Here is a 71,148-nt window from a genome sequence, read left to right on the forward strand (position 1 = left end):
CAGTTACACGTAACAAAGAACGGCCGCTCACCAGGCTGTAGACTTCCACGTCGATTTCAAACGAGGAGCGGATGTCCTTCCTGACACGGCAAACAGACAGAGCAAGTTAAACACTTGGCATCAATCAGATTTGTGGCGGCGGATGAACGGCGGCTTACAGAGTGACCGATGTCGGGAAGGAGATGGTGTCTCCGTTCTGAGCGTCGGCGGCCGTGGCCAGCGGGGTGGCGACGATGTTGCAGGGCCCGTAGCGGATCAGGACGAAGAAGTAATGACTCGGACGACCTGGACAGGTGAACACGAACAGAATCTGTCGGCGTCGTGCTCGTTACGCTCTGAACTATGAAAACGGTTAAACTGCCGTGCTACCTGTGCGGTTGTGTGAGGAGCAAACGAACTCGACTTTGAGAGGCAGCTGGATGTTTGTGATGCCGACGGTGCCTCTGCAGGGCTGCTGGGAAACGTAGTCCTCTGCTGACGTCTCTCCTGACTCGGAGTTCCTTTCCTCCCTCAGCCTGGACACCTCTGCCAGCAGAGCCGAGCGCTTCTCACCTGAACCAGACAAAAAACTTGGAGACTTAGCCCTGCTTTGAATTATAACGATTAATGTAAATAAATAAATGTACATACAGGAGACGAGCAGCAGCTTCTCAGCTTCAGCCTCCTCCAGCGAGCCTCGTCCGTGCTCTTCGTCGGTGCAGCAGCTCAGAGCCTGCAGCGTCTGGTTCATGACGCTCTGCAGCTTCCCCGCTTCTTCGTTAAGAGCCTGAACAAAGACAGATTCAGATCTCAGCCTGAATACCGACAGACAGTTAAAGCCTTCTTCAGATGAAAGCGGCGCTACACACCGTGATCTTCTCCTTGGTGTTGACGGACGGTTGAGTTTGTCTGGACTTCTCTGGAGCTCGTCTCTGAACGCCCGGAGTGACGCTCTGGATGGCGGGCTGCTTGCTCTGTCTTTGTGTGCGGTACGCATCGATGCTGTCGACCAGAAGAACAAACATCTCATCTAGACGCAGTGATGCTGCCTGAATTTTTCTTTACCGAGTCGCCAGTTCAAGACCGAGAGTTCAGTCAGAGCTTCACCTGTACAGCGGAGCAGCTTCAGCTGGAGGGGTGGAGGTTTCTTCTGGAGTCAGGAGCAGAGATGGAGGGTTGGACTCCTGGCTCACTGCCAGTCGCTGTGAAAATTAAAATCGTTATTACTCCCCACAAAGCTCCTCTGATGGACGTTGAAGTGAAAGAATCTTACCAGCGGGGTGACCACGGCCTCCACAGACTTGCTGAGAGGAGAGAGGATGCCGCTGGGAGGAAACGTCAGCAGCTCGTCTCCGTTGCTTTCAGGCTTCTGGCTCTCGTCGCGCTCTCTCTCTTTGGCCTCCGCCTCCTCCTCTTCGCTCTTCTCCTTCTCGGACTCCGTGTCCATCTTGTCTTTGTCACCGGAGCAAGCGCCGATGCCGCTGTCGTGGTCCTCGGTGTCGTCGTCGTCCACGCGCTCGCCCTCCATCCTTCCGGCGTATTCCAGCACCTCCTCGAACATCTGGTCGATTATCTCGGCAGTGTTGGTCTCATCGTGAGAGCTCAGTTCGGCGTCTGATAAAAGAAACATTCATGAATTTATCAGGTCACTTTCTGAAACAACGGACAGGTAAGTTTATTCCCAGCTGTGTTTGAAACCTCGAGTCACCGTGTGATTTAGAAAAGCAGAGATTCTCGTGACTTCACCGCGTGTTCCTCGTCTCCTCGGGCAGCCCAGGTGATCACACCGACACCTTCTGACTGTTCTCACCTGACATGCTCGTCTCCGCCCGGGACTCCATGGAGGTGTTGGTCTCAGACAGGGTGGAGTCGTGGATTAACTCGGGCTCCAGGATGAACGTGACTTTCTTTGAGCTTTCTCCTCCCTCCGTCCTGTGAACTTCTTCATCGACGACATCTTGCTCCATTTCCTCCGTCTCCATGCGGTGTTCAGACACCTGGACCTCCGTCAAACCCTCACCTGCATCACATCCGTTAACGTCGGATGATTCGGGCTCTGGAGGCTCGTTCAAAGGCTGAGATACATCGGTTTGTTTCGCTCGGTCGTCTGACTCCTGATCCACGTCTTCTTCTTTTATATCGACTTCCAGGATCTCGTCAGACTGTTGCCGTCTCTCGTCCTCAGGAGAACGTCCTCCTGTGTTCGTCTGCTCTTGTTTTATTGTAGAAATATCTGCGACTTCATAACATCCTTCACTTGACTCCATGTTCCTTTGGTCTTTGGACTGATCTAAACGGCTTCCTGGCTCTGATCCGTCCTCTTCAGGTCTCAGTTTCTCATCTTCAGCAGAGACATCACATTCACTGGCCCCTTCATCTTCCTCCTGTTCTTCAGCTGTGACGGACTCTTCCTCCTTTTGAGGATATCTCCACAACCTTAACTCCTCATCTGTTGAAGCCTCAATCCCCTCTTCACTGTACGAATAACCATCAAGTTCTTCTAATGAAAACACCTCAGACTCGTCCTCTTCACTTGTTTCCTTCGTGTTCGCCTCCTCTGGATGACTCGGCTCCTCGCTGACTGGAGCTCTGGAGGAACTCTGATCGTCGTTAAAAGACAACTTCAACACAGTCTGGGTTTGGGACTGTTCTTCATTTCCGGCTGAAGCCTCGCGCTCGTTCTCCTCCCGGACTTCTTCGCCCTGTTCGGGATTTTGCAGCTGCTCGACGAGAGAGTTTTCACGCTCTACAGATGTTTCACCTGTTGAGAAGGTCTCATATCTTAACACTAGACTGCCTAAACTGTAGTTTACTGTGTACTCAGCCTTCATACGGCAATATTGTGAAAGAGGACCTCCTCTTCAAAAGTACCAACTACTGGACCCTGATTCTCTTGGATAGTTTCTCTTGTCGCTTGGAGAGAAGCGTCAGAAGTCTTACCTGTTCCATCTGAAGATTTCTTCTCTGCACCGGGTGTAAGATTTTCAGTGAAGCTGCCATCTGTCATGTCACCGTCACCATCAGCCTGCGGAGGGAAGAAAATACAAGACACAGAAGTAAATAAACTAAGAGAATACTTGTGAAAACAGGGAACACAAGAGGAAACGAAAAAGAGAGACACCCAAAGCACGAAGATCAGTGTGCACCATCTCATCACGTGAACAGGCGGTCTGCTTTTATACATTTATATATTTTTAGTGTTTATGACCGCCCCGTTCATTCTGCTGAAGTGTCGCCCATGTGTCAAAGCACAAACGTGGCCCAGAGAGTGAAGAGTTATTTGTCACCGACTCACGTCCCAGGGCTGCATGGGAGGCCAATGAACTCTCCGTCTAGACGTAGGAAGCCAGGAGGAGAACGAAGGGCCAGGAGGCGTGCTTCCCTGCCGACGTTTACACGAGCTGACGTGTGAATAAATCTCAAAACAAACCGAAACATTCTTGAAACAGAGAGTGATCATCGCGATCGCACACCCACCTGAGTTAACGAGGGGTCGGAGCTGCTCCGCTTCAGCCAGGCGTTCTCACTGATTGGTTGAAACTGCAGCTGGCTCAACTCTTGCTCGCGCTCCTGATCAGTGAAACCACATCACACGTCAGAACTCGACAGGTTTATGGTTTTAACAATATATTAATGAGGTCGTTGTCTTGGCTGATATCGCGACCTGGACCCAGAGAGGTGTTGATTGCAGTACCAACCTGGCGTAGGCGAGAAGCCTGCTTGGAGCTCGGGGTCGTAGTTCCCTGGAGTTTCTGCTGAATGCCGGACACAAAGTTGGTGCAGGAGCGAGGGCAGGGATTGGCCGGGCTCGTTATGGGGCCGGGAGTAGCCTGGAAGACCAGAGGCGCTTCGAAGCGCTCCACCCGCTGATGAAATTCTCCTTCACCTGGAGGGAAAACGTGAAGAAAAATTTATTTAAATTGAACATTTTGGACGCGATATCAAGGCGATGTATTTGTTCTGGCTAGAACATATGAGACAGGATCCGTGCTGCAGGTGTCCACCAACTCACCGAGGAGATGCTCTCTGAATCTCTTCTCGTGGATGATGATGGACGGGCTGTCAGCTCCGGGATCAGACAGACAGCGCTGGGCCAGAGGAGCTCCTCCTAAAAACAACAAACACTTCCTTGTCAGACTGCGTCTGCTCGACGCGTTGACGACAGCTCTTATCTTGCACGCAGATAATCCAGCTCGACTGTTGATCTTGGCTGTGGCATGTCGGAGTCTTGAACCGCGTCACAGACCCCGCCAAAACAAACAGACATGAACAGATAGATAATGCAGACAGGGTTACCGTCTCGTCTCTGGGTGAGCTGTTGGACTCTGGACCGGACTGACGGGACCATCGGCGTGTCCGGCTTCGTCTCCAGCTCAGTTAGGCGTCCAGAGGAGGAGGAGGCTGCTTTAGGACTGCGGTTCTCCTGACCGCCTGCTCCCAGACGCCGCCGCTTCTGTCCATCGTTTCCCTCTGAAAGAAAGAACACAAATCACACTGCAAAGACTGTGCAGACACGACGCATTCATACATCCTTGCGACACAGAAACAGACCTGACGGCGAGGAGAAGACGTTGTCTTCAGAGTCGGACAGAGGAGCTCTCGGCCTCTTCAGGTTGACGCCGTCTTCAGCGTCCATGCTGAGCTGCAAACACAGAGACATGACCAGGCTGGACATTGTCCTATTCTATTTTTAATGTTGTCTTCTTGTCATTTTATAAACTTTTATGATTCTTTTTGCTTGTTTTTGTTATTTGCTGTCTACTTTTATTTATTGTAAGGTGTCCTCGGGTGACAGAAAGGCACCTGTGAAATAAAATGTATTATTATTATTCATATTATTGATACAAGGAGGTCAACTGTCAGAATCAAAGCCACTTTACTTTACAGACTCAAAAAATACATTTGCACTGTGTACAGTCTAATGTTTACATATTTCATTGTTGATTGTACATGTACACTGTAAATCCTGTCCATACTGCCATATTACCATACTTATATTTATACTAATAACCTCACAGATCTTTTGCTTGTATATACTTTTAGATTTGTATATTTTTATTCTCTATATATATATATATTTTTTTTTATATACTTTTATTTTACTATACTCCGTGTCCATGCTGTTTTGGACAAGAGAGAACGTAATTTCGATGCTCTGTATGTCCTGTACATAGCAGCATTGACAATAAAGTTGACTTTGAGAAATACTATAATAAAATTTTTTTTTAACATATAACATGTTTAATTATGAAATAAAACCGTTTTCTTAGCGTTTAAAGTGCTGTGCTTTTATTTTGAAGGTCTGAATTAATACAGGTTAACACCACAGTGACCAAAGCTAACATGAAACCCGACCGTGTTTGGGCCCCGCGGGCCGCACTTTGGACACCTCCCGAGCCTTAAACCGGGTTAAAATAAACCGTGACAACTCCCCGACACACACTCACAGAAACTTCCTCACATTATTTTACTTATGTGAACAAAAAAAAAGCGACCTGTCATCGAGCTAGCCCGGGTTAGCACGGAGCTAACGTTCTATCCCATCTAAACAAGCGCAGCCGTTTGAGCGTTAGCCTAGCCTAGCCTAGCAGGACCGAGCAGCCGTTGGTCGCCTCACCTGACAAAATGTCGCCGGTGTAAAAACCGTTACCGTGTTAACGAAGCAGCTCGACGCCGACTGAAGAGAAAAACCAGCAGCTTCTTGTTGTTTCACAACTTTCTGTCTCCTCCTCCAAACTTTGAATTTCAGCGGGTCTTCTGACGTTACACACACACACAACAACCGGCTCAGTCCCGTAAATACTCCTCCTCCTCCGGACAGCGCAAGATCTGATCCGGAGTCAGCTCAAACTGAGGCGGGCCTGTTCTGAGCGCGATTCATAATCTGTAAATCTGACTCCAGGTCTGTTCCCGCCGAGCGTACTGGTTTACCGTAGTGATAGGAGTAAACGCGCAAACCAAGATTCCATTGCTACTCTTCCCCCACATACCGACGTGTATTTAAAGGTGTGGCACGCAGTTTTAACATTGTTAATAACTGATAATAAGATATAAGACATTAAATTAAAAATACACTGCGCAAAAAAATGAAAGGAACACTTTGAAAACACATCAGATCTCAACAGGAAAAGAAATCATTTTGGCTGTATTATGGCATACATTTGGAATTTTTTGGCATTAAGAAAGCCTTTTGGCTTAACTGTGGTATGATTAGGGTTATCCATAATAGATAAGGAGGCGGCAACAATATATTGCTGAGTTAAGGCATGTTTATGGCAAGCCAGAAGACTGGAAACAGCTGATTTGGGGCTCTTCTGGGACATTTATGGCTATATTTTGGAAGTCCACAATTTGTTTTTATGGTGAATTTTGGCTCCCTTTTGGTATGACTTTGGTTTTCCTAATTTGGGCCATTTATGGCCCAGACATCCACCCGTAACCTTGCCAAAACGACAAGCCAGATTTGGGCCAAAGCGAAGCCAAAAGATTTTTGATATCTGGGTAATGTGTTAAGAACGAAAGGACGCCACATCATTAATGGAAATGAAAACTATCAACCCACGGAGGGCTGAATTCAAAGACACCCTACCAAAATGTCTTTGTAGCAACTCATAACGGTAATCAGTAGTTTGTATGGCCTCCACGTACTTGTATACATGCCGGACAACGTCGGGGCATGCTCCTAATGAGACGACGGATGGTGTCCTGGGGGATCTCCTCCCAGATCTGGACCAGGGCATCACTGAGCTCCTGGACAGTCTGAGGTGCAACCTGGTGGTCCATGTCCAAGAGGTGTTCTATTGGATTTAGGTCAGTCGAGCATAGGGGCCAGTCAATGGTATCAATTCCTTCATCCTCCAGGAACTGCCTGCATACTCTTACCATATGAGGCTGGGCATTGTTGTGCACCAGGAGGAAACCAGGATCCGCTGCACCAGCATGGGGTCTGACAATGGGTTCAAAGATTTCATAGTGATACCTAATAGCAGTCAGGGTGCTGTTGTCTAACCTGTGCGTCCTTCCTATGCCTCCCAAGACCATCACTGACCCACCACCGAACCGGTCATGCTGAATGATGTTGCAGGCAGCATAACGTTCTCCATGGTGTCTCCAGACCTGTTCATGTCCATCACTTGTGCTCAGGCTGAACCTGTGAAATCGCAGGGCGCCAGTGGCGGATCTGCCAATTGTGGTGATCTGTGGTAAATGCCAGTCGAGCTCCATGGTGCCAGGCGGTGAGCACAGGGTCCAGTACAGGACGTCAGGCCCTCATGAAGTCTTTATGATTGTTTGGTCAGAGACATTCACACCAGTGGCCTCCTGTAGGTCTTTGTAGGGCTCTGGCAGTGCTCATCCTGTTCCTCCTTGCACAAAGGAGCAGATACTGGTCCTGCTGATGGGTTAATGACCGTCTACGGCCCTGTCCAGCTCTCCTAGATTAACCGACCATCTCCTGGAATCTCCTCCATATAATATATAAAATGTAATATATTTAAATATAGTTTATATAACTCTGTGATGTTTGATGCCTGCAGGTTTGTAAGTACAGAGGCAGGTAAACTAGTTTAACCACCTTGATGATAGATACAGCTGATGTGAAAATACAGGAGTAAACTCTCTTTTCAAAGAGTTTAGTTGGGTCACAGTGAAAGCTGAAGCCCAAAAACTTTAAAGTTTTCCCAGCAACTTTAAGCCTTCTGCATTGTTTTCATTAGTGTGTTATCACCTGAAAATGAGAATCGTTGTGTTTCCCTTTATATCTACAGTGAGAGTGAATGTTTTTCCTACATGGTTGGGAGGAGAGGGTGAGGTGTGAGTATTCATTTGGTTGCAACTTCACCACTAGGTGTCACTAAGTCCAACACACTGGACCTTTAATGTGTCACATAAACGAATGTAAACCATCTCCATAAGTCCCCATGTTCAAATGTCCAACTTCACAGCAGAAATAAACATGTTTACAGCCTGGTACAAAAAACAGTTTTTCCCCATTTATGACAACTGTACTGAGGGTGAATTTTTATACAACTCACCTGTTCAAAAGACGCTTTGATTGACAGGTGGGTGTCGTTACAGGTGACTCATTAGAGCACCCAGCCTGCCTCGATCCACGTCTTTGCCAATATTTAGATTAGGCAGGACAGTCCTGTGGGTGACGTCACGGATACTCTGTCCATTCTTTATACCTTCATAGTTCTGCATAATCTCTGGCTTCACAGGTCTTATACTACAATCTAAAGTCCTCCTTGAGGTGTTTGAGAAGTGATCTTTAGACCGATCACTAGGTGCTGCAACACTGACACGTTCTATTAACCGGCAAGGTCAAGAACTGTTTATTATACTGTACATATACTTACACTGAGACTATATGAGCAGCTCTAGGACGTCCAGTGATCAGAGAAAATCACTTATGACAGATCAAAATATATAAAATATAATACTTCTGTCTGATCTCCACATTTTAAAAAGGAATAAAAACACTCGCACACGTCGGGACTTTAAAGCATAACTTTGTCAACTTTAATATTAACCATGTACGGTTAGAGACAGAACACGTAATAAAACAGAAGAAAAGCAGAAAACAGTCAAATAATACAAAATAAAATAAATCCACCTAAACTTTTTTTTGTCTATCTTAACTCGGTGTTACTGGAATGGTGAGTGGTTCGCAAGCGGAAAAAAATCTGTCACTAACTTGTCGGACCACAGAATTGCTTTTCTCTGGAGTGTAACAGAGCGGTCCTGAGAAGGTGTACGCATTGGCATAGATGTATACAGTATATATATGTATGTATACGTGTGTGTGTGTGTGTGTGTGTGTTCTTAAGACAAGTTTGATGGGCTCTGTTCTGCTGTTGTTCCTGGTTTCTGAAAAACTCAAGAAAAACAAACCGAAAAAAAAAAAAATATGAAGGCCACTGAGCAGCCTCGAGTATGTACACAATATATGAACAAATCCATACAGGTAACATTTTCTGTGCAGAAGGTGAAAAGGATTTTATTTTTTAATTCTTCTTGATGACAGTCGTGAAAAAACTACACTAAAAATCAACAGATTAATCTACGAGTCGTGTAAGAAAACTACGAGGGAATTTTTAAGGAGTCGTTCTTCAACCGTACATAGAGTTATTATCAATATCGTCATATGAAAATAAAACATGACAACTCTTGGGTAGGTTTAATAAAGACTCTGACCTTGACGTAATATCTATAAGCGAAGTCAGAGACTAACCCGTGGCTTTAACTGGCAAACGTCTTTCCGGGGAGGGGAGGTTAAAGGAATTATTTCAGCTCGCTGATGGCACACGAGGATCCAAGTTTATGACAATATCCATCACTTACATCACAATATAAAACATCTTTGAACCACTGTAACCTGTAAAGTTGTACACACCGATGAGGCTTTTTGCATATCGTCTTCTTTTTAAATAGGGGAGAAAAAAAAAAAAACACCGCGATGACGATGGCTGCTGTTAGACACACGCGATTCTTACCTCCCGCGTTTTATATGACACATCTAATAAAAAACACACCTGCTCATGCACACGTCACACCTGTATGGAAAGCCAGGAGGCTCAAACATAAACATGAACTAGCCTGGCTTTCCATGTAAATCACGTTTTTTTAAAGGCCCGGTCACACGCCGATGTTTAAGAATGGCTAAATGGTGAATTTGGTGCCTGTTAACCAATAGGAAGGCATCTTGATAGTTTGCCGTAACGTTAACGTAATAGCCGCGTTGCGCCATCTGCTCTGTTGAATTACGTAAAAATTGGAAAATAAGTACCGTTAGCGAACTTGTTGTTGTTTTGACGAGCTAACTAATAGTGGGCTTCTTCAAAAGAAGCTAAAAAAGCTAACGTGACTAGATAGCATCAGTGTGCTCCCAGTTGCTAGCACGTTAGCAGTTAGCTTACCAGTTAGCATAGTTTTTTTTTTAAACTAGTACCGTTAGCAAACTTGTTGTTTTGACTGAGCTAACGAGTTTAATAGCGAGCTTCTTCTTTGATGGTTTATGATGCTGAGAAAATAGAAAGAAGCTAAAAATAAAGCTAACGTGACTAGATAGCATCAGCGTGTTCCCAGTTGCTACCACGTTAGCAGTTAGCTCACCGATTAACTTTTTTTTTTTTTTTAAACCAGCCCTACAAGTAGTCTCTTGCTTAACATCACCACATTAAGACTTGTTGTTTTTAACTGAGCTAATGAGACTGCTAATTACTTAGCGAGCTACTTTTATTTTAAAAACTGAGAAAACAGAAAGAAGCGGGGGAAAAAAAAAGCTAACGTGACTTTTTAAAACTAGTACCGTTAGCGAACTTGTTGAACTTGAGTTTAATAGCGAGCTTCTTCAAAAGAAGTTTAAAACGTTAACGTGTCTAGATAGCATCAGTGTGTTTCCAGTTGCTAGCACGTTAGCAGTTAGCTTACCGATTAGCATATTTTTATTTTAAACTAGTACTGTTAGCAAATTTGTTGTTGTTTTGACTGAGCTTACGAGTTTAATAGTGAGCTTCTTCAAAAGTTTAAAACGTGACTAGTTAGCATCAGCGTGTCCCCAGTTACTAGCACGTTAACGATTAGCGATCACCACATTAGGACTTGTTGTTTTTAACTGAGCTAATGAGGTCACTAATTACTTAGTGAGCTAGTTTTATTCCAAAAACTGAAAAAACACAAAGAAGCTAAAAAAAAAAAAAGCTAACGTGACTAGATAGCATCAGTGTGTTTCCAGTTACTAGCACGTTAGCAGTTAGCTTACCGGTCAGCATAGTTGTTTTTTTTTAAACTAGTACTGTTAGCAAATTTGTTGTTGTTTTGACTGAGCTTACGAGTTTAATAGCGAGCTACTTCAAAAAGAAGTTTAAAACGCTAACGTGACTAGTTAGCATCAGCGTGTTACCAGTTACCAGTTAAACTAGCCCTACAAGTAGTCGCTACGTCACCGAGACTTGTTTAGCCACATTAAGACTTATTTCGTGGTGTGACCGGACCTTAACCCCACCTGACTTTGTTCCTCCTCGGTCGCCGCCGCCGCCGCCGCCCGGGTTCGGTTACCTTCACTGCTAACATACACATCGCCCTTCTCTTAACACATCCTTGAACGAGGTCTTCACGACTGCACTGACTGAGCGTGTACGCTTGTGTTACATGAGAACAAAAAGAAAGAGCGTCTATCTGCAGATCTATGGAATATGTAGAGAACATACGACTACTACAATGTGTGTGTACAAATGGCTATGCATGGTCCCCGCCATGTGTTAACTCCGTACTGTAGCTCAGAGGAACTCGGGCTTCTCCTCTTTGTCAGGAAATATAGGAAAATAGAATTTCACAAAAACATGCATTCCCCATGAGAAAGAAAAGGTTTGAGCGGATAACCCTGCAGAGAGACGAGCATGTTGTGGGTTTATATGTGTGTGTAATGATGTTAAACACGATGTTATATATCTGTTTATGTGTGAGAACTTCAGAGGGGGAGGGATGAAGAAAAACAAAAGGAGTTCATGTAAAACTGAAGGAACTACGACGTCGCGTCTTCTCTTCAAAAGATTTTTCCTTTCTTCTTGTTTTTTTCCATCGTCCTGCGGGGAGAAACGAGACAGGAGAAAACTCATCATCAAAGCAAAAGTTCTGCAGCCGTCGACATTTTTACAGCTTAGTTTAGTTTCCCGAGCCAGACTTTAGATTTTTTTCATTCTTCAATGATGCTGGGAAATATATTTTAAAAGATCAGATTCTTCTCTGAAACGAGCCAAACCTCCCACTGATTACATTTCGTCTTTCTGTTTGAAATTTTTGTGTGGGACGAGTTGTTTTCTTTTAATATGTATAAATCTGTTAAACCAGGAGTCTTCAACCTTGGACGAGAGACAAACAGAACACATGCAATTCATGTTTTAAAATGTGGCCTGTAATAACTTTTAGATTTACTTTATTCAACTATTTATATACAGGATTATTCGCCTGTATGTGTTTGTTGATAAAAAGTTTGTTTACATCTAATCACCACTCCCAACAATAGAATAAGTAATAATTAGACATTTTTTTGATTAATTTTTGGTGCCTTATGTTACAGTTTCTTCCTGTGGGTCATTAGTCGTGTTTCTGTCTAAAAGTTTAAAGCGATTCGTGAAAAATGAAACCGCTTGTTTTGTTATGAGGAGTTGGTTCACGAGATGAGCAGTAGGTGGCGCCAACTCTCAAAGAAGAAGTGTGTGACACAACAACAACAACAACAACAACAAAGGTGTGAAAAACAAACAGAAAAGAGGACGGTTACATCAGATCGGCGTGGAGCCATCACAGATGGATTATAGAGCTGTGAGGAAACAGCTGATCAGTCACGTGACTTCACCTGAAACGTTTTTACACAATTACCGAAACGTTTCCGTCAAACTTTTGCATCAGAATACATTGATGGAAGCAGCCACATGGCTTTGACTTCATCACGTAGCACTGATGATGTTTGCTCCACACAGATCCGATGTAACCGTCCTGTTTTCTGTTTGTTTTTCACACCTTGAGCTCCCACCGGCACTCTCCTCTTCTGTCATCACCTGATGTTAATCTCGTGAAACGACTGTTATTATTCAAAAGGAGTCAGGAAAATGGACCACGAGATGGACCGGCACGTTGGTGCAGCGTCGTCAGTGTTATAGACGCCGTACCGGATCGTTGTGGTTCAGATGGAGCTGAGCCTGAAGGCAAATCTCTCGTCTACGTTCGAACCCTCACCAATGGTCATGAGCTTTGGGTAGTGACCGGCTTAGAGACTTAGAGATCTGGGCGCCTTCCTTTGGAGGCGTTCTAGTCACCTCCAATTGGGAGGAGAACCTGAACCAGAACCTGCTGGAGGGACTACATGGACCATCTAGCCTTAGGAACGCATCGGGCTGTGTTGCTGCCCTACTTAAACCTGCTGCCACCGCGACCCGACCCCGGATAAGAGTTCATAGCAGAAAATCTGTGTTCGTGTCAGACTCTGCACCGAGTGACGTCAAACATTTTGCAGCGCAGACTTAAATCAAACCAGGCGATAAAGACGAGCGTTACTGACTTGGAGGCGTCGAGTTTCTGCTGCTCGAGGATTCTCTGCTGAGCCTCCCAGTTGGCCTTCTCGTCCTCGAACACTCGCCTCTTCTCCTCCAGCTCTTTGTACTGCGCCTCCAAGTTCCTTTTCATTTGCTCGTGGCGTCGCTCCAGCTGAGGGTCAAGACGTTACAAAGACAGGAAACTCTAATGAACACCACGTGTTCCAACTCGGCAGGAAACAAAACAAAACCAGAGCTGCAGGCGTTCGTACGGGGTAGTTATGGAATAAATAAATGATCTTTAAATAGTTTTTGTCAGCATACATCTCTCACGAACCCACCTCGGCCTCTGAATCCTTCAGTTTCTGCTTCTTCTCCTTAACCTTCATTTCAAAGACCTGCTCCATCTCTGCCTCCATCTTTTTCATCTTCATAACATGTTCCCTGCGCTCCTCCTCCATCTGCGCCAGAGGACTCCTGCTCGAAAGACGACATGAATAACCGTTAACCTTCTCACAAATCACGCGTCCTCATTAGTACTTCAGTGACCCCAGGCGTACTTGGTGAGCTGTCCCTTGGTCTTGGAGGTGTCGACTCCGTTACAGGTGACGGCGGCGAGTTTCTTACTGCGGTAATTCTCGTAATGGACGTTGTTGGTGACGTCTTTTAGATCCTGCATGTGGGTTCTATGGAAGAGGAGAGAGAGAGAGATCATGGTCAGACACCATCACATCTTACTACAACATGAACACTCTCAGTTTGCAGGGTTCCTCTCCTGTGGAACCAGCTCCAAGTTCTGGTTCTGAACGTCCTGAACCGTCCCTTAGTGATGCTGCTACAGGCCTATAGACTGCCGGAGGGACTTCTACTACTATTATCATTGTAATTACTACTATTAGTCATATTTCTGTTTTATATTTTCAATAGTTTCTCTAAACTGGACCACTCTCTGCAGACGTCCGTCTACAATGATGCTCGAGGTTTCCGCCTCTTAAAGGAAGTGTTTCCTCGCCACTGTCGCCAAGTGTTTGCTCATGGTGGGAACTGTTGGGTGTCTGTAAATAATATTATAAAGAGCACAGTCTAGACTCTCTGCTCTGTGTGGATACATTGTCGTTTAGCAGACGCTTTTATCCAAAATAGAAGGGGGATAGATTTATCATGTCCAGTTGTTGGTAGTGTTGTTGTAGAGGAGGTCCTCTCTAAAGAGCTGGAGGTCTTCAGGAGGTTTGTGAAGGTAGAGAGGGACGCCCCTGATCTGTAGGAACCAACGCTGAACAACAGACGAGAAAAGTCTGGATTGTCCTGAGCGTACAGTTGGCAAAGCCAGGCGTCGTTCTTTGGAGGAGGTAACATATGTCTGCATGAGGACGTTCAAGAACCGGAGACTACTTTGTAGTCAGCGTTAGGGATTTGAGTTTAATGTGGGCTTTTGAGGACCAGGAGAGCCGGCACGTTCTGGATCGTCTGAAAGGGTTTCACCGCGCAGGCTCGGAGGCTCTCGTGGCCTCTCTCTAGTTTCCCTTCATGAGGTTTCGTCTCACCTGATTAACATGTTACGCAGCACGGTGAAGTCGCAGTGTTCGCCGTTCTCCACTGAAACAAACACAGAGAGAGATCAAGATTATTACCCATGCAACACTTTGCACAGCCAGAACAACCACACATGAGTCTGTGAGAAATCTGAACTGGACATACTCTGCTAGCATTAATATCGTACAGATAACTGTCTGAGAGGAGTCTGTCTGTCTATCTCTGAGAGGCAGTCCCACCAGAAACACTCAGTTATTGTGTTTTTGGTGATTAATCAACACAACATGTTATTATTTTATTATTTACACCATCAAACACACAGAAAATAAATATATGCCAGTTAAAATGAATGTTATTCGTCCCTGTGGTACAAACACACACACACATCACAGCATGTAGAGTTCATTCATCCATCAGTTGTAAAGGGAGGAGCACACAGGTGGAGTCGGGGTTGTCAGAGTATCAGCTCAACAGATAACAAAGGGCAGAGAGACGCGAGGCCGTGATCACACAGGACGGTTCAAACTCACGAGCTGACACAGTTTAGTTTGAGCTGACGTGAACAAACAAACTTATTTTGTGCAGTTTGATCAGATTCAGGCTAACTGAAGCTTAACGGAGATAAAAACACGAACACGGAGCGTTAAACTTTGTTAACTTGCTCAGATTTGGTCATTTTTCTGGTTTCTGAATGTGTAAATATGCTACATAGTTTAAACCGTTTCCCCAGCCGTGTATTCTCAGAGGATGGTTGGACTGCGGCGGTTCTGGTGCGGTTTGTAACACTGACCCAGTGGAAGTTCGCCGTTAGTGACTCGACATCATTACAGAACCACAATGGTGCAACTGCGGCTGGTTTGATTGGTTTAAACTGGGATTTCTGAGTCCATATATATCAATATATCAGATATAATCTCCTAGACCAAAGTTTTCAGAGTAACTTTGCAGCTTGAGCTGACTTCTTATATTTTTGTTGCAGCTATCTTTGTCTACGTCAGTTATTCTCAAATAATATTTGTAAAGAAAACTTTCTAAAACCTAAAAGCTCGAAAGACCATTCAAATACATAGAAATATATTTCGAACTTTCTTTCAACAACCTTCAAATATCGGTTTTCTTCTCCACACAGTCGTAGCACAACGCATTGCATATTTAAATACAGCCAAGGTGTGACTGGAGGGAGGGAACAGCTGATCTTTTGCACGAGCTACAATATGTAGCCTCGCCGCTTTGCCGCTTAGATTTGACCTCCGGCTCTGTCTGATCACAGCCTCTCACTGTTGGACCCCACAGACGGCACAAAGTTAGAACAAACAGAACTGTTCTGGTTCAGTTAGACGACTGTGAGTTGTTGGGTTTTTTTTTTTTTTTTTTTCAAAGACATGGTTAACACGATCAGACGGGATTCTGGAAAAGGACTGCTGATAAAACTGCTGCTGAGGATGAGTGTGGTGGATCTCCGGCCTCCTCGCTTCCATCATCAAAACACGCTGCTCCTGATTGGTTAGCCTCCACCCCACCGGGCAGTCAATCATCATCAGGGGAGCGAATAAGGATGGACACCTTACCATTGATGAAACTTAAGCAGTCCCGCTGCCCCTTGGCCTCCAAAGCCAGCCACTGACCTCCTGTCTCTTGTAGAAGAGGGAGCTCTGACGGAGGGGGAGGGAGGTGAGGGGAGGGGGGTACGGTTTTTCAGTTACAGTCTGCACCCAGCAGAGGGCGCTAAATCTGGGTCTGGAGCAGCTGGGGTTTTTTGTTACGGCTCAGAATTGGCACACGTTTGGCCCAGATTCAGCCCAGATTTGGCCCGGATCAACACCATAACCTGCATGTGTCCAAGCTGACTGCCTATAAATAAAAAAAACAAGGTGCAAGGGGCTCGTAGAGAGAGGGAGGGTGTTATATGAGGATCTATGCATGACCAGCTCGGGGTGCAAGTCTCAATGGTTGGAGGAGCTAAGTGGGGTCAAGGGTCATGGGGGGGGGAGTGGGTGAAGAAGGTTGTAACTTACAGTATAGAGATCTTATTTGTTGATGAGTGGCAGAAAACACCTGATGCATCTTCGGTTTCTTGAATTCGTTTTCGTGTGTTCAATCGTGGAAATGTTCGTGGAGTCCATCAGGTGTTTTGAGCCTGAGATCTATTAGCAGTGTGTGTTTAAGGCCATGATGATGAACTGCAAGAGCACACGACTGTTTGTTTTAAACATGCAAAGTGTGTGTGTGTGTAGGATTTGTCTTAACATGTCTCTACGTTAAACCCAGCCACGTTACCTCGACGAGCTGCTACACAACCCGTCGTTAACTGCTCATGAACCTACAAGCGATGCGTTAAGACGGTGGATCCCAGTCCTTGTTCCAGCGACGGACGCAGATCTCACCCTGCGCCACAACGCGATGAACTCAACTCAGAGAAGTAATGAAAGAGTTGAATCACGCGATGAAGCAGAGGAGGTACCGCTGTACGTGATACCGTACGGTTGGAGCAAAGAAGGGGAACCCACGGCATTAGAGTGATGTTTCTACTGCAGCTGTAGCTTCAGCACCAAAACAGCCTCTTAAGTTTTCTCCATGACTATTTTGCAGCTTCAGACCTGGGACGACATCAGCTTGAAAACTTTGAGATGAGTGAATACACCTCGCAGGATAATTCCTGTTTACTACGACTGTGGACGACGATTGTTATCGGTCTGGGGACACGGTGACGAGCAGACGAGCAGATAGAGGTCACGCAAACTCGCTGTAGTTGTGCTTCCCCACCTGAACTCTGATCCGTTACCCTGGTTTGTGCGGTTCTCTAGGTCCTGGTGTGAAAGACCAAACAACCGGACTGAGGCAGCTTCCAAGAAGGCGATTTTATCGGGATTTCAAAAGCTAAACTACAAATAAATGTCTGTAAACCACGCACTGTATATATTTATGCAAATCATTTGGTAAGCACGTCAGTTCGGGCGTTTCCCTCGATTAAAAGGCGTTAAAACTGCCGTGCTTGTATCCTGCTCATAAATATAAATGTCAGAAACGTGAAAGTGCTGCATGAACTTCTGCATAAAGCTTGAAAACTGTCCAATCTATGAGTTTCCTGTCACTCTGCATAACGTGAACAGGAACTGGAACTTTCTTTTTCTCTTTCGGTCTGTAGAAAATGAACCAAACTCTCTCTCCTAAATTTGTCGGCTTGTTTACTTCGTGTCTGATCATCTGCTCGTGTTTCCTCCCGTCAGACTTCTTTGTATTGATGTCAACCTTTAGTCGACACTGTGGCTGGCATAATATCATCAGAAGTCGTAAAAAAGTGGAATTATCGAGCGAGGTTTGTTCATCCAATTATGTGAAAGACAACAAAATGTGTCAGACTCGTAGATCGTTGGCCCTTTGTGACGTCGAACATGCACAACGATGAAGAACAAGAATATTAATAATAATATATGGAATATCTGTGCTGCAACTATCAACGTCTAAAGTGTGACACAGAACAACCTTTGCAGCTTGAACGCTCAGCGTGGCAGGAAAGTTTGTTTCCAACATCTCAGTATATTTGAGATACCGTTACCGATCTATCAGAGATAAACTTAAATATTAGCAGCCGCGCTCTCGTATGTTTCTAAACCAAAAGATTCAAAGGACCAGGATATAAATCCTGATGGAGATGAACGGTGCAAAGATAATCCACATGACGCCGTAAATCATCGATTTGGAGGATTTTTAAGCGGAAGATGGTGACGTCAAAGCGGCTCTACGGAGGATGTCACTTCCATCCTTTCCACTGTCAGTGGTGGGATAGACGGAAGCTTTGGATACATTTTCAGTTTTGATTCAAGGATAGACAAAGAGCTCTGCGATCTCTGAGCCGAGTCAGAACCAGGATTATCATTTAATAACTGAATAAAAGATAAAAGTAGCTAAAAATAGACGACATCACAAAAGTCTAAAAATTAGTTTTAAGAAATGAACTGATTGAACGAGCCTCGAAAAGCCGCGATCGCCCGCCCGAGAGAATCTAAGGCTGCGACGTCATCTGTTAAAACCCGGGTAGAAGATGAGCTGCTGCTTCTGGACAAGTTCTGTAAGAGTTACAATAGTCCAGTTTCTAAAACAGTAAAATATCTTTGATGAGGCTGATGTGCTCTGTGGAAACTGATGGTTCACTGATGGCGTAACAGACGTGTAAACGAACATTTTTGGACTTTGTTTTCATCGGACAGCGACGGTGTGTATATGTTCAAAAGTAAATCCCATGACACGGCTCATTCAGCACGGTGTAAATATTGGCAAAGAGCGCTGCGGGCCAAAGTTCTACTGAGCACACATGAATGTTTCTTTTGTATGTTTCCTTTAAAACAAACTGAGCCCAGGTCTGATTGGAGCGTTGGTTTGACCATCAGCCTAATGATGAGACAGCACAGCAACAGAAAAGTGAAGGGAAAAGGAAGGATGGAGAGTTTGAGGGAGGAAGGAGCGAGGGAGGAGGAGAGGAAATGGAGTTTGAAATAAAGTGAAAGATGGTTTGGTTTACCAAAAACGCCCTCTGTCAGTCATGGAAAAGAATAGACAAAGAAAAAAAAAAAAGAGAGAAAAGAAAGAATGAAAAAGTGAAAGACTGATAAACGGTCAACCACAGAGCAACAAAAGGTTTATGACTTTACATAAAGACACACAGAATATCATCTCGGAGAGGACTTGGAAACAAAACTGACACACCAGTAAGAGCAACAACACGTCGTCGTCGTGGCTCTGACGTTTGGTCGGGTCAATCTATCCCCCCTTTTCCAGAATCCCCATCAGGGTCAACACCAACACCAGCGGAGAGGACTGAGAGTTTGTTTGTGTTGAGGGGAACACAGGTGGGTGTACAGCAGAAGATACCGATGTAACAACTGCCGGATAACTTCGAACTTGTCAAAATGTGACAGAAACATGTTCCTCAAACGTCCGTTTGAGTCAGTCTCCATAAGTCCCCATGTTCAAAACTTCACAGCAGAAATAAACATGTTTACAGCCTGGTACAAAAAACAGTTTTGGTCTCTGTAGCTAATTTCCCCGTTCATGACAACTGTACTGAGGGTGAATTTATATACAACTCACCTGTTCAGGTTATATTAAGGCTTAAAGTTATGCAGGATTAAGAGCGTGGACGCTTTGACTGACAGGTGGGTGTCGTTACAGGTGGCTGAGCTTCACAACTGCTCTTCAGAAACCTGTGACGTCACGCAAATCTTTATACTTAAGACCCAGACCATCAAAAAGTTCAGAAAACGTTCAACATCTACTGAGAGGTGGCAACAAACCAGCATAAGTGTTGTAGTTTGGTCGACAGGAGGACGTGGGAAAGTGCCAGAGGATGTGGGGGCTTCACGGAGCCTCACGGAGAAATGTGAGTTTATTATTGGATGTTTTGCTTCGTCTGACTTGCCTTCAACTGGTGTGAGACCTCAGTGATGAAATCATCTTTATTTTACACCAACGGGTCAAGCAAGGACAGCTCTGTAGCAGAAGTATATTCATCAACCATCGCCAATCCTCTCGCATTAAGTGCCAGACATTTTGTTCTTTTTGCTCGCTCGGCTCAGAGGTTTTAAAATGTTTTGTCACATTTCAATCACACAGCTTTAAAGACGCTCACCGAGGCTTTTATCCCAAAGCGACTTACAAACAATAAACTCTGACAAACTACCTACAAAAGGAAGCCTGACCAGGCTGACCAGAACGAGCTGCTCTTGCTCAATAACGAGGGCACGATACCTCGACACTGCCCGTTAGTGCTGCCTCACGGGACGAAGCCAGAGGCACTGTGTGAGATAATACCGTCCGGTAATATGTGCTGCTAAGTGGTTTGTGTGGTGCAGCCTTTGGATTATACTTCTACAGCGCATTTCCAGCCCAGTACACATTTTGACAAGTCACTGAGTTACCTGGTAGTTCATACATTCAGTGGATACGAGGGGAGGGAGGGGGGGTCACTGTGGAAAACATGCACTATGTCCCACACGCTCAGGAGTGTCATGCTTCATTCATCAAGAGAGAGATAATACAAACACGTCAACCTTCCAACGCCAACCGGCGTTTCTCTCACATCCGTCATCGACCGATCGGAGCGCACAAATTTTAAAAAATGCTTCATCGTTGCTGTGAACTCTCAAAGTGTGTCCTTCCTCTCTGGCAGTGGACCTGAGTGAACATACCTTCTGCCACGCCCCACGGATACTGGCGACCTCTGACCTTCTTGCCGTTGACCTCGATTACCACGTTGCTGCCGACCACCGCCAGCGGCATCTTCTCCTGCAGCGGAAAGACAAACGACTTTATTTAACTTGTGAACTTCGAAGCAACTCTTCGATGAGCTCGTCTATAAAGCTGGTGAAGACCGTGCGGTCCATTACCTTGATCTTTCGGATGAGTTTGTTGTCCTCGTCGTCCTCCGTGTCTGGGAACTCATAAATTTTTATTTTGTGCTCCTGAATCTCTTTCATTATCTGACGAGAGGAGAGAGTAATCAGAGTAAAGAACGAGCAAACGTAAACACACAATTTATGATTCGAATCATGCGGATTAGTTTGTTCTTGCGGGAGTTAAATCGACACCACGTGAAATAAAGAGCTAGAGCTGATGTCTTATATATTATTATATATATTGTATCATCCAAACAGAAACAGCTCATCCATCATTGCAGTATTTCCAGGCAGTGTCTCTGCTCTTGGAAGTCCCCGTTGCTTGAGGTTTATTTTGACTTTAGAAGCCAGTCAAACTTTGAGCCATCTCTAGCTCCGTATTTCATGAACTGGTATCGATCTTCTCGTCCACGGAAAACTATCCCGCTGATGTAAACGCGTGAATCCAGTACCTGTTTTTTAAAAAGCTGGCACTCCTCCGGGGTCAGAGTGTCGGCTTTTGCGATAAGAGGGATGACGTTGACTTTGTCGTGGAGCCTCTTCATGAACTCGATGTCTAGCGGCTTCAGACTGAAGAAGACAAGAAGAAACAAACGAGTCAACAGAAGTTCATTTTTCTGGAACAGCAGTTCACAGGGTGACCAGCAGAGGGCCGACCAGAGCCGTGCTTTGCATGCTGACTTTGTCTTCTGTGTTTGACGGCTGATGTTTGTTTTTTTTTGGGGGGGGGGCTGATGCAGATGAGGGATCGTCTTTGTGACGCTCTCCATCTCTGTCTGAATGGCGAGTGTGTCTCGTGTGTCCAGAGACAGAGGCGGCGCTCGTGGGTTGTTTTCCGCGAGCGTGGGCAGCGCATGTGGAAAGTGAGTACAAGCTGCACGGTGGGAGAAAATTATGGAAAAATATAACTGTACGGGGGCAGAACGGGTCGTCCACATGTTTGCAGGACGCTACATGAATACATGAAGTTTGAGCGGTTGGTATGAACTGCTCGGTAAGAACGAGGTCAGGTTGATAAAACACGAGTGTCTGGTCTCAGCCGAGGAGGCAGAAAATACTGATTGTTCTGACTGTTTTTCCTCTCAGTGTAAATCACACAGCGCAGCACTGACTGCTGGTTGGAGTCACTCTTGGGACTTCTCCTCCCTTCTCTCCTTTTTGGTATCTCGGGGTATAAAACATCGCAGACAGGCCGAGCTTGAATAAAACACACGAGTGTGCAGTTTGCTTCGAACAAAAGGATTTACAGCCACATCTGAGACTGGAAACAGAAAAATCTGCAGCTGTAGGTAAAGAAGAAAAAGAAGAAGAAGACGACTCAACAGTTATCTTGAATTCACAAGAAAGAGGCATGACACAGCGGTTTGTTGAGATTTAGAGAGCGGTCAAAGACTTTCAAACTCTCTGGTTCGCTCACTGTCTAAAACAAGACGTGTCAAACTCAAGGCCCGCCAGGTAAATCGCACACCCACCGCTATTACTACAAGTCCCACAATGCACCGCAACAGCCGCCACACAGGTCAAGATACTGTCATTGTGCACCACGTCAGCGGATTAACGCACAGCGACATTAAAGACGTCCAAACGTAAAGTTGGGAGGCTACTGACGAGACACAGGAGGTAAACTTGTGAGTTGTTGTCCGTACTATGATGAACTAATGTGTAGTCCAAGTCTTCGATTATGGGCCACTGATTTGAGTTTGTATCTGACAGCCGAGTTTGTTTGTTTTGCAGTTCAGTTCAGCTTCAAACTCAGTTTCAGACAATAATTGTGTCATTTTATTTGTTTTATAAGACGGTCGGCCTGATATCGTCACTGAACCAAACACTGTTCAGCACAGGGTCCACGTATAACTATGAGACACTGCGAATGAGACGATTTTCTGCATCGTTTTTTGTCGTGTCACTTGATAAAACATTTACAGCTATAATGTTTGCTCTGTCTACAGCTGAGGATCATTCTTTACACCGTCAGTGCCGCCAACTCGTTCTAATGTCAGATATTCCACCAAATTTCTGAAGTCGTCCTCGGTTAGAACATAAAAATCGACCGTAAAACCAGGAGCTGTAGATCTACGTAGATCTACGTAAGCATCACTTTTCCCGGGCGGATGGATGGATGTTTGGTTATGTGGAAACAGAGCTCCACATTTCATCTCGGCGCTGCAGGATGAGAGAGGAAACACAGAGTGTGTGTTTGTCTGATGAGATGAGCTGCTCCGAGCTCTCCGCTCTGATTGGATGATTCACTGATGGAGAGCAGAGCTCTACTGAGCATGAGCAGAACTGGGTTATATAACCTTTGTGGGTTACACACACACACACACACACACACACACACACACACACACACACACACACACACACACACACACACGCATCAGCTTCAGCTTGTATAGCGGATGGAAAGGTGGACCGTCCCTCAAAGAGAGGTCGTAAAGTCGAATATTTACTTCACCGACTGTGGTTTGGATCAGAACATCAGAACGTTGGTCGGTGTTTGTGAATACAAACAGACTCGCAGACGAGGCGTCTTCACCAGAACAAAAACCATCCACCCACTTACCAACTGCTGCTCCCGAGACGCGCTCCACAAGATCTTCACTGAAACTCGACTTAAAGCTGCTAGAATCAATATTTTTACACCAGCAGCTGATCAAATGACTGAATTTCTCTACGTGAAAGTTGCTCGGTTGTGGTTTTTAAGTTAGCCAGATATCTTTCTCATGGCTGGTGGTGGAGGAGACCAAAACAGAGCTCAAAGGACACTGAACATTCATCAGGAGGCCATAAATGAAGGATGATTGTTGCTCAAAATCAGATTAAATGGAAACTTAAAGGAACAATATGTCAGATATTAACTGTATTAACTGACCATGCTACTCTTATACCAGAGGTGAGATACGTCAGCTCACTTGGAACCTCAACAGATGCGATACAAAATAAACTTTTCAGGTACAATCCACAACAGAAAACCAAAGAAAGAGCGAGTAAAGTCGAGTCGAGTCGAATCTCATTGTTGCCACATCAACCTTCTTCTTTACACGTCATCTCGTGCAGACATACCCGTGTCCGGAGGGCGCGATGAAGTATAGGCAGCAGTGGACTCTGTTGTCTGGCATGGACCTGCGGTTCACCCTCGACTCTGCGTTCAGGAAGTCCTCGCATTTGCTGTCGATGTAGTTTATGACCGGCTGCCAACTGAGAGGACGGAAAGAGACACGTGAGGGTGGAGAAAAAGAGGATAAAGAACACGAGACACTAACTCTTGACTTCACATCCTCACCAGTTGCTGTTGTCCACAGCATCTCCAAACCCCGGTGTGTCCACGATGGTGAGCGTCAGCTGGACTCCGCCTTCTTTGATCAGCACTTTGGACTGCTCCACCTGAAACACACACAACAATCACACCGTTCAGTACAGGACTGATCTGCAACCAGTCTGTGTTTGTGTGGATTCAACAAGTGACACTATCCTCGCCCACACGGCACGCTGGGAGATTCACCAGTGAGGAATCTCAAACTCTTTCCGTCCTGTCAGCAGTAAATATTTGGAATAGTGATGGTGTAAAGGACGGATGATTACAGGGTCCATACTGAATTCATAAAATCCTGGACCAGGCGTGGATCATCGCTGGACCGAGTGACGCCTGGTTCTCTCCGGGTACTCCGGCTTCCTCCCACAGGCCAAAGACATGCAAGTTAACTCTGTTTGCCTCTACGTGTCGGGCCTGACCCGGGATGTAACCCGCCTGTCGCCCAATACCCCCATGACGCTGATAAGGAGCGAGTACAATGCTGAAACGGTGACGGCCTAAAACGTGCAACCATCCTACCGACCTACAAGTGTTTGACAGAACTCTTCTGTTATATAAAGGCCACAATGAGCTTGATGAGTTCAGCTGAGGCAAACAAACGCAAAAACCTTTCTCACTCTTCGGTCGCACATCTTCACATCCATCCATCCGCCGTTTCCTGCAGCTCGTCTGCCGTTCCCTCGCTTCGCCGCATACTTTCACAAGGCCAGCTGGTTATTTTGGGATCACCCCTTTAACTCAAACTACAGCCCTCTCTGCGCTAACACAAACATTCTTCGGCTTCCACAGAAACCTTCAAGATAATCCGTCTGACTTTACAGCTGAGCGCCGCGCTCATTTGACATGTCTCAGCTTAATTGTGCATCCAGCCTGTGTGTGTGTGTGTGTGTGTGTTTGTGTTTGCAAAGTGTGAGTGTTTGTGCACGACATGCCGGCCATCTCAAAACCAGATCTGCTATTTCCACCGTTTTCTGCGAAGAAAAACAGATTGGGAGAAAACCTCAAAAATGCCGTCAGTCTCAACACCATCATTTAAAAAGAAATCCGATCTGGGGGGAATGTGAGCGAGCGACAAAGCATGAGAGATTGTTCTGGAATATAAATACTCTGACCCCGTCTCTCCCCCCTCGGCCTCAGACCGCAGAGCAACACTTTTACACACACACACACACACACACACACACACACACACACACACACACGCTAAGTGCTACTTTGCAGGAGAGCGTGCATGCCCACGTTGCTCTCTCGGGGTTCACGCGAGGTTTCGACCTCATGAGCGACGGACCGAAAAGCGCCCGGAGCCAAAAGGTGCATCGCCTGATTTGTTGGGTTTTAATTCAGGTGCAAAGATCTAAAATCACAAACTGAAGTTCGGAGCTGGTGCAGTGGGAAGCTTTATGTTTAATTACAAGTTCTGGTGACACAAACATCAAAATTTTAGGGGGGGGGATTTGCAGAACTCTGTAAGTTGCTTTGGATAAAAGCGTCTGCTAAATGCAATGTAATGTAATGTAATGTAAGTTCTGGTGACACAAACATCAAAATTTTAGGGGGGAAATTTGCAGATTGCCCCTTAATTGACCAATAACATGAGTCTGTAGAGCTGCAGTTCCTCAAACGTCCACTCGAGGCTCCAGAAGTGAGTCAGTCTCCATAAGTCCCCATGTTCAAAGGTCCCAATGTGAATTTATATACAACTCACCTGTTCAGATTATATTAAGGCTTAAAGTTATGCAGGATTAAGAGCGTGAACGCTTTGATTGACAGGTAAGTGACATCACAGATGGTTTGTTTGAGCAACCAGGCGTCATTCAGCCCGCCTCAGGTCCTCTAATGATCTTTGCCTTTTTAAATTAGCCGGGAGGCTGAAGAGGAACCACACTGAGCTTTCACAGCGGCTCTCAGGAAACCTGAAGGTGGCATCACAGAGATGCCGTCCATTCTTTATATGGTCAATTAAGTCTCTTATGGAGGTCTAAAATGCTCCTCTGAAGTCTGACTCGAGGGATAAAAGACGTCACTGTACACAGGACTGTTCTGATCTGATGTTAACAACACAGAGTTTAACTCCGGCCGGCTGTAACAGCGTCAGATCGTCGTGAGTTTTCAGCTGTCCTCGCTCCCCGACCGACACAGAGGCAGTTATGGCCTGAGGAGCGAGAAACTGAAGAGCCGACGTCGAGGAGGAGTTGTGTGTGTGTGTGTGTGGATGAGTGTGTGACACTTGTTCATGGTAACGTGCATAAACAGGCATTAAGCCTCCTGGGAAGTGATGTGCAGTGTGTTTAACGTGTGTGTGGGTTAATTTATCAATCAAGTAAAGAGAGTGTGATTTTTTTTCAGCTCTTTAGCGGTGTGTGTTAGTGTGTGTGTGTGTGTGTGTGTGTGTGTGTGTGTGTGTGTGTGTGTGAGGGTGGGTGTTACATTTCATGGGAACATTCTTGCCCTGTTACTGACCCTATCAGGCCTCAGGGGGAAGTACAAGGACTCTCACCCAGTTCCTTATTTTCCTTCGTCTCCCCCTCCATCACCTCCTCACCGCTCGCTGCCTCCGTCCTCGACACACTTAGTTTTTAACGTGCTCCGTCTTTTTCCTGCGACCTCCATCCCTCCTCTGTCTGCAACGCTTCTCCTCCACCTTGTAGTCTTTGAACTCACCATCTTCGCTTCCCTAACCCGTCTGTCCTCTGCTCCACACGGCTGATGCAGCCTCCTCCTCCTCCTCCTCCTCCTCCTCCTCAGTTTGTCATGTCCATAAAAGGACAAAACCAGGCCTCGTATCCTCGCTGTTTTCCTCCTCCATCCCTCGTTCTTGCTCTCCTTCTCCACAATACTCCATCTCTTGCTTTCACTCTGCTTCCCTCTCTATGTGCTTTAACCATTTATTCTCTGTTCCTGTTGATCCACTCTGACCTGTGATCAGGTGAACGGTGTCTCTGTCATTCGTACGTCTGTTCTCACACTATGTAACTTTGAGAAGTACGTAACGCTTTACGGCACTAAGTCACACAGCAGCAACTATTTCACTGATTCTGGTGAAACTGGATCATATTTTATGGAGGAAATGTTTTCTGGTTTTCCCTCTGATGTCCTCCGGCTGCTCCGCCTCAACTCTCTGTGATTTACAGAGTTCATGAAGGACGGTGAAGTAAACTGCTGACAGCTGGAGCCGGTGTTGTGCCAGAACAGGAGCTGAACAATATATAAAGACAGTATCGCGCTCATTTGGTGAGCTATGAGTAAATGATCCACTCATAACTGAGAGAATGTTAGTTTGACTTTGGATTTGTGGCAGAAGTGATTTCAAATGTCTTGAGCCTCTAAATGCAGCACGTGCTCAGAGATAACTCGTCTTCACCTCGTGACCTTTCTTGTTATCTGTCGCAAAGTTCAGACAAAGTCTGAAGAGTTCTTTTGTTTTGCACGCCACTCAAAAAAAAAAAAAAAAAAAAAAAACAGACACTTAATATCTAGGAATGCTTGAGGTTTGCAGATATCTTATAACTGATCATTTGCATGGCTGTGGTTAGGGTTGGGATTGACTGTTGAAATGAGAGAGCAGGTTACGTTGGGTTGAACATTTTTCCCCCACTTAAGACGTGACACGTGGAAATAAAAGGTCAGCTATCTTCTTGGAAATTACTTGAATACATGACCACAAAAAATACAAAAAACAAACATGTCATGTCCCGCTGCATGACGTGATTCAAACATCTGACAAGATGTATCTGGTTGATAGATCTCACAGGAACAAGCCAAACCGAAACAAACCAGAGTTGTCTGACAAAAACAATCAACATTCAAGTAAGTCAACCAAACCCGGTATCTTGCAACTGCAGCTCATTCAACAATAATACACAGATAATGTCCATTTTTTGAGAGTCAGAACAGAAACACTTGGTACAGATGGACTCTTGTAGACCTGACAGCTAATATCGAACTTTACCATGAGGTGTCACATGTGATCCAGACGCTCCCGGATAAAACATAATGAGAGCCGTGAGTGAGAACGGAGTAGCAACAAGATGTTCCTGCAAATATTTCACAATAAAAGCCTTAAAAATGAAACTCTACAGAGGGATTTTATTTTGAAATGGACACAGGGACTTAGAGAGTATTGTACAGGCTGCCTGCTAACGGGTCGACGTCGCTGAGAGCTGCTTCTCGACAGCCAACTGTCAAGTCGGTTTGGACAAAATCACAGCAAGACCCGACCAGCAATAAACGGAAAAACCGACCCGATCCTTAAAACGAGTTACTGGCTGCATTTTTGTTTTTTAAAGACGTTTTTGGGTCTTTTTTGTGCTAAAGTAGAGACAGAGGTCGGACTTGAACCCTGAGGCGGTACGGCAGGGATGCAGACTGAGCTAACCGATGCACCAATCGCTGCCGCTTTTTTTGAGCTTTTATTTGATGGATTAGCTGAATAGTGACATGATGACATGCGTCAAAGGGCCAGAGGTCGGACTTGAACCCTGAACCGATACAGCAAGGACTGAGCCTTTGTACACGGGGCTAGGAGAGCTAACCAGCAGCGATTGGGGTGCAACAACTTAATCGAGACACAAGAACCAAACTTGAACATCAACTGATCCTGTAATCGGACTCACCTGCACAGTTTTCTTGATGCGCTGGGACGGTCCAGGGTAGTCCTTGGAGTACAGGTCAGTCAGGAAGAGAGAGTTGATGAGCGTCGACTTTCCGAGGCCAGATTCACCTGAGGACACACACACAGAAGGAAAAACAGCGTGAGCACAGCAAATGAACAGACAACCTGCCGGCCACATGTGATGTGCATGAATGCGAGCGCAACGCATCGCGGAGAGAACGCGGCCTGGAGGGAGCAAGAAAAACAAAGTCCATTCATCGTCTGTGAGGGGAAAGGTCACGAGCTCGTCTGCCAGCAAGAAAAGCTTTCAGATAGACGGGAGAAAACATTACCTCCCCCTCGCCTCCTTCATTCCTTTCACCGAACGCTTCCCTGCGTATAAATCTTCCCATTTCTCTCCTTCCTGTGCCAACTTTCCGTTCTCCACGCTCCCGTGCTGATGTTAGGAGCAGCAGTCGCACAAACACACAGTTGACATTCACTTGACAAAGAGGACGTCCAAACGTACACATTGCATACGCTCTCTCTGCTCACACACACCCAACGATGTGATTAATGGCTGAGCATCTGGCTCGTGTCTCATGAAAAGCGCTGCTTGTCCTAGCAAGACCTCTGAACGACTCCCACGACACCGTCGTGCTGCTTTTCACTACGGCTGTCCCGGATACCATTTTGTGGGCACCAGAGCTTTGGTGGTAATAACAGGGAAGTGACGGGCGGCTGAATCCAGAGTTCAGCTGTGTTACCACTGTAACATACGGCAAGTCAGGGTGGGAACAGGACAGGACAGACTACCTAGCCAATAAACCTTCCCGTCGCCGAAGTGTCCGAGGAACTAGAAAAGTGTGCAAATTGTTCTGCTGATGGCTACAAAAACCAACAACAAAAAAAGCCTTCACGTCCTCCCATCGTGTGATTAAATTTATTTTTGATGGAGCCGCGCCCACAACAACTGGAAACCTCCTGGCTTCCGAGCTGATCCAGCAAAAATGGATCGATAACGGTCGCCGTGAACCGTGTTCCAACTCAGGAGCTGTCACGATGTTTTACCGTTTATTCCGCAGGTCTGTTAAACCACGAGAACAGACGGCTGGATGCGTTGGTCGTGTTGCGTTTTGAAGTGACGGTAAACATGATGAAGTAGAATGTTTTCTTTTTTGGGCTTTGAATATCTGCAAACAGGCAGAAACATTCACTCAAAGCTGAGTTGCCGAGCTGAGGCAGCGAACATCTGTGTGTGAGGTTTTCCATCTCTAAACGACGATCACATGTTGCTCCAGTAATTCTATACTGATGAGCAATTTTTCCAGAGATCCAACAGCTGAGGGTGCGATATCTCAAGGTGTTCTCGATTGAGTCGTGAGATTAACTTTTACTTTTCTCCTAAGGCTCGCTGCAGAATCATTTAGCAGATGTCAGCAGCACAACAGCAGTCAGATGTTTTGTCTTTAAAGGCAGGAATGTCCTGACTGAGTTCGTTTGGCCCTGATCCGGATCCTTTAATAGATTTAAACGTTGATTAAATACGTATCTGACATCTGGTGAAGTCCACTGATCCAAATACTGAGGGACCTTTTATTAACTAGACATCGTCAAAGAAAGTAAGAGAAGCATTTGGCCAGAAAGAAGAGTGATCGCTCTCTGTTGGAGATGTTAAAAACACCCCTGATTGAACGTTTCTTTGTCCTCGTGAACAATCTTCTTACTTATGGAATTAACATTAAACAGTGACAGCTGTTGATCAGTTTAACCCGTGAAAGAAACAGCCAGCGTTGGCCGAGAGCGACGAGCTGCTTCCTGAATGATTTGTACGTGACTTTAATGAGAAAGAAAGAAGCCCATCACTCATTTTTATCACTCACACTCCAGTTTTTCCTCTTTTATGCAGTGAAATGTTTACAGTGTAAAGGCCGGATGTCATAAAGGACGGGGTGGGATTTTGATACGTTGATATGATCCACCAGAATATGCCTGGATCGGCTCTGTGTTACATTCTATATTCTCTTTTTATCAGCAGCCACCTGTCGGAGGTTAAACTGTTTCAGACTTTTCACAGAACATCTGTGTATCCCATCAGTCCACGTCGATGTGGTTCGAAGCCCCGGTGGATTCCAGTCTTAAACCCTTTCTTAACCCCTCCGTCTGCCCCCCGTGTGTTTACTCAGTTATGGATGATATTCTGTCGCAGCGTGAGTTATGGACACACACCGTCTTGGGGTTTCCTGCAGCTTCTACACAAGACAGACGACGGACGACTCATCCGTTTGATGGACTGTTCGGGGTTAGAGGTCAAGCATGTGCGTACACATGAATGCACAAAGGCCGTTTCATGTCGAGATGTTGAGATAGCGCAGATGTATGATGTATGTCCTCCTCCTCCTCCTCGTTGGTGCTAAACTGCAAAGAAGGGAAGGTTATCTAAACGTGGAGGAGTGTGTTTGGGCTTCAACATGCTCCTGTTAGCTTTGCTCTGTTAGTGTCACCGCTGATGCAAACTCAACAAAACAAACAGCGGGAAATGACGCGAAAAGTCAAACTCACATAGAAGTTGCAGCTGAATCATCGACCGCAGTGAATCGAAAAAACAATTAAGCAGTAAAAACTAGAACTGTGGCCAGTTGAAATATCTGCTGTCATGCAGAAAGGATCCCTTCACTGTAATAAGAATAAATGAGTCCTGCTTTCAAGAAACAAAATCATACTGAAGGCTTAAAGATGCCAGATACAAAGAACTCTGTTCTAGGTGTCTGAGGTGATCTTTAAAGCAGCATGTTTTCAGGGGGCCTAGAGGAGGAGACCACAGTTTCAGGACAACAGGAGAACCTCAGGATTGCGTCTCAGCTTTTTTGCAGATCATGTGGTTCTGCTGGCCTCCAAGTCTGAGGCGGCGAGTTGCTCCCTCAAGTGTCTTGGGGTCTTGTTTCACGAGTGATGGGACAATAGAGCGGGACATGGTTGGCTCTCAAGCTCTCAGTTTTCCAGTCCATCTACGTTCTAACCCTTCAAATATGATCATGAGCTTTGGGTAGTGACTGAAAGAATGAGATCAGGGAGCTTCCTCTGCCGAGTGGCTCGCAGGTAGAGTGAGGAGCTTGGACATCTCAAACATCTAGAAGGAGCGCGGAGTAGAGCCGCTACTCCTTCATGTTGAAAGGAGCCAGCTGAGGTGGTTCTGGCCTCCTGGGTGCCCTCCTTTGGAGGTGTTCCCGGCATGTCCGATTGGGAGGAGACCCCGGGGGGGACAAGCCCGGAGGGAACACCTCCCACCAACTCCTGAGAAAAATATCTGATCCGACTCTTTAGCTGTTAAAATTCTCTTCGTTGCATGCATGCAGCTTGGTGCACGTTGGGTTTAATGATGCTTTTTCACTGCAAACAGCTGCCTGATGCTGGAGAACGTTGACACGGAACTGAATAATAAAGTTGTGGGTTGTAAAACCAAAACACAGAGCTGAGAGATACTAAAACGGCGCAGCCGAGTCTGGAGGAAAATTCTCTGCAACACCTACCATAGAGGACATGAAATAATATGCAAATATTGATAAGTAAAGGCTCACAGGAGCGTTCACTGTCAATCGTATTTGTCTTCCTTCAAACTCAAACAGTCCTCCATCACAGCTCATGGCTGCCGAGAGTCACACATGGGACACAGATGCTATTTTACTTTGTTCATCCAGTACAACGTTAACCAAAGCTGAGTTTATAATCCGTTCATCACACCGCTTGTTTCAGGGCAGATTGTCCTACATCCTGACGGTGCTGCTGAACACCCTCCGGACATTTCTAACCATCTTCTGTGTGAAAGTCCAGTTTCAGGACCGAAAGCCGTGGGTCAAAGGTTTCACTTTTTGTTCTCGACTGGCTCTGTTTGTGGTTTTTGCTGAACCGGGTCTGCCTGGTCTCGTCTGTGGAGCAGATGTGATACTGAGGACGGAAAACTCTCTGACACGGGTTTCCTGATCAAACACCGGACAGAGCTCTGATCAAACATCTCAGCGAGGATCGCGTTGGCTGTCTTAACCCAACTAAACCGGTTTCACAAACATGCTAATCTTTGACACAAACACTGCAGAGTAGAGCCAATAGCTGCGTCTGGTTCTACCCACCATGTGACCCATCCACTGCTCTGTTGGCTCTGCAGGCCCATATGTTTGTTCAGTGGCACACCAAACTGTTATTGTCTGCTTGTTGACTCAGGTCTGTCCCCGGTAGAAGGTGACTTAACTCAAATTAGGGACGGTCAGGATGCATTCTTCAACATCGCATGTTAGTATTTTGATTTCCATTCATGGGAACAACTCTAAAAGTTCACGTTAAACGCTGTAAAAACTCAACGGTTGAGTCAGTGATTGCTGCACAGCTGAAGATGACGGCTTGGTTCCTCTGACAGAGTGTGACGGATGCTTCGTTCAGTCACTGCAGTGGTTTAAACCCCCCCTCAGGGCAGGTCCGTCCCAATTAGCCTCCCTAGTCCAGCTTTAATTAAATATTGGTTCCACATGACAAGTGGAAGCGCAGCGCCAGCTCTCTGTAAATAGACTAATGACCTGAACGGCAGTGATGGATGGCTGAACCTTCCAGCTCTTTCCCGCTGTTTCTCTTCCTCTTGATGATGCTCGGTGAGCCATCAGTCCATCACTCCATTACTCTTCTTCTTCATCCCTGCTGTGACTTTTGTGCTTTAACTCTTTCATGGTTAGCGTGATGATTATTATGCTGCATGTTAACAGAGCGAGCTTTCTCAGTGCTTCACAAGAATAAAAGTCAGAGAATAAATCCAGGATGTTGTTCCAGAGGCCGAGGCACCGCTACAGAAAACGCCCTGTCCCCGGCCTTTTTATAGTTTGAACGAGGCCAACATGCCGCGGTGGGCCGATCTGAAGGGTCTGTTGGTTCTGTAAGAAGTTAAGGAGATACATGTAGAGGTGAGAGCGTACACACTTTGAAACTGGTCATGAAGTGAGCCAGAGTAAGGACGTTTCTTGGATATTGTCAGTAAGTTTTAAATTAGGAAACCTGGATGATCTTTCAAGACAGGAAGTGACTTGGAGTTTCTGAGTTGGAAGACTCTCGCAGGCTGGTTATAGATGGTGCAACACAAACAGACAAAGATTTGTTATTTGCTGGCTCTGCATCGTCTGTGGGACATGTTGTCCATTTTTTAAATCAAACCAGGATGCACAGAAAATGTAAGCCAGTAAATCCACCGCACTGACAATCCTCCCTCAGTTTCTGTCTGTCATTAAAAAAAAAAAAGGGAAACCAACTCTTCTTCATCTAGCCTAAAATACAACAGAAAAACCTGCATTTTCACTGCTGTGCCGGATTTAGTCTGAATCGGGCCTGGTCGGGCGTCACACTGACTGGAAGCTAAGGTCATAATAAACCAATAAACATTCATTTGAGTGGGGGTCATCCATTTTCACTGTGGCAGTGCAGGCTGTAGGGATGTCCCCAAAAATCAGATCAGTACAATCAAAGACAGACTTCATGGACCAAACTCTGAGACTCTACCTGTTGTGCTCTGACTTTGTGTCTCTGGTTCATGAAATTAACAAAGAAGTTTAATTTGATTTCTGTTGAGAGCGAGATAGAGCTGTGGTTGAGCAACATAGACAATAAATCAGTGTGAGTGAGCGCCGGCCTCAATATTTCCCGATTGTTTCAAACCGGTTACGTTCAGGACAAACAGACACACCTCCAGCAACCCACCTCAGCCTCCATCGCGTTTGCTCTTTGTTTGCTGCACAGTAGAAGAAGAAGTTCCCACTAACTAGATTACTTTCTGCTGAACTGGGTTTCATGTACACTACAAACTGAAGGCGGACAGAGTTCAGACTTTCTAACGCGGCTTCATGGACAATACAACTGCTCACTCGTTGTCGTACAGTAGCACATGTTTGATGAACCTTGCATATTAACTATGAGAATGTTGAAAGTACTACAAGTAAGCTGGACTGCAGGAGACAGAACACAAACATACAAATGCTCGCAGTGGGTTTCCCGTGGGATTCCTGACATTCCTGCCTCTTTTCTCTCGTTCTGTTTCAGCCTCGCTCTCTCAGCCCCGAGGCAGCAGCTGGCCCCCTCACATCCTGACAGGCCTACTAACTAGCACCCAAAGCAAACACACACACACACACACACACACACACACACACACACACCTCTAACAGGCATGTGTGAGGCCTGAACCAGAAAGTGTGAAAGGAGACATCTGGGGAACATACAGGCATCAAAACAGACCGGCCGGGCACGTCAGATAATTCTCCATTGTTGAGGGACTGGCTGAAACAAGGGGAGGGTCGGAGGTCAGTGGATAAGGATCTGCAGGTCCAGCAGAGTCTAATACAGCCTAAACTGTGTCAGCACTGCGCCTGACAGCGTTGGTCCACATGGACAAGGCTATAGGAGCCTTAGAGGGACACAACCCACTTTAAAATTAGAGAGTGAGCGTTCGTTCTGCTGCGATCCGCCGAGCCCGAGACTAAATCTGACAGAATCGGCACGTGCTGGGTCACAGCGCGACATGTGCGTCTTGAAATAGAGACGCCAGAGAACAAACCGGAGCGAGGCGAGGAGGAAGAATGAGAAAGCAGAGCAGGAGAGACTCGCCTGCAGCGGTTTGACTCAAGCATGCATGAACATGCACATGTGCAAGACCCCCCCTCCCCGTCCGACGTACGAGCACGTATGCGGTGACACCGTGCTGAGTGTTGTGCCAAGAGGTGATGGGAATCTTTGCGAAGTAAACAGACTGTTGCTGTCCGGCAATGACAAGGCCTGTCTTGCATACTGAAGTGAGCACGGATGTAGGACAGAGATCAGGCTGAAAAAACACTGAACCAGAGACTTTGACATCATTCTGTGACTTTCAGCTGGCCTGCTTAGAAACCAGAAAGTTTTTGGGTGGCACTGATGTATTTTTAGAGCGCTGTGACTTTCTCAGTACATGTTTCAGTTTCCTCTGTGATGAATATTGAACAGACAAACATCTACGAGGTTCAGAGTTAATCGAGGATGTATCAGGTGATGAAAACAACATAAAAATAAGTTGAGGCTGGCGCAGCTGAAGGACATCAGAGGGAAAAACAGGAAACATTTTCTCCATAAAACATGATCCAGTTTCACCAGAATCAGTCAAATAGTTGGTTTGCAACCCGATCTTTCCCTGAAAAACAATGTGAGAACAGACGTACGAATGACGGAGACACCATTCACCTGATTACAGTTCAGTGTGGATCAACATGATTTAAAATCTGTTAGTTTATGTCAGAAAAGTTACACAACAAATGATGGATGACGGCCAAGTGCAAGTGAGGGGAAATGGAGCAGCTGTGAGTCAGAAATGACGCCATGGATTTAGTCTTCAAGGTGACAAGGGAACATCTTTCTGCAAAACGACTCAAGTAGCGACTTGCCATTGCTCGATTTTACGGCCATAGAGTTGAGAAACACAGTGCACAGCCTGCAAGACTAACCAGTTAACACTTTTATGACCATGAAGCACAGCTGTGTGTAGCCCAGTCCGCATTATACGGGGTGTGGACACAAAAACAACACCTGTACAGTGTAACAGTATAATAGCCCATTCGGAAATCCATTCATTTCATGCTGCTGGATCCGTGTCCAACTTCTTCCAGTTCCTTCAGGGGGAAATCCTTGGACGTTTAGAGGCCAGATGGGACATATAATCCCTTTTGTCTTGGATTCACCTCCACGTTGGACAGGGGAATCCTAAGGAGTAGTGATTGTACTCCAAGGCCTCCAACCCTGAGTCCGGATACTCTGAAAAAGATACCTTTGGACACTTATACGTGTGATCCCAGACGTTCAGACTCTCAACACACTTAGGCTGCATTGTCTGACCAGCAACAAACCAAACGTATCATCAGCAGAGGAAGAAGTCTGGGCGTATCGATCCAGGGGAGCGAATTACTCTTTTTCTGAAGAGTTGACGAGACGCGACAACACTTGGAAATGAGATATTAGCCTCTCCAGATGAGTCAGACGTCACCAGACACCGATGGAGTGTGTTGCCCTTTGGGCTCAGCTCTTTCTTCACCGCTTTACAATACCTGTATCACTGCCAGTCAATCCCGCACTCCATGTTACTCTGGTAATACCCTCACTCATGCCTAAGACTGTTACTCTCCAGGAGTCAACTTGACAGTCGCCAACTGTAAGTAAGTACACTGCTGCTATTGTCAAGGTTCATTCATATGATACAGGAGGTTTTGGGTCAACTCAGCAGACATTTTGAGGCTATACTTCTAACAGAAGTAAGCTTACACCGTACACACATTTTCCCCTTTTAAGTAAAACATTTTCCAGATGCTTGCTCAAATTTCAGGCTGTTCAAAAAGGTTCCTCTGCATGTAGCCCATGATCTTCAGTCTTGTTTGTCTTTTCACAACAGTTTGACTTGTCGTGGCAGGTAAAACACAGGTGGAACTGATGACATGATGAACAATGGCTCTGTTCCACTGAACTGTCCCTGTAAACAATGCTAATGAGCCAGTAAATTGCAACACCGCGACACTGGAACTGACGTACCTGAAAGGAATGCAGCCAATATTACTGTTACCGACTGCACCTGTTTGTCTCCTGCAGTGACACACTGCTGAAATGCCAATTTGGGCTCAATACGCCCCGTATAGATCTTTAGGAGGCAAAAACACAAGTCACAGTGGCTACTATGAAAAATAGGCTACCTACTGTGGTACATGGTGCGGATCTTAGCTTAGAACAAACAACAGTAATGTGGTCGTATTTAATTCACGTGGAAAAGCCGGTGTGACCCGGTCAGTCCTCCCCTGCCGACTCGGTGAACTCTCCCCCAGAAAACAGCCTCCATCTGGTGGAGCAGTGAGCGCCGGTTAGGTCCTTCTGTTTACTGATGGTGATTATGTGAGGACATATCAAGAAACCCACATTGGTATAACAGCAGTAATGTGGTAGTAGGTGGTGTCTTTGGCGACTTATGAGAAAAATCTTCAAATTTCTGTAGAAAAGTCATCGTGACTTGATCAGTCCTCCCTGCCGACTCTTTGGCGAACTCTCCACCAGAAAACAGCCTCCGTCTGGGCACTGAGGACCGGTTAAGTCCCTCTGTTCACTGGTGGTGATGTGTTTATCTGGTTCTCACTTAAACTATCTACAATACAAAGATCAGAACTTTACTTTCTGTGTTTGATTCACTGGGAATGATTTGAAAATGACGGGCGCTCTGGGGTCTTTAACCTTCTGATGATACCCACGGTGGGTATATTTTCAGCTGTGTTATTCTATTCTGTTTGAACTGATTTCAAATAATCTCAGCCAAGAGAAAATGTTACAAAAAAGGTCTCTGAAAACCTTTTTAGCCGTCATTTTCTCTGAAACTCTGATTTAACTTGATGGAGTGGGAAAAGCCCAACAGGAGACGCCAGCTCTCAAGAATATTTGAGAACAGCTAATCATCTCTAAAGCTATCGACTGCACCACTTGAGGATTTTTGCTGACTGCAAGCCGGACTGTTTCCTGAGAAAAATATGTGAAGAAACTGTGACGACTTACACAAACTGCTGTGTCGTTTCGAAAACTTTACTTCGGGTCTATGAGCTGTCAAGAACTCTTATTCTGTAGGTCGGGTCGTGGGGGAACTGTTCGAAATTGGTGTAGTTTGAAAGAACTGAAATTCTAAATGAGGAATTACAGTTAGCCACCAACTGCCACATGCCAGCACACTGACACTATGGCTGACGTGTTTCAAAACTTCTCCAGCTTCCTTGTCACGTTAACAACCACTACTTGTTCTTTTGTTTGTTACAGATCACGTCACATGGCTGAAATCCTTCATTATTACAGTTGGGTATAAGAATGATTAAGTAGAAGATCAATGTTTAGTTGATCAATATTAAACGACCACACCTATGTCAACACACTGAAACAACGTGTGAGTGTGTGAGTTAATGTGTATTAATGCATGTGTCTAAGCCAGAAGATTAACTAGACCAAAGCCTTCGTTCACTTACTCCTTTCTGCAAGGTCAGTAGGCAAGGCGGTCAATCCTAAGCCTGTCAGGCAGTCTTATCTGGACACACACACACACACACACACGCTTAGATAAGTACAACAACAGGACAGACAGACTTACAACCACACACGGATCAACGAGGAAGATAAACAGATACCGACTACTGGACTGCAGAAGAGATTCAAGCTCATCCAACACTTCACTGGCTGCTTCATTCTTGACTCATCAATGAAGGCCTTAAAAACACCAACTGGATCAATGTAATATAAGAAGTTTCACACTGCTCTATATAGTTTAATATGTAAGCATGTTGCACCAATGGTGACTGCTGTCGTAACTGTAATTCATGGTGGAGTGTGGAGGATGAATCGAGGCCTGACAGCCCGAGGAAAGAACGCCTGGTGGTTTCTGGTATTTACTGTGAAGTATCAAGACTAAGGCCGTATTCAGACCACATCAGGCATTGTAATGATTAGCCACAGGGTGTGTGGGTTAGTTTATTTATGCTATGCTGAATGTAACCACGATAAAACCTCTGATTCACTGGGTTTGTTACTATCAGCGCTCCCCCTCTCTCATTCACTGTCTGAGTCGCTCAATCACTGCTGTCTCTCTCAAACAAACCAAAAGAAACTTCTCGGTGTTGCCATTTTGCAGAACAGACTACATGAAATAAACAAAGCTAAAACACAACAGGTAGAGTATCACCGTTTAGTCCATGAACTCTGACTGGATAGCTTCGGTGTTAGAGACATTTCAGGCTGACTGTGGACGGGTTTGACCGGCCTGTTCATGGGATTACCCACCGCAGCGTGAAGTTGACTTCTCCGCCGCAGGTTGCTGCATTATTGAACCACCGCAATCTAAACTGCCAACCAACATCTCTAACTAACTAAATAAAGGGTTTGTTTTCGACAAAGCCAGAGTTGGTTATGGAGTTGGTGTAGTTTCTGTTGATTCAGTGAAGTGTGTTGACAGTTTATAAGTATATTGGCAATCTGTTTGTTGGGTTGTGAGTGGTCAGTTGGAAAATCATCCCACCGAAGTATTTGGACAAGGAAAATTCTGATTCATCCCGACGCGATCCGTCAAATAGCTGTTGTGCCACTGTTGCTAAAAACCCAAAAAAAGTTTAGATGAGAGACAGGGCATCACCAAAAGCCAGTAGACTTCATTTTTCTGAAGGACCATGTGGGTGTATGTAGAAAACGTCAATGGCAATCCATCCAATAATCCATGATGAGATATTTCAGTCTGGCCCAAAGTGGTGGACCGACAGAGCCACCCGTAAAGCCACGGCACTAGTGTGGCTAAATATACCACACATTTGGTCCGGCTTCTCAAATGTGGGTGTGTTGCTTTTTTCCTTTTTATATCAGTTTTTTGGACATTTTGTCAGACTAAATAAGCAGTTCGAAGACCTCAGAGACTGAACTGATTTACTGAGTGTAAGTAATTCTTAGTTGCAGTTGTAGTGGTGGATGTTTTTTGAAGAAGAAGAAGATATACTTTATTAATCCCTCGATGGGGAAATTCTTTTTTTACTCTATTTCATTTTTTCCATGCATTTTAACCCAGACATGCAGTACAAGGGCTCATAGAGTTTTAGCGACCAATAGACTGTTGATCTAAATCAAAATATATTCAACACCAGCTTTTGGTACTTGGCACTTCATCACTCGGTGCTATGGACACATTTTTGGTCAAAACAAATGATTGATTTGCACTTGTCACTTGCCGAATGAATAAACACGATTATTAAAAAGCCAGTGAAACTTTAAAAGAACTTTGAACTTTGCTAGTCGCAGCTCTGCTTGCAAGGTCAGCCTCATAAAAAGCTTCTGATGTGATCTCCTCCTGGGTTGCTTTAGGGAAGCAGAGGCAGCGGGGTTGTTAAGTACTGGCCTTGTTACACATCAGAAGCAGCGTGAAGCAGGCATCGCTTCCCCTCTCCTCCCATCTCCCTTCAGTTATGATCTGACTCTCAGCTCTGTTCAGCTCTCTGCACTGGCGTTGGATCTCGCTGATCTTTCCAGGAGTTTCTATTCAACACGCCAGCTGGACAAAAGGCGGCAGGAAGCAGCTTTTTTTTTTTTTCCCCCTCAGAGAGAGGCGAGAGACAGAGAGTTGGACAGAGGGGAAGAAAAGAAAAGGCTGAAGAAGCAGAAGAAGAAAAAAAAAAACACCAGAAGAGCTGTTTCTGGTGGCGTTAATTCTCAGGGAGTGATCGAGTGACAGCAGAACAACGCAGGGAAAACACATCGGGCACGGTGGTCGGGCAAAAAAAAAACGAAGCTGGCTTAACTTCTGCGATGGAACGAGAACTGGGGAATTCTGGTATTCATCTCAGGATACAACGATCATAACCGGCCATCCCAAACTGCAGTTTATCATCTTACCGGTAGCTGTTGCAACAAGCAGTGCCCAGTTATAGTTGGTGCTGCACGGCCAGTCTGGAATACAGTAGCCTACCAAGGTGTTCCTCCATCAACGTCCTCTTCAATCTCTTCTCCTCTGCCATTATGTCCGATTACATTTCCTGCTTGCCCAGCTCTGGTTCTGGCACGACACCAGCTCCTTTCCCTGTCAGCATTCCCTGTAAACCTCCCGGCAGTCCAAAATGTCTGCGGTACAAACACTAACACTCCTCCGGTGCTTTGAGTTCACAGAGTTGAGCTTAGCTAACAGCAGCTACAGTTGAACCATGAAGAATGCCTGAAAATAGCTCATGACTTTTTATCATTGTTGGGTCAGATGCCTAAGGATAGGATAGGTAGATAAGTTTGACTTCTTTGTTCGACTGATTGATTGACTGATTTGAACATTGTTATGTCTGCAGATGAATAGCCAGCCAGTTTGCTCATAAACTGACGCTACTATCGTTAATCCAGGGCTCTGATTTGAGTTGAAGCTCATGCGTGAAGGCCTACGTTGCCTCATATGTCTTTTCTTCAACTCTCCACAAATGGGGTAGTAGGTTTGCACGGTCTTTTGTAACAATATGTGGCATAAAGAGTTCGTTAGATTGACGCAGCCACCCACATACGGCCTGCTGCAGCTGGATGCCATTACTATCTGTTAATCTGAAATGTCTTGCCATGGCTCATATTCCAGCCAGTCTACTTCGACTATGGATTAATGTTATGACACAGACTGCATCTACTTGTGATGGGATCAGAAAGCAGTTCTTGCCGTCACATTTTTATAATAGCTCTGCTGGAATTTGAACGAGGTTTACCTGCAGGCGTCCGCCCAGCCGGCTCATACTCCCCCATCTGTCTGTTCCAGATCTAAAAGGGAACAATACCGAGGCTTGCGAGCCGAGCCGAGCTTTCACACTTCGATACGATGCCAAGTACAGCAGTGCTGAATCCAGCCCTTCGCTCGGTCCAGCTGGCTGCTTCTCAAGTCAAAAAATAATCAGCACGTCTGTTTCTCTGCTGGTATACCATCTCTCCGCCAGCCACAGTGGTTAGTGATCATGTTTATGATCATATATGAAGTCTATTTTTGGTTTTATAGCTCAGGAAATGGGAGGTAAATGCTACATATACAAACTGTATATACATGAGTACCTCTCCAAACTCCTTCCTTCTCTGGCTGGACTCACGCTTGCTGCTGCTTCATAAGTCAGTTTCAGTTGGTCACTTCCTGTCCGCTCTAAAAAGGTCAAATTCAACTGTGTGAATTTTGTGTGTTCATTCATGAGTTCATTTTTGACCAATAGGAAGTCGTTTTGATGGTCCTGACCGAGATAGTCCAAAAGGGCAGATGCTATCGCCGCTCACTAGCTGTGTTCGACTTTTGTTTAAGCCTTAATCTGTAGGAACATGAACTATTCCCAAGCGGGAACCTCTGTGGCTGTGAAGCGAAGCCAAAAACTCTAATTCCTCTAACGCCCACTTAAGGCTGGCTCCAGAAGTGAGTCAGTCTCCATAAGTCCCCATGTCCAAATGTCCAACTTCACAGCAGAAATAAACATGTTTACAGCCTGGTACAAAAAACAGTTTTGGTCTCTGTAGCTAATTTCCCCGTTCATGACAACTGTACTGAGGGTGAATTTATATACAACTCACCTGTTCACATTATATTAAGGCTTAAAGTTATGCAGGATTAAGAGCGTGGATGCTTTGACTGACAGGTGGGTGCCATCATAGGTGGCAACCAGACTTAATTTGGCCCGCCTTAGATCTGCTGATGAGCCACGTCTTTGTCGGGAGGCCTGACAGTCAACACACTAAGCTTTAAAACGGCTCTTCAGAAACCTATGAGAGACATCACGGAGACTACGTCCATTCTTTATACCGTCATTGACTGTTCTGCAAAAGCAGAATGGTTTGTCGACAGAGTTTGAGGTACAAATAAACCGTGTAAGCATATGGGCCAATTAGCGACAGTTGGCGAGCTTGCCAGGTATTTCTTTCCACGGTTTAGCAACTTTTAAAAGAAACTTGCTTGTTGCTGTGACTGCAAAGTGCAAACATGTTTCCTGCCTGCTAAGGTTAGTTTATTTGAAGTACTGAAGTAATCTAGAAACACATATTTCAAGAAGACGTGTGGATGAATTTCACTGTCACTTTCTGGAGTGAAAAACAAGTCTGCATAAATATAGAAATGTATGTCCAGATGTTTCATTTTTAAGTTCATGAAGTCTGTTTCAAAGACGCCGTGAAGTGAAATATTTCACCGCAGCTTTCATTCATCATCAGCAGTCAGCGGTGGGACAAACAAAGCCCAGCTTCCTCTTCATGCTGTACTGCTGTCCGCTGTGAACACGCTGCTTTGCAGCGCTTCACATTCGTTATGTGTGAAATCTGGATCAGCTGGGGTATGCAGCGCTGAGAGCCAAGAAAGCTGGGAAGAGAGAGAGAGACAGAGGGGCCCCCATATGTGAGAGGGCCTGAAACAGGATCTAGTTGATTGTGGATCTCTCTCTGGTTCTCCTCCAAGCCATCACTCGGCTGTCTTTGTCTCCCTCCTGCTTCTCTTGCACAGTGGCTGTTTACTAAACAGGAAGCTGAAACCACAGGCTGAAATAATAAAAGCTCTCTCGACTCTTTGTGTTGATTCACTGGGCTGACTGGGGTCAACACAAGATAAGACAACAAGAATTGCAGAGTTACAATGCTGGAAATGTCTTTTGTACTTCATACCTGACAGACTGTGTTAAAAGAGTAAAAGACCAATGTCGATGTATCTGACAGCTCAACAGCTCTGCAGGACTTCCTCAACAACAATCCATATCTGCCCATTACAGGCTTCGTTCACACAGGGCGCACTTCAATATGTCAAAGTCAAACCAGGGCTTCCGGTTTCTCCTCCGGTCATGAGAAAAGCTCAATCAAAACCACACTGACGTTACGTAACTATACTGACAACTGAAAATCAGACTAAAGGGGCAAGAGTAAAAAATGTGGGACTGACTTTTAGTGGTTGGTGAGACCTTGGTGAAATAAAAGGCTGAAAGACAGACGCCGAGCTGGGCTGACTGCTGCTGGACTAGAACGTAATATTTCATTTGTCCTAAATATGAATGTAAACTCCGGGAACAGGCTGCAGACAGAAAAGCTGAATGAGAGTCTGCATGGAGTTACAGAGGCGGCCCAGACGTGACGTCAGGACCTCAGCTCCGCATACAATAGCCACTACTTATGTGTTTGTATGCGTGTCCATATAAACAGCCAAACCAACGTTCCTCCGCTGCGCCGTCCACTTCCCTCCCTGTGTACCGCCGTTACCCACATTCTGTAACCAGCTTCATTCATGCTCTGCACCGCCGTCCTGCAGCTCGCTCTCCAAAATCAAATCATCCAGAACACACAGATGTGTTATTGTGCGTCATCGTCCTCCCTCCCCTCCTTTGGGAGTCACGTGCACGCATTCTCCGTTGCTGAACATGGCTGCAGATGTTTGTCTGAGAGCCGGGGCCGCGCGGCGCTCCGCGCAAACTGCTTTTTAAACTGTCAACTCGTCACCCCGAGCAGCTGAGTGCGTCGGATGCCGCGCATGCTTTACCTCCTTTAAACCTGCGCTGATGACCCACATTCACACAACGATGAACACACACATGCAGAGAGACGAGCAGGTGTGCGTGCATAGGTTTGACCTGGACACACACACATTCATGGGAGTTTACAACTTACCTACGACCATTAGAGTAAACTCGAAGCCTCTTTTGACCGACTTCCGATACACCTGGTTGGGGAGGTTGGCGAAGCCCACATAGCCCTCCAGGTTCCGCTGCTGAAAGACACACACACACACACACACTTTCTGTTAATGCAGGACACACACACACAGCGTGAATCATAAAAAACACACACACAGGTTTGAAATTTGCATCTTTAAAACAGAAGCTGACAGAAAACATCAACATGCAGAAACTCTGTTACTGTGTGTGTGAGAAAAACACACACACACACACACACACACACAGTTGTGAACCTACAATTAGTATCTCTGAGTCCTGCGGAGACAGAGTCCCTTTGAAGTGAAGTGCAGCTGGGATAAATACAAGCGTGGAAAACAAAGCTGTTTTTAAGGGGCGAGCTGAGAGAGGTGACGGGAGGCCGACTCGCAGAGAAACATCAGTCCGTCATCTCGGACGAGTCTCGGTGAAGCTGGTGTGCCTCGGCCTGACAGTACAGAGAACGGACGGCGTATGTGTGACGCCACCCACAAGAAGCTCAGTGTGTGTGGTGGCTCTGGCCGTCACCATGTTGGCTGTCCTGCCTCTTCCTAATGATTTGCAAAGACTTGGATCATCAGGGCGGGCTGAGTGACGCCTGGTTGCTCAAACAAGCCACCTGTGACGACACCCACCTGTCAATCAAAGCGTCCACGCTCTTAATCCTGCATAACTTTAAGCCTTAATATAATGTGAACAGGTGAGTTGTATATAAATTCACCCTCAGTACAGTTGTCATGAACGGGGAAATTAGCTACAGAGACCAAAACTGTTTTTTGTACCAGGCTGTAAACATGTTTATTTCTGCTGTGAAGTTTTTAACATGGAGACTTATGGAGACTGACTCAAGTTTGAGTTTTTAGCACTTCAACACTTCAGCCTTTCATTTCCCAGCACCGGAGGTTGCCGCTTGGTCTTTAACTGAAATTTTTTTTACCCTGTTTGTAATTTTTTTCTTTGCTATTAAAAGCAGAATTCTCAGTAAGGAAGTCAAGTTCCTGTCTATCGTAATATCAGTAGCAATATCAGGGCTGGATCTAAATTAAAGTTCATAACCAAAACATGTTTAATACGTTTCTGATGTGTCCCCAGCGACCCACAACCCCTCCAGCACATCTCAGAAGTATTACTGTACTTTGAGGTGATAGATGGAGTGTTAAATAACTCTAATTCCCTCCATGTTGGGCTACTAGTTACTATTTGAGCACCCAGGCATCATCCGGCCCGCTGATGATCCACGTCTTTGCTTTTTAGATTAGTCGGGCGGTGGAAGAAACAGTACGGCCAACATGGTGGTGGCCAGAGTCGCATATTTTCAGCTCTTTGGAAACCTGTGGGCGACACAGGGTCACTCATTGCACAAGAATCATAAACACACAGGAACTACAGAGCACTCTGGATGATGTCAAACTTCCTGTTTTATGCTGAGGCTGAAGAAGAAAAACACGGGTTAACTCGGACAGCTGACGATGCCGTCATCTCCGATTGGAAAGCTCAGTGTGGTTCTGCACGGTTATCCCTCCATCTCTTTCTCCGTCAGCCGTGCTGTCAGATAACACCCCCACCCTGCCCTCCAATCGCTGTGCGATGCCCTGCACGCTACACGAGGCAAACACAATTGACTGCCTTCCTGCGAGCGGCCTCACGGGGTCCGTCATGCGTGGTGCCGATAGACATCAGCTCCGCGCTGATGGATGCTGATGGAGGTCTGACTTAGTGTCCAAAATAAAGATACAATGACACAAAAACAGTGACACGTCACATCCTGACTTCTGTCCTACTTCCTCTGTCTGACTGAGTGACACATGATGCAACGCTGTGAAATGTGGCCGGTCTATGTTGCAATGAATCATTACTTCACCGTTCAGACTGTGAAGCATTAGGCACATCAGAATCAAACGTTTAGTGTGTGTCTGATGGTTTCAGGGAGAGTGACACAGGCAGTGAATGAGAGTGAGGGAGCTCTGTGGTGATTCGCTGCAGCGCCTGATCCTGTGTGAACACTGTCTGATTACAGTATCAATAATTCCAGACGATCGACTTAAAAGTTTTGAACCAGGATCTTTTCTGTCTTTTAGATCGAGTAGCTTGTAGTGTGCCAAACTCTGTAGTCTACAGCTGTTATTGTAAGGAGTCTCACACATCTAATGTAGGCGTTGGATCCTGAATGTAATCGCCGTGAAACAATCAGGGAAACCGGCTGATTAACCGGGTTTTTCAAGCCCGGCGCTCGCTCACTCTCATTCACTGTCTACGTCGCTCAACCGCTGCTTTCTCTCTCAAACCAAATTAAACTTCTTCATGTCTCTATTTCTGCATCTTAAATTTCAGTCAGACTCAGATTTAGAAGCTGCTTTGTGAAATAAACACACATAAGAATGTAAGGTTGCATGCACATAGCACACTGCTTACTATTGAGCACACTGGGCTATTGAGGCCACGCCCCCTCTACCTGCACAGGTGATTTCTGTACCTGGACCACCAGAGCACACAGAGACTATTGAAGCTACACATTTGAGCTTGTGGACTACATAATATTGTTCAATAAAATAATATTTATGTTTGTGGATATGATAGTTTGTTTAAATTACCCCCAATTTGCAGTTAATTCACATAAATCTTCATAATTTTAATATGGAATATTCCCCAAATTCCCCAAGCTTAACTTCCCATGGAAAGTTTACCAGAAATTTACCAGAAACCTTCCGCCCCTTTGCAACCCTATAAGAATGTAAAGTCACAGGATAAGAAGAAGTTATATTGTTGAGGCTAATTGTGAAGCCAATCACCAAACACTCCTACTACTGGACGATTAAATTAAACTGCTAAAAGACACTAAAACGCCGTGTCAGGGTGTCAGCACTGACTGAAACATTCATAGTTTAGTACGTCCTTTATATATATATATTCTATATATACCACATTTGTGACGAGTCGAGTGTCATTTGTGACGAGTCGAGTGTCATCAGCGGTTGCTATGGACACAGAGAAAAGAGGAAACAATCTATTTCGCTTCATCGATGCTGCAACTACTCCGAACGAGCCTGAAGCACTTTCCACCATTTCCACGTTCGATCCACCCACGTACAAGTTGTACATGTGTGAGTGTGTTACATAAAAGGTGGCACCTCTGATGGTTCGTCCACTCTTCTTCGCCGTTCATCATTTAGCCACAAAAGCGTGTGTGTGTGTGTGTGTGTGTGTGTGTACAGTATGCATGTTAATGCGTGCATGAATGAAACAGTGTTGGCAGCACACAATGGCCGCTGTGCTTCTTCCCCTCTTGTGCGATGCTTTATGATTAATATGCTGTGAAACTGACTTCGAAAGAGGGAAGTAGTGGAGGAGAAAAGGCTTACCCTGAACCCCTCCCCCCCCCAGTACACCCAGCGGTGATAGTAGCGGCCTGGTTCACTGACATCATCTGTGCTGCCAAGTCCACCCACCACCACCACCACCACACCCACCGACCCTTCATGCATTCAGCAGCTGATGCTGAGGGCCTCTCACCGCGTCCATCAGCTGTTTTAAACTTCCAGTTCGAACACTGAATATCAGAAATACACACAGCGTGGGAGGACACAGATCATTCGACAGCCAAGCTTTTCTTTTTTTTTTTTAAACCCACCCCCTCAAAGAAAATCACTGCCAATCACCTCAGAGTGCGTTACAAACAGAAAACACAATGAGCGCTGTGTTCTTAAACACAAAATGAGCCAGCCAGATGTGGTCGACAGTCAGACCAAACTCCATTTAACAACTGAGTGCTTTAATGAGGACTCGTTATCTGGTGAATTAAATGTAATTTAGGGAATATCTTTAGTAGTAGTCCTACTGCCGTACACAATACAGACCATCAGGCAACGTCTTACTTAAATTTACAGGGTACTGTTACTACGTTTTCATTAGTGTATTGTCACCTGAAAATAAGAACCGCTGTGTGTTTCTTTATATCTACCGCTGCGTGTTTCTTTATATCCGCTGTGTGTTTCTTTATATCTACCGCTGTGTGTTTCTTTATATCTACCGCTGAGTGTTTCTTTATATCTACCGCTGCGTGTTTCTTCATATCCGCTGTGTGTTTCTTTATATCTACCGCTGAGTGTTTCTTTATATCTACCGCTGCGTGTTTCTTCATATCTACCGCTGTGTGTTTCTTCATATCTACAGTATAAATACATTTTGAACCGCCATTTTTCTACAGTAGCCCAGAACAGACAAAATAAACACTGATGTAGATCAAGCAGCAACCTGCGTGGCTGTAAAATGAAGCCAACGCGGCCTCAAACTGGCCCACTTGAGGCTGGCTCCAGAAGTCCAATGAATGTACGTCTTTGCCACCGCCAAACCTCTATGGCTAAGAAATTAAGCCATTGGGGGGGAAAGTACAAAAAGCTGCAGTTCCTTAACCGTCCACTTGAGGCTGGCTCCAGAAGTCCAATGACTGTACGTCTTTGCCACCGCCCAACCTCTATGGCTAAGAAATGAAGACTGCCAAAAGCTGCAATTCCTCTAACGTCCACTTGAGGCTGGCTCCAGAAGTGAGTCAGTGTCCATAAGTCCCCATGTTAAAAACTTCACAGCAGAAATAAACATGTTTACAGCCTGGTACAAAAAACAGTTTTGGTCTCTGTAGCTAATTTCCCCGTTCATGACAACTGTACTGAGGGTGAATTTATATACAACTCACCTGTTCACATTATATTAAGGCTTAAAGTTATGCCGGATTAAGAGCGTGGACGCTTTGATTGACGTTATGGGTGCTATTATAGATAGCTTATTAGAGCAACCAGGCATCATTCAACCGATGATGATCTTTGCCGACGTTGAGATGTTTCTCCTTTCCTACACACTGGACCTTTAAAAAGAGGACTTGATATCTGTTTTTTAGAGGAAAGGGTTTAATATTTCTACTTGCATTATTTAAATTTGCGGGTGCATTTATATGTGGCTCATGGTCCAAATATGGAGATTTCTATTGTTTTATCTTAACATGAATTTTAATGCTGCACATCTCTTTCACTCCATCACCCAACCCAAAAAAAAAAGAAGCTATAATTGAGACCAGACCACGTCCTTACTGTGTGTAACGTTCAGGGACCCCCTCAACGTCCAAATAACTGCCGTTTTTTTGTTTTGTTATTGCGTTATCTATTACACAAACACGGTATTCACCACACACACACACATATACATATATATAACGTAAAGTGTGTAGTAGTTTCGCCACCCACGACCAAGCTACACCACAATACACACACAAGATGCGTCATGTATGTGTAAACAGTATAAATTGTGTTTATTTATTATTATTATTCGACGGTAATGTGACTTACAGCGATGCTGGGAACCGCAGTCTCTGGTCGCTCGATCATCGTACCGTGCTGTCACCACCCAGCCCGCGACGGACGGTCACCACCGAGAGGCATACACCGAGAAACGTCCAGGAGAATGGCGGAGCAGCACCGGGAGAGAAGCTCGGAGCTTTTGTTTTGTCTTGTGGTGTTTAAATAAAAAGACAAACTGCGTCTAAAAATGAATGAATGAGGTTAAATTTACATATGGCCGCTGATGGACTTACTACCAGATGTAGCGCGAGCGAGGAAAAAATGCTCCGACCGTTTTTTTTTTTGTTTTCTCCTCCTCGCGCGGACAAACTACCCCAACTCACGCGGTACTTCCGGTGGAGGATTTCAGAATAAGACGGAATTTTTTTGAAGAAAAACATGTTATTTTTTTTTTAAAAACAATAACAGATTCACTAACTTTATTTATACATTATTATATTATTCTTTTTGCCTGATAGATTCTGTTGCATTGGGCCTCAATATGATAAATCAATTCTGATCATAAGCCCATCAAATCTGTATTTGTCCCCCTCAAAAAGACACATAATTCACATAATTAGAGGGACTGCACCTCTGTAGACATTTTTTAAAAAACAACTTAAGACTTTAGCCTGGCTTTTACCTAAGGTGCCTGGACATTCACTGCTGAGTTTTTATGTCCTGATCACTCCCTGTTACTTTTATCTCTGGTTGTTATTTACTGTACAGGTCTACTTTTACCGCAACTGCTTTTTACCCTATAGGTTCTTTTCTTATTTGTTTCATTGTTGTAGTTTTATGTTTTTACTTCTCTTTTAATTTCTAGTTTTTCATGCAACTGCTCTGTTGTCTGTTTCTGTTTTTACTCTGTTCTGTGAAGCACTTTGGGCTACAATTCAGTATGAAAGGTGCTATATAAATAAATAAAAAGTTGAAAGTTGAAGTTGAATTTACATTAACGTAAGCTTATATCTTGCTGATGTAAATACTTCACAATGATTAGTTTTAGCTTTAAAAAGCTGAGGCTGGCTCCAGAAGTGAGCCAGTCTCCATAAGTCCCCATGTTCAAATGTCCAACTTCACAGCAGAAATAAACATGTTTACAGCCTGGTACAAAAAACAGTTTTGGTCTCTGTAGCTAATTTCCCCGTTCATGACAACTGTACTGAGGGTGAATTACAGATTGTAGTAAGTACAGATTGAATCAGGCGTTAACTAGCTACAGAGTTGTGAGAGAACAGGATATGTGTTATTAGCTGGCCTGTGGGTTCTGTACTTCCACAGTAATAAAGTAGTTGATATATAAGTTGAGCTCTAAATATGCACTACACCTCAGAAAGTATGCAGCTTTTCAGGAGGAACAATTATGGAAACTATCTTCAACCATAGGGCAAGCTGTGGGCTCTTATTTTGAAAGTAAATACAACCAACTCCAGGTCTGCTCCTGGTTGTGTTTGGTTAACTTGATGCACTTGCAGGGGGGCCTGAATCCGCCTTCCTATTGGTCACCACGAATGTGGCCTCTGGTTGTGTGTGTGTGTGTGTGTGTGTGTGTGTGTGTGTGAGGAGAAGCCTACATCTGCTGCCTTCAAAGACTGTTGTTAATATCGTTACTGAAACAATTATCATCAGCAGACAAAGTGTTAATTAAATGTGAGCTGACTTTCATTTGGTCAAACCAAAGAGCATCAAGAGAGCTGGTAATGTTTCTGTAAATGTAAGAGGATTATCAGAATATATAAGGGGAGCCTTTAGGAGCAGCACTGACTCTGAGAAGATCATTTCATAACGTAAAACATATATATGAAAACATAATAATGGACATTCTTGGCCCTATATGTGTGATTTGCATGAGCTCATGATGAAGTCTTTGTCGTGGTCTGGATGTGGCGTTCAGTGGTTAGTTGTCTCACTCTAGTGGCAAAAAAAGTAACTGCTGATGTTAAACACATTTGTTTTTACCTGTGAAAGCAGGTGAGCATTTCTGAGCCCGAGCCAATAAATATAAACAGATATATAAACAAATATTTTGGTCAAATATTTTCCATGCTCTGCTGTATCATATATTTAAAATATGAACAATCAATCTTGATATGAATCAATCTTTACATATAATATGTTTAATGTTATAATGCATGTAACCAGTAAACATTTATAACGTGTACTGTATGTTTTTTCATATTAATCTGAAATATTGAACTGTTAAAAGTTCAGACACACCTTCTCATTCAATGTATTTCTCTTCATTTTCTGTATGTAGCCTCCTGATTTGATCGTTATAAAATGCATGGGTCACATGCTCTGTATTTGATTATCTCACAAACCAATGATAATTTAATTGTTTAAGATAAGATCCCTCACTTGATTGACAGGTGGGTGCTGTTACATGGATATTGAGGTGGTGGGTACCATAGATCAGTTCACTGGTGTGGTTCTTTGTCCTGCTGGAGTTAATGCAGAGGTGGTTGAGCTTACACTAATCGACAAAGTTTGTGATGAACCCAACACTGTTGGAGGAATGTATTAAATACTTATTTCTGAAATAAACTTTATCTAATGTTGTGGTTACCTCCCTATCCTGACATGAACAGCGTGACCTTGCACTATGATAACATCCAAACCTTTGCAAACCGGTCCACCATTAAGTCTGGAGACTGCTGTGTACTCTGTATGATCATTTTACGATCTAATACAGTAAATATCTTACACATTTTGTTATATTAATTAGGGGTTCCCTTATTTGGACTGTGTTTTGCTGAGAATGGCAGGGAGAGATATCAGTTCAGTTCAAGGACAGGAGAGACAAGGACGTGAGAAACAGGCCTGATTTTGATACATAATGTTAATTACTGAGCAGAAAACCAAAAAGGAATGTTATGATATTATCTGTATCAGGTGGAAGGTGTCCGAGACAGCCCATTTTTTAAAAAAATGTATAAGAACCAACTGTTAGAGCTCCTCGAGGAGCCTTTTCTCTGTAACCCCTTTTGTGTGCTGCACTGTTAAACGCTCCTTTTTGTACAAGAATAATAAATTCAACTTAAACTTTGATACTTTGGATCCAGTCTTCCTTATTCAAGAGTTTTTCTTTAAAAATTCCTGTAACACATTGTTCCTTTAATATAGCAGTACATGTGGAAAGTGTAGACCCCTGACACAAAGAGAGAGAACAGCAGAGACAGACTTTGACTTATTTCTTGCTTTATTTAAGAGAAATCAGTAGCATAAGCATTCAAAAATAAATAGTCAATTTTGTGGAAGTTGTGAGGTAACCCATAGCTTATACTCTACTGATGAGATCAAGTGGAGTTGGGAGGCATCGCTCGATCCAATTAAAATTCCAACAGTAGTTCACAGTGCTGTCGGTCAGAGTGTTTGAACAAAGTCATAACTATTGATCCACGCCCTAAAATAATCAATCACAAATGTAGAAAAGGTAAAAAAAAATATGGTTTGAACGTCAATACTATGCATACATTTCCTCTTCATGTTATGTTTGTAAATGTGCCACTAAATAACATATAAATATATATTTTGCATATAGATGAAGAGAAAGCTTATGATTGCCCCTTATAGTGCAGATGTTCTAACATATTTGTGCTTCTTTAAAAGTTATAGTTTGAAAAGCTGCTGCGTCTGTGACACATTGACGAGCCAGATTTTGTTCTTTTGGACGCTCTGGTGCCGTTGTCAGGGTTACACATTGGATGTCTCTCCTGGGACGGTTTTGGCATCCAGGTAGGTGGTGAGCTCCTTCACCCATGCAGCTGAAGGTCTGGCACACACATGACGACCTGCCTTAGTCATGAACCTGAACACACACACACACACGTAAACAGGTCAGTAAGGTCATAATGCGACCATACGCCGATGATGCATGAATGTTTGTCTCTAAAGATTGTGTACTCACACGACGGCAGGGTTGGCGCACCGCTGGCTGGTCTTGGTGTAGCTCAACACTCGGGTTTTATGCATCGGCTTGTCATTGAAAACTGAGCAGCATTTCTTCGGTCCAGAACCGCGCATGCCTGCCAATAAAAACACACATGAATCACTTAAAAAAACACACACACACTCTCGTTATCTGCTTCTTCCTTTTCATCTTCCCTTTTTTAATTTCCTGTGCGCCTGCATGAGGCGAAGTCTGATACTGTTTCTGTTTTTGGTATTGCTCAGTTGTTCCATTGTGTACAACGTGTCCTGACGTACGATGACACTGTTTAGATGGAAAAAGGACAGATTCCATTTAAGAGACTAATCTTAAATTAACATTTAATCTGGGTTTGTTTTTATCTTTAAAGCTGCATTAAGATTTTTTTTGGCCACTTTGGAGCTTCATCATCTTCAAGTACCAAGTGTTGGATTCAGTGGCATCTAGCACTGTTGTTATTAATTGTAACCGCCTCGCTAGTTTGTCCTTTCTGAGCTACTGTAGACACGTGGCGGTCTCTGTGAAAGAGTCTTATTCTAAGACAACAAAAACATAACAGTTCATAGGTGATTAAACACAAATGAAAACACAGTTACGAAGATTATATTCTGTAAATAGAGTCCACTAATTCTGACACACTGGACCTTTAAGTTTGGTGTTCTATCTAACATGAGTCCAAAGTTCACACAGGCTAGAAGCTCATGACAGTCGTGAAATGGAACCAAAACAATAAAGTAGTGGACTGTAAAAAAACGAAACAATGAGCTCAAAGACGCTAAAAAAACCTCTTTATTAATGCAGCTTTAACGGCCTGTAATTTTATTTTTATGGTCAAAAGTGAGCCAGCTTGTGTTTCACTAACTCATTTCATTTTCTCTGGTACTAGATTTTTACAAAAATAATAATATCCCGTCTCTTCTCTCACACAATGATCAAATGCGTTATCGCTGAGCTTACCTTCAGTCACACTGATGACAGCCAGCATCACCACAAACACAGCCAGAGCGAGACGAAGAGCAGCCATCCTGAAGTGTAGAGGTTTACGTTTGTTTTCTCCTCGCGGTGAAAGTCTCAGTTGTTGCTGTATCAGCCTGTTCTCTGCTGTGTGAATTCATAATCCGTCTGCAGCCTCATTTATATTGTTTCAAGCTGCCAGGGAAAGCCCTTAGACGAGTGTGTGGGGAGTTTCTGTGGGCGTGTGTCTCATTTCCTCAAACAGCTTTTGATAAGGAACTATTTTTCAAACGTAGATACCCTGTGAAGTACAGTGATGGACTATACACAACATATCTCATTCACCCGTTCATGCATTCATTCATACGCTGATGGAATTAGCTGCCATGCAAGGTGCCAACTTCTATTTTATTTTGTAGATAGTGTCATAGCACTGTTGAGAGGGCAGCAATGAAACTACTAAAAGACAAAAGGATTTAGTGTCATGGTGCAATAGACCATAAACACTAGATTTTATTATTGCTGTTCTTGTTGTTTAATTAGTTATTTGCCTCTCTATGTCTAAATTGAAAGGTCTAGTGTACAACCCCAATTCCCCAAAAGTTGGGGCGCTGTGTAAAATGTAAATAAAAACAGAACAAATTTTGATTTTGATTTGCAAATCTCACAAACCCATATTTTATTCCCAATAAAACATAAACAACATATCACGTGTTAAAATCATTTCATGGAAAATATTAGCTCTTTTTGAAATTGATCTATAATCATTAGTTGTTTGGCTTTGGTTGGGAACAGTAGGTGCCAGTCTATCTCAACACTGTGGTGTCCAGGGTCACAGAGACCTGTTGCTGCCTTCATAGACATAATAGATAGCTTGTTGTTGACGGTCCAATCTGCGTAAACAGACATCTGTGTCTCCAGACTAGAATATGCTGACAATAACACCTCCATGGGTAAAGACATTCTCTTTGACTAATTCTGGGCGTGTAGTATTTGTGGTGTTATCTTGGGGTTTAAAGTCGATCCACCAGGATGAGTTGGGCAGAATGTGAGACCGACTCAGGCACTTCTGATGAACTTTGAGAGTGTCTCTAATTCTCCTTGATCAAGCATCAATAAATAATACACTGAACACTTTCTGAACTCCTGACCTCACCATTGACCTTTGACTTCAGCTATTTCTCCACAACACAAACAAACTGGGTCTCGATTGGGCCTTTTTATGTTTTTTGTGAGTTTCTCACACAGTATGTGCTTGATAGTTGAGAGTGAGGCGGGGGTTATTCAGTTGGTTCACCACTAGATGCCACTAAATTTCACAAACTTGATTTTCTGTTTTGTTTTCTATTTATTTATTTAAAGTTATTTTATTATTATTTAATTTTAGGTATTAAGTCCATTTATTTTTTTAATTGATTGACTAGATTTTTGGGAGCAGGTTTGTCAGTCTTACTTAATGAATATAAAATGAGACGAGCAGCCCATTTCACTACAAAATACTGTTGTTTTTTTTAATGCAAAATTGTCCTCTGAATGTTGCAGTTTGTAATTATATCAGCAAACTTGGGAAAGATTCTACGTGAGTCATGATGGTGGTGGATGAATGACATGTTTGATTTGGCATTCAGTAACTTCCCGCATCGCGGAAGTTAGGGCAGCAAAACTGGTTTGGGTTTCTTTTACAAAGATTACCGTGCAGCAATAACATTTGTCGTCATCATCATTATATCACGAGGAGGAAGATTTTATTATCACAGTTTGGACTGAATCATTGTTCCCCAACCACGGGAGCAGAGTTTGGACTCAAAATGTGGTCTGAAGATACAAAACCAAAGGAAACACAAAACTCCTCCACAGCCACAGAAGAAGGAAGGGTTTGACTTTTATAAACATGAAACACACACACTAAGCTACCGGGATCTGATCACATTCACACACACTGACGATACAGTACAACATGAGTTCAAGCCAGCAGGTATGTCGTGAGTACAGGACCAGAGTTTGAACCCACCCTAACATTAACTCAAAACAAAACCTGTGTAAGCAGGTGTGTGTCTGTGTGTGAATAATCAGATGTAAATACATTAATGATTAAAGACTAATATGTAGACTACGAAGTACAGTATGAGGTGGCAGTGGGTAGTGCCACCTCATACGACATCCACCACGCTGTGGGAAAATGGGGATTGGATGGTTGGTTGGTTGGTTGGTTGTGGAGTTTATTGGAAATGAGTGTGTGCTGCAACAAAAACAATGTGGTGTGCATCAGTCGTTGTTCTTACGGTAAAAAACCGACAGCTGTGGTTGCCAGAATTTTACCGTAAAGCAAAAAACGGTCTAACTTTTTCTGATATTACAGTAATAGGTTATTAGTACTGTTGATTTCATGTATGAGGTTGAGCATTTTCTTTCCATACTTTAAAATGTCTGTAGATTATATAATGCAAAATTGTCCTCTGAATGTTGCAGTTTGTAATTATATCAGCAAACTTGGGAAAGATTCTACGTGAGTCATGATGGTGGTGGATGAATGACATGTTTGATTTGGTCTCAGTAACTTCCCACATCGCGGAAGTTTGAGCAGCAAAACTGGTTTGGGTTTTTTTTTTTTTACAAAGATTACCGTGCAGCAATAACATTATATAGATTATATAATGAAAAAAACATGACAGTAAAAGACCATAAAACATGGCATTAAATATTAGAGTGTTTAACTGTATAACTAAACAGTCTCTAATATAAAATATCACTTTATTCTGTATAAAATTCACTTAAAATGTTGCATAAATAAAGGTTTTAAAGTATGATATACTTCGTTTACTGTCATGCCAAGAACACGGATCTTCTGTGGCTGAACCTCCTGACCCCTGCAGCAGTATTCATCATTAGTGAGCTGTGCGGTACATCTGTATTAGTGTATACTGTATGTTTGAGTCAAACCACCGCTCTGTATTTTTAGCATGAGGCAGTCACACTCATCTTTGCCATGACTGAATCAGCCATACGTAAAGACGCCTCGCAGCAGCCGGAGGACATGGGATGTGATGAAACTGCCGAGGCTGGAAAACACAGTTAGTTTTTGCGTAGTTTTGCTTCACACGTTAAGCAATCGAATGTTTCCTTTTTCCACTTCACTTTCCTCCTTCCACTTCACTTTTCTGTGCCTTGAAATAAACTAAAACAAAGCTGTCCTCTCTCGATGATGAATATATGTTATAACCAGGTGGTTGAAAGCTCTGACAAAGAATGAAATTTCCAATTCTGTCACTATGAATTCCTTCAGAGTTTACACCACGTGTGAGAAAAAGCAGCTACGATTCAAATTTTGAATCCAGGATTTTAAAGCATTACTTGCTGTTTTGGTTGCTTTTATCAGTTTTATATAATCTTAAATTTTATGTTGGAGGATGAATCAGCCTCTGTAAACTGTCCAGTACGGTCTAGACGTGCTGCAGGTCATTTTAATTTCAATAACCGCTTATAACAGAGAGTTCATCACAGAGCTGATGCACAGAGACAAACAACCGTTCAAACCTACGGATTTTTTAGAGTCAACATAAGACCTTTTCACAGACATGAAACAGACGGATCGCTGTTACCAATTATACTAATTAAGGTTTCATTCCATTTTGTGCAGCAGAGCCAGTGAGCCAACCAAGGCCTCAAATCTTACAGACTGCACCTTTAAGGGTTAAAGTTATGCGTGTGGATGCTTTGATTGACAAGTGGGTGCTAGATATAGATTTCTTTTTTGTCCTTTTTAAGCTTTATTTGATAGAGACAGCTGAATAGTGACAGGAATGTGGGGAGAGAGAGAGATGGGGAATGAAATGCAGCAAAGGGCCACAGGTCGGATTCGAACCCTGGGCCGTTGCCTGGAGGACTGAGCCTTCGTACATGGGGTGGATGCTCTACCAACTGAGCTAACCGACACCCTACAGGTGGCTTGTTTGAGCAAGCCCGGCCCGCCACAGGTCCGCTGATGATCCACGTCTTTACAGAGAGGATAGCCAACATGTCAGCACGGCCAGCACCGCATGTGTGACCAATGTCACACATACTCTGTCCACTCTTTACACTGGAGCCAACGTGCACCACAGCAGCACCCTGACTCTGTTTGACCTGAAGGGGAACCTTAATGAGATAAAGGTCTGTGAAGGCGCCTGTGTTTGGGCCGTGTGGGAGGAAGCAGAGAGAGAATCCCCACAGCCGCGGGAAGAACATGCAAAATCAGCAAAGAAAGGTCAGAGTCAACCGCAATTTCCCCAAACGCAGAAAGGCCATGGCTGACAGTGTTTAACCACTGCACCGCTGTATTGCATATTATAAATGATGAAAATAAATAAACTATAAAAAGTGTTTTATATTTAAGCTCTGATCTGTTGGTAAAAAGTCACCAAAAGCTTTTAGTTCATTCTCCTTTAACACCAACTTAGTGATTTAATGCTTTCACTTCTATTTATTTGATCCTGGCACATAATCAATATAATTAACTATTTTCCTCCACACACATCATTTCTCATTTCAAAACACTGAGAGCTGAACGGCTCCCTCATTGAAGCTAAAACCACACCATCCACTGCACTGTATATAATTCATATACTCACTGTGTGGTGTATTATTGCACTTACAGTAACTGTTAAACGCTCCATGATGTTCACCAGGTGGTTGCCTGCTGTTTGGTGAGTGCACAGTGATATTTTTTTGCTGCGTCTGAAAAAAGATGCTGATGAGAACGAACAGGAACGGTAAAGTTACAGGTCAGAAAGCCAAGACAAGGAGCTGAAAGATGCTAAAACAACACTGTGAAACTAACAGAGTTTAACTCCTGTTGATTCACACTGACCTGTGATCAGCTGAACGGTGTCTCTGTCATTCGTACGTCTGTTCTCACACTATGTAACTTTGGGCTCCGGGTCGGGAGAAGTACGTAACGCTTTACGGCACTAAGTCACACAGCAGCAACTATTTCACTGATTCTGGTGAAACTGGATCATATTTTATGGAGGAAATGTTTTCTGGTTTTCCCTCTGATGTCCTCCGGCTGCTCCGCCTCAACTCTCTGTGATTTACAGAGTTTATGATGGACAGTGAAGTAAACTGCTGACAGCTGTAGCTGCTGTTAGCTCATGTTAGCTCAGTCTGTTAGCTGCTGTTAGCTCATGTTAGCTTAGTTTGTTAGCTGCTGTTAGCTCATGTTAGCTTAATTTGTTAGCTGCTGTTAGCTCATGTTAGCTTATGTTGTTAGCTGCTGTTACCTCTGTTTAGTTGTAACCTGTAGATATGTTAGCTGCTTAGTTGTTAGCATCAATGTTACTAGTTTGTTAGCTGCTGTTAGCTCATGTTAGCTAGTTAGTGTTGGGTTAGCTGCTGTTAGCTCATGGGGTTTAGCTCAGTTTGTTAGCTGCTCTTAGCTCATGTTTAGCTATGTTAGTCAGTTTCTGTTAGCTGCTGTTAGCTTCATGTTAAGTCAGTTTTGTTTAGCTGCTGTTAGCTCATGTTAGCTTAGTTGTTAGCTGCTGTTAGCTCATGTTACCTCATTTGTTAGCTGCTGTTAGCTCATGTTAGCTGTTGTTGTTTAGCTGTTACTCTGTAGTCATTGTTAGCTGCTGTTAGTCATGTTAGCTAGTTTGTTTAGCTGCTGTAGCTCATGAGCTCAGTCTGTTTTAGCGCTGTTAGCTCATGTTAGCTAGTTTGTTAGCTGCTGTTAGCTCATGTTAGCTAGTTTGTTAGTGCTGTTAGCTCATGTTAGCTCAGTTTGTTAGCTGCTGTTAGTCATGTTAGTCAGTTTGTTAGCTGCTGTTAGCTCATGTTAGCTTAGTTTGTTAGCTGCTGTTAGTTCATGTTACTCTAGTTTGTTAGCTGCTGTTAGCTCATGTTATCTCAGTTTGTTAGCTGCTGTTAGTCATGTTAGCTCAGTTTGTTTGTTTTTTTTGTTAGCTCTGTTAGCCATGTTACTAGTTTGTTACTGCTGTTAGCTCATGTTTAGCTTAGTTTGTTAGCTGCTGTTAGCTCATGTTAGCTCAGTCTTTGTTTAGCTGCTGTTTAGCTCACGTTAGCTCAGTTTGTTAGCTGCTGTTAGCTGCTGTTAGCTCATGTTAGCTCAGTTTGTTAGCTGCTGTTAGCTCATGTTAGCTTAGTTTGTTAGCTGCTGTTAGCTCATGTTAGCTCAGTCTGTTAGTCGGGCTGTGAGCTCACCGACTGTGCGTTATGGAATTTTCTAATCCTAGGTTACACGAGGTCACGTGTGGGCCTTGAGGTCCCAGCAGTATTAGTTGTTTGGCTTGGTTGGGAACAGTAGGTGCCAGTCTATCTCAACACTGTGGTGTCCAGGTCCACAAGACTGTTGCTGCCTTCATAGACATCAATAGATAGCTTGTTGTTGACGGTCCAATCTGCGTAAACAGACTCCAGACTAGAATATGCTGACAATAACACCCCCATGGGTAAAGACATTTTCTTTGACTAATTCTGGGCGTGTAGTATTTGTGGTGTTATCTTGGGGTTTAAAGTCGATCCACCAGGATGAGTTGGGCAGAATGTGAGACCGACTCAGGCACTTCTGATGAACTTTGAGAGTGTCTCTAATTCTCCTTGGACCAAGCGTCAATAAATAATACAGCATAAGACATCAGAGGCTGCTGAACACTTTCTGAACTCCTGACCAGTGACCTTTGACTTCAGCAATTTCTCCACAACACTGTGGATGTGTGTGTCAGTGTTTGTTGTACCACAGGCGTTTTGGACCACCGGGAAGAAGAAGAAGGTTTTCAGGTGTTCTGAAGAACCAGAGCTGGGCTTAATGGACATAGCTAATGGCAAAGAGAGTGAAGAGGATGTTGACGGAGGAAGCTAAGAAGAGAAAAGGAGAGAGTGAGCGAGCAAGAAGCCGCCGGACAAGAGTAAATGTGGGACTGACTTTTAGTGGTTGGTGAGAGCTTGGTGAAATAAAAGACTGAAAGACAGACGCCGAGCTGGGCTGACTGCTGCTGGACTAGTCAGTGATATTATCTGTCTTTTCATGTATCGTTCCTTAATAAACTTTGTTGCTGGTTGTACATTGTCGTACTGGGAAATATCTCAAAACTTTAAGAAAAATCGGGGGGATTATTTGGCCTTTGGCACCTTTCCAGTCTCATGATTTCATGTTGTCATCTGTGGATGACGTGGCCACAGTTTGAGTTTCGGGAGGGGAGTTTCACACATGACAGAGTACGTAGTATTCATATGTAAAGTGAGAGATCTCTCCCTCGCCTCATGAAAAGCAGAAGCTGTCTTTCAAAGCTTCTTTCACTTCTTCATAGTTTGTCCTTTAAGAGAGACAAACAAGCGTTTATTTTCGATGTGACCTTCATGTTGTATTTAAGTGCCACGCTCTTTTCAGATATTCTACACATGAGTCATATAAACTTAAACGCCCCCCCGCTCTATGGTTCCTCTTCACTTCAGTGAAACTCAGGGCCAGCTAGGCACATGTCAGCAGTGTTAACCCTGAATTTCCAGAGCTGAAAGAACGACACAAAGACACAGATTAAAGAGGGAAAACTCCTTTTTTTTGTTAAAAAAACAGAAGAAAATAAGCAAGTTTGTTGAAGGAGCTTAGAAAGAGAAAAGCTATGATCCCTCAGACACATTACAGAGACCAAGCTAGATGACCCCCCCATCAGGAAACAAACCCCGCCCTGCCACAGACTAAAATTCATTTTAAAAAAAGCAAAAAACAAAACATTTGAGACAAATTATAGAAAATCAAACCAGGAGAGAAAAGCAAAGTGAGGCGTCACTTCTACCGAGACTACGAGCCTGAAGCGTCATCACAGAACATGCAGCTACGAAAGCTCATCCCGGACTCGCTGCCAGAATAATTCTGTCCTGAAAGTGACGAGGACGCAACGAGGACGGCGACTGGTGACCAAAAACACATTTCTCACAACGGACATCTAACTTTGGGGTATAAACACCAAAATAATGCTCAGGTTCTGGCTAAATGTTCCTGATTATCATCATGGATTATTTTAGTGTCTACACTCTCATCACATAAATTCGATGTCAGGGCAAAAGGAGATCTGGTTTGGGGTGTCCTCTGTTCGGCCTGTGTTTGTGGTGGTTGGTTGGTTTCATGTGGGTCCGTGAGGCTTTAACTGGTGCTTGATTGTCTTTAGCAACAGTATCCCGATCGTGGCCTTAAAAGACCACGTGGTAGAACGTTTCAGTCACTCACAGGTTCTCCCGTTCAACAGACGCAGGACCTGCTGCTGTCCAGTGAGGTGTATTTGATTTTTAGTACTGACTTTAAAGACGTCGGCTGGGTTAAATTACTGTGTGTTTGTTTTTGATAAACTCACAAGGACTTCCCCAAAACTCAGCAGAGCGTTTCAGTTGATAAACCAACACCCAGCACCGAAAAGCAGCGTGGGTGTAGAGTTTTGTTCCTCGTTATTATATCTGATTTTCGCTACACGGTAAATATACTCATGGTATAAAGAATGGACAGCGTAGGCGTAGCTCAAAACACGTGGCACTGGTCGGTGCCATATTGAGTGGACATGAGGCCCGGGGTGCTCAAACAAGCCACCTGTAACGACACCCACCTGTCAATCAAAGCGTCCACGCTCTTAACCCTGCATAACTTTAAGCCTTAATATAATGTGAACAGGTGAGTTGTATATAAATTCACCCTCAGTACAGTTGTCATGAACGGGGAAATTAGCTACAGAGACCAAAACTGTTTTTTGTACCAGGCTGTAAACATGTTTATTTCTGCTGTGAAGTTGGACATTTGGACATGGGGACTTATGGAGACTGACTCACTTCTGGAGCCAGCCTCACGTGGACGTTAGAGGAGGAGTTCGACCACTAAGGTTGCTGTTGAATGTTACCAGAAATATCTATTATAAATGTAATATTTAACTTATGCTTTGGTAAATTAATTACACTTAAAATACGAGTGTAGGGTGGAGAGCGACTGTAACAAAATGTTACCGAAGCCAGATTGGAAAGAAATGGAAATAAATTAAGATTTAACGTTCTGGATCATTTACACAACATTATAATATGTGCATTATAAACATGATATCAGTATTTAATTTTTTTTATGAATATCCTTCCACCATGATCCGGTTTTTCCTTGCCACTGTCACCGAGTGTTTGCTCATGGTGGGACAGGTTTGGATATGGAAAGTGTCATGAGAAACTTTTGTTTCTATTCGGAGAAACAAAAAGTTAACGTCATTGTTGAGGGGTGAGTTCATATTTCCTGACATATTTGATTCAAAGAGCGCCTATGAGTGACTGAAGAGTTCAGGTCACAGAGCTACACCAACACAAACCACAAACCACTTTGCCACATCTTTGCAGACTTTCTTCAGACTTCTTCTTATTAAAAATATGCAAAAAAACAACAGAACCAAGAAAAAAAAATCCAAATTATAAAATGAATTTCACTTTCCAGCCTTTAAAAACAACACGTAGCATCATCATGAAGAAATGTTTCGCTGCACCGTCTCTTCACGCTTACTGATGAATTGCTCGGCAGCATTCAGGTGTTCGGACAGAAAATTAAAGGTTATTACAACTTTTTTTTTTTTAACATCGGCTACCACTGTGCACGCCCTCACCCACCCCCCAAAAAACATAACTATAAAGCAGAGCAGATTCTCAGGGGAACTTCCTGTTTGTGTATTTACACGACTATTCACCAAGTAAATAACAGATTCTAGCATTTTGATCTCATTTTAAAATTCAGGAATGGTGAAAGAACCTGACAGAAAAACAACATGGTGAAACTTGAATTAAAAAAAAAGAAAAAAGAAAGAAGAACAGCACAGATGCAAATATGAAGAATATATTAGTCAGAATAACGTGAGTCATAGAGAGACATAGAGCGTGTCAGGAGACCTGTGGACTGTGTGTAAAAATCAACATATCACAACCGACATCCTGCATTCAGTCACACCTAACGGGCACACAGCAGTTTAAAAACCCCCAAAAAATCACATCTGTAAACAGCGTCCAGTCCATCTCGTCCTCGGAGAAACACCGATTAATACATTTGTAGTGAAGAGAAATAATCTGTGTTGTAAATTCAGCTTCTCTCGAGTAAACAGGCAAGAATCTTGTAAACATTGTTCACCGTGCAGACCGTGGAAATCAAACAGTGTCTGAAGTCCTAAACTGTTACAGTGACACGTTTTATTCAGAAAAAAAATAACCCAAAACAAGCTTCTACATGTATACAAAGAAATATACAGCATGGTTTTGGTCGTTGGGTGTTGAGGGTTGCTGAAACCAACTCACAGTCTTACAAATTATGACAGACGTCAGCTAATGCTGTTTTTGCTGTATAAACTGAGTTACTGTCAGTTTGCAGAACTTAAAGTATCATTACATAACAGATTTTAAATCATGGTGTCTCTGTCATTCATATGTAACTTTGGTCTCCGGGTGAAGTAAACTGCTGCCAGCTGTAGCTGCTGTTAGCTCATGTCAGCTCGGACTGTGAGCTCAGAGTGTTAGTGTTTGTACCACAGGAGTTTTGGACCACCGGGAAGAAGAAGAAGAGGTTTTCAGGCCGAAGGCGCATTGGGAATGCTGACGGGGACCGGAGCCAATGTCGTGCCAGAACCGGAGCTGGGCAAGTGAACAATGTAACTAAGTACCTCACAAAAATACCAATTTCTACGCAATGATTACTGATGATTTAGGTCCACACCTGCTCATTATTTACTGAAGTTTGAGGTAATGGTAGTTGCTATCACTCAACATAGTCCACAGGGTCTGTTACAGATGGGGAGTTGAATGCTAAGCTATAATAGCATTAATATTCCAAAGGTCGTGATGTCTGCAGTATAACGTTGTGCAGCCAGCAGCAGTGATGTGAAGCATGTAAAGAATTTTTCTTTGCCTTGAGATATTTGTGCAAATTTGACTCGAATTCATGAACAGAAAGTCGCGTTGTGTTATATTCTTACAGCTGTTTCTCTTTTTATCGGTTTGTTCATGACTTGAAATCAGAAAGTTTTGGGATGAATGCTTAAAAGGAAAGTTTACTCCAAACATGAGACTCTGTTTCTCTGTTATTCACTTAAACACGAGACAGTTTTTAATGGCAAATAAAGGGAAGTACGATGTGATGCAGTACGGAGCTCCTGAAGTACCAAAAGCTGCAGAAGATGAAATATAACTACAATAAAAATGTTGAAATTCACACTTCTTGTTTGTTTTTCATCACACTTAAAGGGCAAAATAGAGCACACAGTGTCTTTTCACTGAGACATTGTTCAGATTAGTCAGTTACTAAAGACGTACAGTACACACAATCCTTTAAAGTGTAGTGGCACTTTATAGTGAAAATAAAAGTCGATTAGTTGAGTTCTCCATTGTGTTCATCTGATGCACTTGTGGGGACTTTAGGGACTCCGTACCTCTCCTACGTTTCCACTACTTTTGATGCCAGAGCCAACTGAGCTGACAGGAAGCTAGACACAAAAGCTCCATAGAGACAATGGTCAATTTTCAAAATAAAACTTAAAAACAGAGAAAGGAAAAACAATTCAACTACATAGCTCTACTTGCTCATGGTAGAAGCACATGAAAAGTAAAGATTTCCAAAGATCTGAGCAAGTTAACAAAGTTTAATGGGCGAAACACTTTGCAAAAAGCTCCTGGTGTGTTTTGAAGCGACATGGAGAATAGTGTCGGCGACGTCACAGCTTAGTGCCCGGTACAATAAAGGTTACATGCGATGGAACCGTTTGTTTGATATTCGTGGTAGCATCGATTCGCAAAGCGAGGCTTCGTATCTGTAGCGTTGGATCAGTCCACCCGCTCACTTTGCCGTCTTTGCAATGAAGCATTGACTGTTCAGTACCTGAATGTATGTTGTGAAAGAATTATGAGATTTTTGCAGTTGCGTCACACCGGGGAACACAGTTTTTGTTGAGTTAGGTCTGACAGCTGTTTTTAACTCATTTTTGGATGCAGAATCCAAAACTGATCTCAGTTTTTCTCTATCACGTCAAGTTTTTTAACTATAGGATCCCCGTTTTCTTAAAACATATGAAAAATACTGTACCTAACAGACGTGCTTGTTTTCACTAATATACCAAACGCCAACTTTTCCCATGTTCCTTTGGTCCACATCCGTAAACTCTCCACACACTGCTTGCACTCTTTGTGAGGGGCCCATGGCTTGTTGTCTTGATCACAGAGTTTTACTTTAAAATATGTAAAACATGCTTGTTGGACAAATGCACTGATGTTTGCTTTGCTCTGACTTGGAATGGTGAAACTAGCACAAACACAGCAAAAGGAGTCAGGGTGGTTTTAGGCGTTTACGACGAGAAGTAGCAGGAGCAGACATGATCTGGAACAAAGGAAATATATACCTATGGAAATCAAACACTAAGATGGAATAGTTACAAGCTTTGAAAACTACAAAAACAGCATCAGACCAAACAGAACTTACAGCGGTATGCCCGTGGTGACAAGGTGAAGAGAACAGCAGCACAGATCCTCTTCATTCTACTATGCCAGCTTTCTGTGTGCAGATATTGACAGTACTGACCTATTGGGATATTGTCTCAATTGTGACTGCACAAACAAGTTGCCACGTAGCTGTAGATGAGTCCAATCGTGATCAGCTGGCACGTCTTACTACAGCTGATCAGTGGAGGGTAAAAACTTGACGTGCTAGAAAAAAACTGGACTGCAGTTTTGGAATCAGCATAAAAATCTAACTCAACAGAAAATGTTTTTCAAATTGTTCCCCAGTGTAATATCACCGGACAACTGTCTGCACTCAAACCAAAAAAACAAACCAGGCTGTATACTGTGTTTTTAACTAGTGCACAAATCAGACATGCTTACAAGACAGCGGTGGCTGACGATATCTACTCTCTAAATCCACATGTTGTCATCAATACGGTCACCGGATCGTACGTTACATCACCTGAAATCCCTCCTTGATCTTCCTCATCAGCAGGGCGGAGTCTCACATGCACAAATATCACACCAGCATTCATTAAAAGTGTGTTTTTCTTTTTTTCTCGACTCCCAATCTCAAATCTCGAGCGAGCGTATCGAGCCGCTATATTAATGTTGTAAACTGATACCGTTTTCCCATCATGCATCAGCAAAAACCTCAGTTTTCCACTATAAGAGCAAAAAAATAAATAAAATAAAAAGAAAAGAAAGAAAAAATAGTCCCGTGTGACTTTTCACCAGTCGTGGCTGAAAAACATGCTAGAAGCATTGAATCAAACAACATATCCCTTTATACAATACCTCTTATTATTAGAAACATACCATATAGTATTAAACAGGCATTTAAACTCCCTATAAAAAGTGGTGCGGCCACAATAGAAATCATTTTATTTTTCTCCTTTTAGAAAGATTTTTTTGTTTGTTTGTTGTTGTTTTTTTTGTCGTTGTTGTTGTTTTTTTTAGAAAAAAAGACACTTGTTGAGGTTCCTGGGACTGACGTGGGAGTAGTTAAGGTGAACTGACCAATAGGAGCACAACACAAAAGGACACAGACGGTCAGTGTAAAGGCCGGTCAGTAGGCTTCATCTCTCATTACTGAAAAGACTTTTTTAATACACAGTCACTAAAGAATGAGGATCCGACTGTCCCTGAAGGTTGAATCATAAAACAATAATAATAATAGTAATAATAATAATAATAATAATAATAAAAAAAGGAAATTATACTTTTACACTACGGCTAAAACAGATCCGATAAAAGGAGTGTGTGTGTAAATTGGCTACATGAAACAATTAAATAAAAACCTTCAACAGGTGAGTGTTGGAGGAGAAGAGCGGAGAGGCCGGGCGATGTTCAACAGTCAAAATGTCGATCGATGGTGTGTGTGTGTGTGTGTGTGTGTGTGTGTGTGTGTGTGTGTGTGTGTGGTTTATTCAGGAGGTTGAACACCTCTCTGGCTTTCTAAACTGAATTCTCCCTCTTACAGTCTTTCACATCACCTCCTCCTCCTCCTCCACCGTTCTTTGAGCGTCCATCCTTTCGGCGTCCGTTTCGCTGCCAGTCCTTCTCGCAGAGCTGCGTTTTGTTTCGTGTCCGTCGAGCAGCTCGGTATCTGTAAACGTTTAATCTCTTCCTCTTCTTCTTCTCTTCCTTTGCCGTCTGTCATTCCTCCATGGCAGTATTTTATTTTATTTATTTATTGAACAAGTAACTCAGGTGGTCGATCTAAGGCTCCTCTTCGCCGGTGGAAACAGCCAATCGCATGGCCACGGACAGGTGGTCGGTGATGCCGGCCAACTGGGTGACGAAACTGAACTCCTCGATTTCCTGCAAGAAGAGAAAGAAGACGAATCATCAAATCAACAAGATTTAATCTGTAAAGAACAAAAAGCTACCATGAAACAGAAAGCAGAGAGTTGTTTACTTCCCAAAAATCACAGTATAAAGAACGGACAGCATGTGTGAGGCGTCGTCCACGAGTTTCCAAAGCAGCGCTTTCTCAGGATGACTCAGTTTCTTCAGTTTAAGTGAATAATGCGAAAGTCCCCATGTACAGCCAATAATTTGTCTATTCTGGGCTACTGTAGAAATACAGCAGACTCCATGGAAGAAGACCCTGAAGAGTCTGTAGATATAAAGTAACAAAAACAGAACGTTTCTGTTTCATATGCTGTGAAAGAAAACCCTCCCCTAAATATGACAGACAGGATCTTTAAGTTCTCTTTACGGCATTCAAAATGTCACCATCATTTTGCTTCTGCGACTAACTTACTGTTGAATTTTATGCCTTGAGTTCCAGGTCATCACCCCAAAATGTTGTTTTGGTGTTTGAGATTTTAGGTTCTCTGCAGGCCGGTCCACTTCATCCACACACACAGATCTTTGTCATGTTGAAACAGAACAGGGCCTTCCCCAAACAGCTCAAAAAGCACACTATTGTCTAAGATTAGTGCCGTCCTGTGTTAAGTGCTGTCCCCTCACTGGAACTACAGGGACTTTTCCAAAGCATGAAAAAACAAACTCAGAACAAAAAGTACACGGACACTTCAGTCGTATCGACATATTTTAGTGGCAGCTGTGGCTCAGGTCCCCTAATCAAGTCAAAGTGTCCCTGAGGAAGATGCTGAACTGTGATGGCGGTGACGTTGGTGTATCATGAGCGAAGCAGCTGGCAACCGAACGGGTGAATTAGTTTATTTAAAGGATCCCCCATAATCATCCTGGGGTCCAGACCAAACATCCATCCATTTTCTGCAACCGCGTATCGGTCGGCAGTTCGTCACAGGGGCCGTTCACCATTCACGCTCACATCTACAGGCAATTTAAGTCACTAGAGTTTAAGTACATGTCTTAGGACTGTGGGAGGAAGAACCCAACGCATCCCAGCTGGGGATGTACTCCACTTTGTTGTAGCGCTATAGATTAGTTTCCTTTCAAAGCATTAGTCATTGCTTTGGGTCTGGCCCTTACCGGTATGATTGTGTGATTGTGTGTGTTGTTACAGTAAACTATTAAAATGTTGTTGTTCTTTGAGTTAACAGTGCAGCTGAACAATATGCTCGTGCTTGAGGAAATCCTTTGTTTGTTTGTTTGAGATGCATGATTGTTTGATGATGAATGATTTAGAAACTTAACTCAGCGTGTGCAAACACTTTCTTATGACCAAGACAATGCTTTTAGTTTTACTTTTTATATTTAAGGCTAATTTATCAGTTTTTATCCAATCATATACTTCGATCTACCATCAGTAGATGCTGTAGATTAAAAAAGATGCTATAAAAATACAAGTTCATTCACTGCCAGTATTATTACTTCCTAAAATATCAGTATTACTATTACGACTAGGCCCCACAAAGAAAATACTACTCAAATTTATGTGGAG

At 43.9% G+C, this 71,148-nt stretch overlaps 4 protein-coding genes across 13 annotated transcripts in view; all 4 read right to left on the reverse strand.

Moving 5' to 3' along the window:
• The window catches only part of anln2 (anillin, actin binding protein 2), a 10,577-nt gene extending 4,752 nt beyond the window's left edge, over positions 1-5,825 (reverse strand). For 2 of the 6 annotated variants that reach the window (XM_027272398.1, XM_027272395.1), the window contains exons 1-16: positions 5,597-5,825; positions 4,531-4,621; positions 4,276-4,449; positions 3,992-4,087; positions 3,678-3,865; positions 3,457-3,549; positions 3,275-3,361; positions 2,920-3,007; positions 1,790-2,740; positions 1,253-1,593; positions 1,087-1,181; positions 849-981; positions 631-766; positions 370-552; positions 159-285; positions 32-80 (exon numbers count right to left, since the gene is read on the reverse strand). In XM_027272398.1, the coding sequence (XP_027128199.1) occupies positions 32-80; positions 159-285; positions 370-552; positions 631-766; positions 849-981; positions 1,087-1,181; positions 1,253-1,593; positions 1,790-2,740; positions 2,920-3,007; positions 3,275-3,361; positions 3,457-3,549; positions 3,678-3,865; positions 3,992-4,087; positions 4,276-4,449; positions 4,531-4,615 (2,826 nt within the window). In that variant the 5' untranslated portion in view covers positions 4,616-4,621; positions 5,597-5,825. The remainder of the gene's footprint in view (positions 1-31; positions 81-158; positions 286-369; positions 553-630; positions 767-848; positions 982-1,086; positions 1,182-1,252; positions 1,594-1,789; positions 2,741-2,919; positions 3,008-3,274; positions 3,362-3,456; positions 3,550-3,677; positions 3,866-3,991; positions 4,088-4,275; positions 4,450-4,530; positions 4,622-5,596) is intronic. The other 4 variants (XM_027272396.1, XM_027272397.1, XM_019271216.2 and 1 more) reach the window with 4 other exon arrangements.
• Positions 5,826-8,476: 2,651 nt separating this feature from the next.
• LOC104933570 (septin-7) lies at positions 8,477-50,759 on the reverse strand. 2 transcript variants are annotated; one of them, XM_019272492.2, is made up of 14 exons: positions 50,408-50,759; positions 45,028-45,127; positions 28,868-28,974; positions 24,225-24,325; positions 24,005-24,139; positions 21,391-21,508; positions 20,930-21,022; positions 20,732-20,828; positions 19,066-19,077; positions 14,558-14,609; positions 13,574-13,699; positions 13,355-13,490; positions 13,040-13,185; positions 8,477-11,564 (listed from the first exon to the last, which is right to left on the reverse strand). In XM_019272492.2, exons 1-14 carry the CDS (start codon positions 50,444-50,446, stop codon positions 11,525-11,527), a joined length of 1,302 nt encoding a protein of 433 aa, XP_019128037.1. In that variant the 5' UTR covers positions 50,447-50,759; the 3' UTR covers positions 8,477-11,524. The 2 variants fall into 2 exon arrangements, with proteins under 2 accessions (XP_019128037.1, XP_010747365.1); XM_010749063.3 differs by lacking the exon at positions 19,066-19,077 and having other exon boundaries at positions 50,408-50,758.
• A 2,822-nt stretch (positions 50,760-53,581) lies between these two features.
• Positions 53,582-55,447, reverse strand: LOC104933569 (C-C motif chemokine 4). Its single transcript, XM_010749062.3, has 3 exons — positions 55,287-55,447; positions 54,309-54,426; positions 53,582-54,209 (listed from the first exon to the last, which is right to left on the reverse strand). The coding sequence occupies exons 1-3, from the start codon at positions 55,351-55,353 to the stop codon at positions 54,095-54,097; spliced, it is 300 nt and encodes a 99-aa protein (XP_010747364.3). The 5' UTR covers positions 55,354-55,447; the 3' UTR covers positions 53,582-54,094.
• Positions 55,448-68,315: 12,868 nt separating this feature from the next.
• Positions 68,316-71,148, reverse strand: part of smpd3 (sphingomyelin phosphodiesterase 3) — a 116,123-nt gene continuing 113,290 nt past the window's right edge. For all 4 annotated transcript variants that reach the window (XM_027272473.1, XM_027272472.1, XM_027272471.1 and 1 more), the window contains one exon: positions 68,316-69,593. In XM_027272473.1, the coding sequence (XP_027128274.1) occupies positions 69,492-69,593 (102 nt within the window). In that variant the 3' untranslated portion in view covers positions 68,316-69,491. The remainder of the gene's footprint in view (positions 69,594-71,148) is intronic.

The sequence above is a fragment of the Larimichthys crocea genome, chromosome XX (genome assembly GCF_000972845.2).
Source record: "Larimichthys crocea isolate SSNF chromosome XX, L_crocea_2.0, whole genome shotgun sequence".
Taxonomy (NCBI): Eukaryota; Metazoa; Chordata; class Actinopteri; family Sciaenidae; genus Larimichthys; species Larimichthys crocea.

Excerpts from the sequence above, each read along its gene's own strand:
- LOC104933570 (XM_019272492.2), bottom strand. The coding sequence starts at position 50,446 with ATGATCGAGCGACCAGAGACTGCGGTTCCCAGCATCGCT. Across the intron at positions 45,128-50,407 it reads CTGCGGTTCCCAGCATCGCT|CAGCGGAACCTGGAGGGCTA; the intron begins GTAAGTCACATT and ends TGTGTCTTTCAG. Across the intron at positions 13,700-14,557 it reads CTGCGTAACATGTTAATCAG|AACCCACATGCAGGATCTAA; the intron begins GTGAGACGAAAC and ends CCTCTTCCATAG.
- LOC104933569 (XM_010749062.3), bottom strand. The coding sequence starts at position 55,353 with ATGGCTGCTCTTCGTCTCGCTCTGGCTGTGTTTGTGGTGATGCTGGCT. Across the intron at positions 54,427-55,286 it reads TGTCATCAGTGTGACTGAAG|GCATGCGCGGTTCTGGACCG; the intron begins GTAAGCTCAGCG and ends TTTTATTGGCAG. Across the intron at positions 54,210-54,308 it reads TGCGCCAACCCTGCCGTCGT|GTTCATGACTAAGGCAGGTC; the intron begins GTGAGTACACAA and ends GTGTGTGTTCAG.